This window comes from Phyllobates terribilis, unplaced genomic scaffold, assembly GCF_046119375.1.
Source record: "Phyllobates terribilis strain yellow unplaced genomic scaffold, ASM4611937v1 Scaffold_5__5_contigs__length_657084704, whole genome shotgun sequence".
Taxonomy (NCBI): domain Eukaryota; kingdom Metazoa; phylum Chordata; class Amphibia; order Anura; family Dendrobatidae; genus Phyllobates; species Phyllobates terribilis.
Window position 1 is genome coordinate 25,300,190 of NW_027362765.1, and position 66,075 is coordinate 25,366,264.

General features: G+C 44.7%; 1 protein-coding gene across 7 annotated transcripts; it reads right to left on the reverse strand.

The window, feature by feature from the left end:
• Positions 1–2,566: 2,566 nt before the first annotated feature.
• LOC141271765 (uncharacterized) lies at positions 2,567–33,092 on the reverse strand. Of its 7 annotated transcripts, none has more exons than XM_073681887.1 (8): positions 32,985–33,092; positions 14,212–14,319; positions 12,959–13,037; positions 12,653–12,832; positions 12,455–12,578; positions 12,278–12,375; positions 11,989–12,079; positions 2,567–5,327 (listed from the first exon to the last, which is right to left on the reverse strand). In XM_073681887.1, the coding sequence occupies exons 3-8, from the start codon at positions 13,028–13,030 to the stop codon at positions 3,988–3,990; spliced, it is 1,905 nt and encodes a 634-aa protein (XP_073537988.1). In that variant the 5' UTR covers positions 13,031–13,037; positions 14,212–14,319; positions 32,985–33,092; the 3' UTR covers positions 2,567–3,987. The 7 variants fall into 7 exon arrangements, with proteins under 7 accessions (XP_073537988.1, XP_073537985.1, XP_073537987.1 ...); XM_073681884.1 differs by having other exon boundaries at positions 12,959–13,109; XM_073681886.1 differs by lacking the exon at positions 32,985–33,092 and adding an exon at positions 16,496–16,516 and having other exon boundaries at positions 12,959–13,109.
• Between the last annotated feature and the right edge of the window lie 32,983 nt (positions 33,093–66,075).

The following is a 66,075-nucleotide window of genomic DNA, read 5'->3' on the forward strand; positions in this document are numbered from 1 at the left end:
TAAGTTAGTGCCATATGCAGAAGAACAGGTGTTGCGAGGGGGCTATATAACCCCATGTTAGAAACAGGGCTCGCTCGCTGGCCATTTCACAGGACACTGGACAAGGATCTACGCTGGCTGAGGAAACAGCTGCCGATGTAGGCCCAAGCAGACATGTGCTTTACCCGGACATGTGCTTGACACAGATGGACGGGAGATATCCTTCAGGATCCAAGGAAAGATGGACACTCATTAATTAATCACTTTGTAACTATTTCACCTATTTTATGTAACTACTGCAATTGTTCTTTTTAATGGACAATCCAAGAATAAACTGCTACATTTTTTTTATAAGAATATCGTGATATATTCTTTGATCGATCGCATCTGGTAAGAAGTCCTCTATAAAAAAATATACGTAAATAAGTATTTTTTACAAACTGTAAATGGCTTAGGAGGGCTGATCCTACTGACAGATTCTTTTTCTCTCAACATTAAAGAAAAAAGTCAATACAAAAGTTTGACATCACAGTACTTATACTGAGCTGGAGAATGATACTGACAGGTCATTTTACACTAACATTAATGTCGTTATCAAATCTCCCCTCTCCCCAAAGAAAATAATAAATAAAAGGATTTGCATTTATTCACTACTTGCTTATTTCACTTTGGGGAGGGAATGCCATTTTAATTGTCACCTCAGCAGGAACACTTTAATCGTCCCTGCTACCAGTCCTTGGTGACCCTGTCCACATGTCAGTATTACATTACAGAAACCAACAGTCAACTTTATTTTCCTCCCTCCTTTTGCAAACACCCAGAAAGGGAGGGGAGAAGTGACATCAGACATGTGACCAGACCCTGCCCACAATTACAGTAGTTATAATGCAATCTAGGTTTTCTTAGCAAATGTTAGCAACTGCTCCCCCCCCCTTCCTTCAGTGTGGAAGTTTAAAATATCACAACTAGACGGGAATGAGCTTGTCTTTCTCTTGTGAACTGATTTTTTTAAATTAATATTAAAAAAATAATCCTTTACATTTTTCAAATTAATTTACAATTTTATTGGCTGATACATTCCTTTTAATCATTTTCACCATGTATACTGCATGTGTACTTTACAGATCTGATTTGGAAACTACGTCTCCCCAGACTAAAACTAGTTACAAAGAACTAAAGTTGACTCAGAACTGTCACTTCCAAACTCATGGCTCTATTTTCTTACAGCGCAAAGCCAGGATTTAAGGGGTTGGTGAGAGGGACAAGGAATAGATGTCAATGGTGACACAGTGAAATATCAACTTAAGTATACGGATTTATTACCTGCTTTGGGAAATTAAGTGAGGTCCAGGCAGCTTACCATTGGGTTGAACCCAAAATTGTGGTACAAAGTAGAACAGGAGGTGTTGAAGGCCTCACTTTGTTATACAACTGTGTGGAACAACCAGACTCTACCTGAAGTCCTATATCTAGATGGGTTTGAGCAATGGATTTCATCATGTATTATGAGACTTCACCATCTATTGTGCAATAATGCTTTCCGTTCATCTCAGCAATTAGAGAAGAAATGTAACCTTCCTCATAAATGATTTTATCAATATATTCAGGTCCGACATCTTTTCTAAATAAAACAGGAAAAAAAAACTTGAGCTGCTGTCAGACATGATGCTGAGCACAACAGAGATTTCAGGAAGAACGTCTGGTAAGAAAAATGCCGCTATCTAAATATGTGGAAAATGATCCCCTTGTTATTAGTCCAAAGCGGAAGCTGCTAATCTTATACACATGCTGAGGGATTATAAATACTTTTTTGAAGTAAGATATTAAAATTGTGGTTCATGGACCACTGTGCCACGAGCCGGACTTACCCTGGAGGGGCGTGACTAAGCAGCCACCTTGGTGTTCACTGGAGCCTCTAGTGGGGAGGTCAGGCTTGTGCGGCAGGTAGCTGCCAGGTACCACTCCAAGGCAGCGTCAGGCTGTAGTTGCTGACCCCAAAGCGCAGAGACATACTTCAGAAGGGCGACCACTTTGGATAAGTTCACACTGTGCAGGCAGGACAGCCACTTGGACAGGTTGACATGATGCAGACAAGACGGCCACAGGGTCAGAGTTCAGACCTGGGTATTCAGGACACGTACCATGGGTGCAGTTTTCGGATCTCGGGTAACTAGATTGGACTAAGGATAAGGTAAACGGGAAAACTATAACAGGCTAGGGATGTGGGACCTGGCAACTTACAGTTGCACTCACTAATCACGTAACAGAAACTTTAGTGGGTGCTCAGGCCATTATATATTATTATAGCCTGGGAGACACCTCGCAGGTGGTCGCACATTTACCTTGTGCCCGCACTGCTCCTTTAAGAACCGGGGAGCACACGCGCCCTAGTCACGCTGCCGAGACACAGTGTGGCTTATATACAGGAAGTGACAGGAGGCAGGAGCACGCCGAGAGCCACGTCGGGACGGTGAGTAAGCTGGCGTCCCTGCGTGGACGGGTAAGGGGCCACCATGCACGTGCGCCAGCAGCAGTGCTACAGAACGTAGAAGAACTGACACTGGACACACATGGTAAAACTGCGATAGGACATTTATTGTTTCTTGCACATAAGATGGATTCAGACGAACCCTCCAACAAAACGTGATTAACATGGACGAACCCTTTTAACAAAACGTGATTAGCAAAGTTATTACTACAGGACTGTATGAGAAAGTGATTTATTCTACAAGAAACGCTAGAGCCAGTGTGTTAGTTCGAAACAGGGTATTTGTCCCTGGAACAAGTCTCTACTCGGTATAATGAGACTCACTGATCTTGTTCATATAAAGAGGGTTTGAGAATAATAGAAACTGCCTAAATATGAGGACCTTGTCTGATCTATATGTCCTTGTAGAAAGAACTATGGAGATAGCGCTATTCTTCTGTATAAAATATGTGATGTTGCTGTAGCCCCAATATTTCTGTACAGGGGTCTCTGTAGAGATAATCTTACCCCAGCATTGTGGATAAGGAGAAGGGAAAGGGGGATTGAGGACATTTAATTGTAATTTCCCTTTAAAAAATGCACAATAAAAAAAAATCTGATGGAAATAAAATACCAGTCCATTTTCCCACCATTTTGTTTGTTCTCTCAAATATTACAATTTGGATACAAAACCAAAAGCATTTAAAATCATAGAAAATGTAAATGTTCAGTGCAAATAGAATATTGCACTTTATTTGCTTATTACATATAAGATATTAATAATTGCACATATTTTTAATTCTAATTATGTATTTTTCAGAGTATAAGATGCACTTTACTACAAATGCCTCACAGATGTTGTCCTTGATGGGATTTGAACCTAGGACCCCAGTGCTGCAGTGCTAACCACTGAGCCACCATTCTGCCCATGCTGTAGCTTTACTATATATACACATTTACATGCACTGTGTATACATTCGCCCATATTGAAGTTACTTCCAGGTCATGTTAAAGGTCCTGGAGCTAGTCAGGAGGAAGGTTCTTCAGCTGCTCACTCAGGATGTGCAGATTCCAGTATCTTTCTCTCCTTCTCTGCAGCGATCACATAGATCAGTGTGGGGCAGGAGGAGAGAGCAGTTCTCTCAGTGACCAGGAAAAACACTGTCTCAGCATTCGGGAAAAATACAGTCTCAGCGTTCTCCTCCATCACAGGAAGTTGCCTCATACTATAAGAGGCACTCACTTATTAGCAAGATTTTTTTCGTGTTAAAAGTCTAATAGTCTAAAAATACAGTAATTTCTAAAGTAATTTCCTTTTCTAGTTTAATTATACAACTGTGTTATATGTTTTTTGTACAGTTTGTCAATATAATATATAGTTTTTCCCCATGTGAGTTATTTTTGATGTTTTAAAAAAAAATTCTAGTAATTAATTTTTCACATTCTAGGTATGATAATGGCTTCTCCCCGGATTTTAGATGTTTAATAAAATAGCATTATTGTTCAAAACTATTCCCACATTTTTTATATGAATATTGCTTCTACTCTGTGTGAATTATCTGGTGCCTATCAAGACTTGGTTTATTTGCCCAACATTTCCCACATTGTAAACATGAATATGGCTTCTCCCCTGTGTGAGTTCTCTGGTGATTAACAAGACTTGATTTCTGTACAAAACATTTTCCACATTCTGAACATGAATATGACTTCTCCACTTTGTGAGTTCTCTGGTGACTAACAAGATATGATTTCCGGCTAAAATATTTCCCACATTCTGAACAGTAAAAAGGCTTCTCCCCTGTGTGAGTTCTCTGGTGTATAACAAGTTGCCATTTCCATGCAAAACATTTTTCACATTCTGAACATGAAAAAGGCTTCTCCCCTGTGTGACTCTTTTGGTGTGTAACAAGCGATGATTTCTGCATAAAACATTTTCCACATTCTGAACATGAAAAATGCATCTTGCCTTTGTGAGTTCTCTGGTGTGTAAGAAGATATGATTTATATCCAAAACATATTCCACATTCTGAACATGAATATGGCTTCTCCCCTGTGTGAGTTCTCTGGTGACTATTAAGAACTGATTTCTGTACAAAACATATTCCACATTCTGAACATGAATATGGCTTCTCACCTGTGTGAGTTCTCTGGTGACTAACAAGGTGTGATTTCTGTACAAAACATTTCCCACATTCTGAACATGAAAAAGGCTTCTGCCCTGTGTGAGTTCTCTGGTGACTAACAAGGTGTGATTTCCGTATAAAACATTTCTCGCACTCTGAACATGAAAAAGGCTTCTCCCCTGTGTGAGTTCTCTGATGTATAACAAGATGTGATTTCCGTGCAAAACATTTTCCACATTCTGAACATGAATATGGCTTCTCCCCTGTGTGAGTTCTCTGATGTGTAACAAGAATACATTTCTGGCTAAAACATTTCCCACATTCTGAACATGAATATGGCTTCTCCACACCAATATGAATTCTCTGATGCCTAACAAGATCTGATTTCTGGTTAAAATACCTCCCACATTTGGAACAAGAAAATCCATTCTCCTCTGTGTGAATTTTTTTATGTTTAACAAAAGATGTTTCGAGGGGAAAACTATTTCCATATTCTGAATGTGTAATTGGCTTTTTTGCTTTCAGAACAGTCCGTTTTTTAATGCCTCTTTTCTGACTTTTATTTTTCTTAGTAGTCTGTACTGAATCAGAAGATAGGACCTGCTTCGAAAGATCAGATGACATATCTTTGCTGTAACTGGATGATGGTATATCTGAAGTAATGGCATCCACTTCAATTGTATCCTGTGTGGTCTCAAGGTCATCTGATTTAAAAATTGGAGCTATCAGCTGTCCCTCTGATTTCTTTGTACAGTCATCTGCCAAGAATAAAATCAAGTATTATTTCTGAATAAAATATCCTTGAAATTTATATATTTGAATATTTCTACTCAAAATGTCTGGTGAAATGTGAAGTTATGATTCAAAATTGAATTATTGACTAAGACAATGACAGTTCACAGTCTAATAGAAGACCTTATGGCATGAATCAGTGGAGTGTGGTGTTCAACTATTTGTTCATTCTGCCTCAGAAATATTGGAATAAATATCTACTAAAAAATGTCATGTAGGTGAAAATAATATCAATAAAAATTTCTACTCATTCTGCAAAAAACAAGCTCCCATTCAGGTGTCAAAATAGGCAATATTCCTATAGATTAATTCACTGATGGTTATAATTTACAAAATGGCTTCACTTTATGGTTTCATTTTCTGCTCTGGTTTCCTGCCATTTTGTAACATGAGGGATTCAGAAAATGGTGTGTCACATCTCCTTCTACCACCAGTCGCCGCCATCGATCATTCTGCAAAGGCGCTGTTGATGGAGGAGACATTGGTACCAGAAGCTCTGGGCAGTGCAGGCTCTGTACTGGCACTAAAAGTAGGGTGGCCGGGACCAGTACTACCATCGAGTCTGGCCGTATGGGTGTGTGTGCAGTCCAGCTGGAGTAATCAGCTCCCTGCTTCAGGTAACTGTAAAGCACCACACCGTACTAAAGCTCGAAGCATATTGTTGGAAGCTGCCAGATACAGCCTTGTTCTCCTCTGGTTCAGTCCTCTGTGCTCAGCTCCCGGCTTGTGTATTTGATCCTGTTGTGAGATCCCGGCCTGTTTGCTGACTACTCTTGTGACTTCTGATTTTGTATTTTCTCTGCCTTCCTACTTCCATCTAAAATCTAGGCCTCTCAAGTATGCTAAAGGAGCATAAAAATTTAAAAATTACAAATCTTCCAAAATTATTTGGCATTTTTCAGGTATTTTCAAAAATAAACGCAAAATATATTAAACTAAAATTATCAGAAACATAAAGTATAATGTGTCACGGAAAAAATATTTCAGAATCCCTGGAATCAGAAGATGCATCCAAAGTTATGACCACATAAAGTGACACACGTCAGATTTGAAAAAATGGGGCCTGGTTAGGAACAAATATCTGTCTGCTGGAAGTGGTTAAATCAGAGTTTTTTGGGCACTAACTACTGTAGACAAGACTGTGACTATAGACAATAACACATCTACTGAAATGATCAAACTCAACAGTCTTCATCAGTAAAAAATGAGTAACTAATGGTGAAACCTCTCTGGAGTAATTAGAATATGTGGCTCGGTGGCTCTTTGCGATCTAAACTATCTTAGAGGCCAATATTTTCAGATGAGTTTCTTTAAGAAATAATACACATTTTAAAAAAACTTTTTAAAATAAGACACTTCAGCTCCGCACTAAATTTAGATCTCAGGCATTTGGCAGAGACAATGGAGATCTATTTTAATCCCTTCACCCCGCCAGCCTGTTTTTACTTTCATGACCACGCCAATTTTTTCAATTCTAACCAGTGTCACTTTATGAGGTTATAACTCTGGAACGCTTCAACATACCAAATTGTTACTAAGATTGTTCTTTTGTGACACGTTGTACTTCATGTTAGTGGTACATTTTGGTCAATATAATTTGCGTTCGTTTATGAAAATATAGATTTTGCAATTGTCAAACTTTGAATTTTTATGCTCTTAAACCTGATCTAAGATATATATATATATATATATATATATATATATATATATATATACACACACAGCATATATATAAATATATATATATATATATATATATATATATATATATATATATATATATATATATATATATATATATATACAGAGCGGGTATGGAAAGTATTCAGACCCCTTTAAATTTTTCCCTCTTTGTTTCATTGCAGCCATTTGGTAAATTCTAAAAAGTTCATTTTTTTCTCATTAAAGTACACTCTGCACCCCATCTTGACTGAAAAACAAAACAGAAATGTAGAAATTTTTGCAAATTTATTTAAAAAATTGGGATTGCTCACTTCTGTATGTCTGTGCTTTTTAACATGATGGCTAAATAAACATCAAGTTTTAAGAACTGTATCTCCTGTGGTCGCTGGAGACAACTCTTCTTGCATATTGGAAAAAAGAAGGGAAAATACCTGGGCTACATCGTTGGAAGAAGCAAAGTAAAGACACAAGTGAAGGCAGTCCAAAATTATCCGAAACCGGTCTGCAAGGAACAGCTTCAGGCATTTCTGGGAATAGTGGGATACCATCACGGTGTATCCCGAATTTCGCCATGATAGCCGCACCCCTGACCGACCTTCTTAAGGGCACGAAGACGTCAATGGCCAAATGGTCTCTTGAAGCAGAAATGGCATTCCAAGAGTTGAAACTCAGGGCTATAGGACTTCATCTTTCATGTGAACACAGGCCAGGGAAGCTGCACCGTAATGCAGATGCCAGTTTAGACTCCCCTGTTTTGGTGACTGTAAGTGCCAAAAACTACGACTTTGGGCAGAGGGGGAGAATGTGACAAACTCACTGGCAAAGTACTGGAGGGAAGATATGTAGCACTGAGATTGATAGCTGCAGTAATTGTACATAGGAAAAAGATCCAGCACACAAGTGGGTTAAGCAACCATCTTGGCCTGGGGTGATTGGACACCTGTAGAAAGGGAGGAACTCAGAGGATAAAATCACAGCCTTTCAGAGCATTTGGTGTGGGGAGGGCCTGGAGGCACAAGCTCTGAAGCTGTGGTGTGCATGTTAACCACTTCGCGCCAGAGCCTGGTTTTGCCTTCGTGACCGGGCCAATTTTTTCAATTTTGACCACTATTACTTTATGAAGTAATTACTCTGGAACGCTTCAACGTATTCCCCTGATTCTGAGACTGTTTTTTTCGTGACATATTGTACTTCATGATAGTGGTAAAATTTCTTTGATATCACTTGCGATTATTTGTGAAAAAATCAGAAATTTGGCGAAAATTTTGAAAATTTTGCAATTTTCAAACTTTGAATTTTCATGTCCTTAAATCAAAGAGATATGTCACACAAAATAGTTAATAAATAACATTTTCCACATGTCTACTTTACATCAGCACAATTTTGGAACCAAAATTTTTATTTGTTAGGAAGCTATAAGGGTTAAAAGTTGACCAGCGATTTCTCATTTTTCCAACAAAATTTACAAAAACATTTTTTTAGGGACCACATCTTATTTGAAGTGACTTTGAGGGGCCTTTATAACAGAAAATACCCAAAAGTGACAAGGATAAATGTGAGCAGAGCCTTACTGCGATCTTTGGGAGACATAATAAACAAATCAGTAGCAGGTGAAGAATTGGTTTTATTTATTGTTTACGCCGTTCCTTGTGCGGTATAAGTGATGAGATTACTTTATTCTTCAGGTCGGTGCGATTACAGAGATACCAGATTTATATCGGGTTTTTATGATTGACAGCTGTCACACACTAAGAGACGCTTTTTTTTTGCAAAATCTAGTTTTTGCATCGCCATATTTTGAGAGCTATAATTTTTCCATATTTCGGCTGACAGAGTCATGTGACGGCTTGTTTTTTGCGGGACGAGTTGACATTTTTATTGGTACCATTTTTGGGTACATGACATTTTTTGATCGCTTTCTATTCCGTTTTTTGGGAGGTAAAATTAACAAAAAACAACAATTCAGGAATTGTTTTTTGAGGTTTTTTTTTATGCCGTTCTGCGTATGGTAAAAGTGATCAGGCAGCATTATTCTTCGGGTCAGTACGTTTACAGCGATACTACACTTACTGTATATTTTTTTTATGTTTTGGCGCTTTTACACAATAAAACAATTTTATAGAAAAAATATTTTTTTGCATCGCTTTATTCTGAGCACTAGAACTTTTTTATTTTTTGGCTGATGGAGCTGTATGGCGGCTTTTTTTTGCGGAACAAGATGACGTTTTCAGCGGTACTATTTTTATTTCCATTTTGCTTTTTGATCGCATTTTTTTCCCCTTTTTGTTTGGCGATATGATGAAAAAGCATAGTTTTTTGCTCCGTTTTTTATTTATTTATTGGTTTAATATTTTAGTTATTTATTTTTATTTATTTTGTGATTTTTTTTAACAGATTGAAAACATTTTTTTTACTTTTTTTTTACATTTTTACTTAGTCCCTGTATGGGACATTAATTTTTATTTTTCTAATCACTGATGTCATGCAATGTAATAGACATGTATTACATTACATGACATATTTGCTGACTGTTTCACAGTCAGTGTGTCCTGCCAGGCTTCAGCTGCAGGCTGAGCCTAGCAGGACACCATACATGGCAGATCTGGAGGTGGTCATGTGACCTCCAGCTGCCATAACAACGGAAGGTCCTGGAAGCTATCAGGGGGCCGTCGGAGAGGTAAGTTGACGACCCCCTCTCCTCTCACTATCTTCTATATGCCGCGATCACTATAGATCGCGGCATATAGAAGATAGCAAAGGGTTAACATCATTGGGACCTGATCCAATCAGGTCCCGATGATGTCCCCTATCAGAGCTATCGCTCTGCACCATAACCGCAGCGCTTGCAGGACCCTGGGGGTCCTGAGCGCTGCGGGACCACCCACCGTTTTTAAACGTCGGCGCTGCACAGAGCCCAGGCAGCGCCGACGTTTATGCACAGTGGGCGGTCGGGAACCGGTTAAAGAAAGCTAAACCTTGGGTTGTTTTTGTTCCTGAAGCGGGCGGTTACCTGTAGCAACAAGGACTGTGCCATACGTTATGTTTTGTTTTCCTGTTAGGCCGGGAAGGCTAAGTTTGTGTTGCTAACAATGCTGTGGCTTATGCAGTGCTCTTAATAAACCACAGAAGATTTAAAGAGATAGTGTTCCTGTGTACCGCTGTGTGCAACCAAGTGAGCCGATGTAATACAGTATGTTCAGGAGGAGAACTACAACACTAAACCGGAGTTGCACTCATTTATGGTGGACCATTGGAGCTACTAGGAGTTCTGACCAGAAGAGCAGAGAAGGTATTAGTGCTCCCCATTTCAGGAGCAATTGTACAGCAATCCAAATTCTTTAGGATAAAAAACAATGTAATTTATGATGTGGAATGATGCCAGGAAACCAAGGCTCGAGCCATGCCAACACATTTCCTGCAGGCGTGAATAAATTATATGACATCCATCAACTATGCACAGCTTAGGGATATATCATGGCACAGGTGTAATGTTTTTTGTGTAGTTTACCACAATTCTTTTTGAAGTTAGTCGGTTTTAACATAAATTTAAAATTCAGGAAAATGGAAAAAATTTGTTGTTATTGTAGAGAAATTCACACTTGGACCTCACTGCACATTTAATGATGTTGATCATAATAGCGAAGCTTGAACTGAAAGACTGGACCTGGTCTTGTATTGATCATATGAACACATTCAGCAGCACAGAAGAGAGAGAAGGTAGATTCATCCAATAAGATATCAGGGTTCTAGGCAGGCAACAGCATCATTACTGTCAAGAATGGTAGTTCTGTACCTGAGTGGGTCCCTCGCATTTCTGGGAGGGTTCCAGCTCTCTGGCTGGACACCCATTGCCCTTCCCTGGACATGAGGGGAGGGGTGTCATCTCTGGGGGGGCAGAGCTTACGGGGGTGCTCGCTCCGTCTGGATATTGCATTCTAGGAGATACGCTCCTAGCATAGCTGGGAGGCGGGACGCCGCTGCTCCCAGCGATTATGGAGTGCGGGGACCCCAGGATGCCGGGTTCCCTGGTGTTAGCTGCTGCCAGCAGGTGCGGGACACCATACATGCTGGGGCAGTCAAATGGTGGGAGGTTCCCTCCAGTCTTCTCTCACCTCCTCCGATGTCTCTGTGGTCTGGGGGTGGAGACTGTGCGTTGCCCCAGCGTGGTCAGGTGTCTGCTGGGAGGCAGATATAAATCTGTCACTTCCTCCTCTTGTTGCTGATCATTTTCAGTTCTGGTGGTTGATTAAGGTCAGTGGTTCTGTGCTTTTGAGGTGGTTCATGCTTTGGTGCCTCTGCTTGGTTTATCACTGTTCATCTTAGTTTATGCTATTGCACTGCGGTTTTTGGTTCTGGTGTGGTTGCCCTGACTGCTGTTTGTGTGCCAGTCACGAGCCGCCATGCTGCCCTCCGCCTTGCAAGGGCTCTGCTAAAGTTCCCCCTTGCCAAAATTAGGAGGCAGGTGTAGAGTATACCCAGCTCTCATGGGTGTGCAGTAGTGCGACAGCTAGCGCAAGGTGTGACCGATACACTGCTCATGCTGGCTAGCAGTGGGTCACTTCACCATCACCCAGCATTACAATTACCCTTCGCTTTCTCTTAGAGGCCCAACATAATAATTTTTCTTCAAGTTATTTTTTGACTTGTCAGTACATTCTACGTACGCTGTCTTTTGTCTTTGTAGTTTACAGATCTGGGCAGGTAAGGGTCAGCATTTTCTAATTCCAGGAGGTAAGTGGATCCTCCAGGTTGTAATCTCTATAAAAGAAGAGCTTTCAATGGCCAAAGTAATTGGAAAAGCTTCGGGTGGAGTAACATGTAGGGGTCTAATGGCAGAATGGTGATCACATAATTGTGATACGGCCAGACTACACTACTGAAGCAGTCAAAGCAGGTGACTGAGAAGATTCTGTCACTTCTCTGCATTTAGTGGTTACTACTCACCTGGACCTTTATATGTAGGAATCTCCTCTTTACACCGCTCATCATTCATCACATATGTCTCTGTAGTATCAATATGGGTCAGATCTTTACCCTGAAACAAATATTGTAAAAGTCACAGAAAGATGGAGAAGTCACATCTATGATCAGCTCTAATCCTGCCGTATCCACAGATCTCATTACACAAGTATAAAACATATATTACTGGTGGATAAAACAAGACTGAGCACAAGACCTTCACAGCCGTCTACACATCATAGGGGAGATCTCATGACACTTTCCCTCCATCTACCTGATGATCCTGAGGAACATTGGGATCTTCTTGTTTACAGTCCTGTGGGAGAAGAGGATGGTGACATCTCTCTGGTGTTGTCCTCTTACTGGATAGATCTGGAGGAAACACATACAGGGACTGAATTCATTCTTTACATACAATTACAGACCTTGTGTATTTAGTCCTGTCTATTACCTGGTGATGTGAGAGGCTGGGGAACCTCCATCATGACATTCTTGTACAGATCTTTGTGTCCTTCTAAATACTCCCACTCCTCCATAGTGAAATAGACGGTGACATCCTGACACCTTATAGGAACCTGATACATACAATGATATTATCATCCCCCATTTCCCTCCATAGCGTTACTGTACAATGTCCCAGCAGTGTCACCTCTCCAGTCAGTAGCTCAATCATCTTGTAGATGAGTTCTAGGATCTTCTGGTCATTGATGTCCTCATGTATCAGAGGGTGAGATGGAGGCCCTGTGATTGGGCTCAGGGGTCTTTCCCATCCCTCAGACACAGGGTCCTGACAGCGCTCACTAGAGGTCTTCTTCACTACTGTGTAATCCTGGATATGGAGAGACACATTAGTAAATCTCACTACAGACATTTCCAGAGTCCTCACCTCTCCAGTTCTGTCCATCTGTTATTCCCATAGATAAGAATGAAGTAATGTGACATCAGAATCTCTCACCTCTCCAGTAAGCCGGAAGAGGATCTCTAGGGTGAATTGTAATATCCTCTCTGCCATTTTGTTCTTGTCCATATCCTTCCTTGTTGGGTAAATCAGAAAAATTGTCTAAATATAGAAGATCTCCACTGAGCAGATCTTAAATCACAGGGCCCTGAATGTGAAGAAGATGAGCCGATGTAACATCATAAAGAATCACATGTAATAATACAATTACTGGAGATAATAAGGGGAAATATATGAGGAGATATAATTTGTAGATTTTCTATTCTCCAGTCTCGTATGGACTGGAACAACAATTGAATTTTGGATCAAGTCATCTCCCCCATTCTCTCAATCACTGGCTATGATGGTCATTGCTTCGGCAGCTAATGGGCAATAGGTATCTCAAGTTTGTTGGGACTGACCACGAAATACAGAGACTGGCGGAGGACTAAAGCAGTGGTGGCACAAGATTAGTGTGGAATCATTAATGTGTTACTATCTTTACTATTTTACATTCTCTTGATTACCTAACATCTACTAATAAAACCTATATACTTTAGATCACACATCAAACAAAAAGAGAAGAAATGGTCATGAGCCAACAGCTAAGTAGAAAGTAACTAAATCTTTATTAGGAAAAAGAAGTCTAGGTCCAAAAGATGAACGCAGCAGTCTAAGCGGCATCATCCACAGCCCACCCCAAGAGGAAGGCAGGACTGGCACCATTACAGCAAGTGAGAATACTTATGGGTCGGTGTATGTCTCTACTTCCCAACACTGTTATTGCTATTGTTGTATATACAGCCAACAAAGAAATACCCTAAAATAGAAATATCTATTAAGCCATTTATAAACAATCCCAAACAATACGAGATATAGAAAAACACAGTATGGTGAGGAGATATGTCAGCTAATATCTGTAGACAGTGGAAATAGATGCCCAGCTGATAATGTGTATAGCTGAAGGCTTTTATCACTCTATAAAGGGACCATGTTGATGATATCACACACTCCCAGAATGCTAGAGGGCTAATGCAGTGAGAACAAGTGTCCCCAAATGGTGTATAGCGCATGTACGCCGGCAGCAGGATCTTCCAGGGCGCATGCGCAGGTATTCCAGACACAAGAGGTCAAGATCGCTATTCGCACTTGTGCTCTGTGCCTCAGAAAATGTCAGGAGGTCTAAAACAGTGCCCCGTATTGGTACATGCACAGTACGAGTCCATTGATGCCGAGCATACGGCCCCGCTGTCACAGCAACAGTCAGTTACCTGGAGGAGGCGCCGGCGCGGCATAGGAAAGGATAAGATATTACTGCAGTTTACAAAAAATGCCACAACGGGAACCAATAAATGTCACAGCAGGTGCGATATTAACACCTATAAGGGAAAACATATAATGTAAGAGATTCATATAAGTTACTGCAGATATTTACATATCTTATTAAGAGCTAAAATAGAAATAATCAGAATCAATTTATATATAGTTGTAATCTCTCTGAAAAAGCCCAAAATAGGCAGATTAGTATAATGTAGATACATATATCAGTCAGTGCAATATTGGAAGTACGAGTGTGTGGAATAATAACTGGGGCTCACAGAACAGTAGATATCACCTGTGGTGTACACCATTATAAGAGGTGTCTAGCAATGCAAAACTTGGCTCTCTTGTATGGTGACAGAAGTAGTGTAACCGGTACAGTACAGTAGAAATTCCCATATACAGATCCTAAATAAAACCACCAAGGTCATCTGTTCATTCAATCCAGTGGGGCGAGAGAATCAAAACGGAAAATCTATTGACATTCTTTTGGGAGATTTATCTCCTTTTTTTTACATTTTGTCTGACAACCTCCAAAATATAAAAGAAAATAGGTTTGTTGTCACCCTGATGACGCTCTCAAATTTGTCTAGTAATGGGGAACCCCTTTTATATTTGGTGTCTCCGAGGTGTTCACTAACACGTCTTCTAAACTCCCTTTTAATGAGTAAGAAACAAAAAGGGGCGCAATAGTGATGTTACCTAATGATAACCATAAAAGATGAAAGAAATTATGCTCACCTTAGTGAGTTCTGAAATGCACAACCCATGAAAATGGTATCGAAGGGCTGCAGGCAGCACAAATATCCATAGGATATTGATGATATTCTGTGTAAGGATGAAGATGGAGCTGGTAAAGTCGCGCTCCTCCGTAAAGACAAAGTTTGACAAGGGGAAATTGTACAAACTTTTTTATTGACTTAAAGCTACAGTACTACGCGTTTCGTGGACGTCCCGTCCACTTCCTCAGGTACATAGCTAAGGAATGTTACATTAGTTATGTACCTGAGGAAGTGAACGGGACGTCCACGAACTGCGTAGTATTGTAGCTTTATGTCAATAAAAAAGAATGAATTTGAATTCATGGTGCCTAATTGGCACTATTCCCACTATTTATGCTCTCCATACAGTTCACGAATGGTTAGACCACTTAGAGGATGACCCATATTGTCAGGAGTAAATTCCATTAGTCAGCCCACAGGGATCTAAATAGACAAGATAATCTGCCCCTTTGTCATTTCGATGCCTTCATTTGTCAGGGATACAGCCAATCTCTTGGTGAAATTGGATGATATGGTCATAGAGGACAACACTATTTGGATTCTATAGAAGTAAAGTCACCAAATAGCAGTATTCACCATTTTATATGGGAAAAATGAAAAAGGAATTTAGAAGAGACATCACTGAACACCTCTGAGACATCAGACGTAGAAAGGATACAGAAGTTTGAGGCATTTATAAAAGCTGACAGGGGTTATTTGATGCGAAAATCTACATGTACAGTGTTTTTTATGCTTTGTTTTGTTTTTTACTATGGATGTGATTTTTTTTTTTTTCCTGCCATTTTCTAATTAGACTTCTCTATATTAAATGAAAACATAAGAAAAAAAATAAAATTGAACCAACAATGCTTGTAAAACACCAAGCAAAAATCAGAAGACACATGGTGCACCTTTTATGCCAGATGTATAATGTGCCAAATAGATATTTTCTTTAAACATGTATGCTGCAGATATGTTATTGACACGGCTATAATGAAAAAAACATCACAGGAAAAAAAAAGGCCTTACCAACACCAGGTCAGATTACCAATGCACTAGTAGAAGACCCCCATGATAAAGGAGGGGGCAGCACAGGTGCAAAATACTGATGCTACAGCCACTCACTGACCTACCAATTCATGGAGGGGGTGGCTGTGTAGTATTATACACGCGCACAGATGGGGCTTGCATATGGCGCCATATAATTCACAGTGTCTGGCTTACAGCCTATTGATGATGACCATACTATTAGATCATGCGGACTGCCCAGCACTATATACAGGGTCGGTCTGGCCTGGCGGGAAATCGGGAAATTTCCCGGTGGGCCCCGACATGAGAGTGAGAAAATTGGTGGCGGGCGCCCTTTAAAAGTGTGAGCCCTTTAAAAGCGCGGCTGAATCAAATGTAGCGTCGCGCACACGGCACATTCATTGGTGACAGCGGGACTGCAGTGACGTGCATGCAGCATACTTACCACGTGAGTCTCTGACACTAAGAGGATGGACTCTTTCTGGGCGGTGACACGCACCGCGCTCTGCTTTCCCGCTGGATGGCAGACTGTGGTGTGGTGTCAGGTGACACTGACGCTGACGCCGCTCTCTCCTGGCCTCTGATACGCCGCGGCTGTGCTCTGCAGTGCTTTCTCTCTGCTCTGGGGCCGTCCTATGATACGCCGGCGCCACCGAACCCGACGTCTCGCTCTGCTCTCCCTGCTCCCGGGCTTCTCATACTGTCCCATCCCGGCTCCATATCTGCTCTCCCTGCTCCCCTGTAGTAATACCGGCTCCCGACCAGGTGGTGGCACCGCCCCCTTCTCTCCTACTCTGACTCTGGGCTTTTTAATACCGGCTCCGGGGCTGGATATGTGGAATGTGGCCTGGCCTGGAATTGGAAACAAGGCTGCAGGCCTACAGCTCTCACTGCTTCAATTTCATGTCAAGAGCACCGTGCCAAATAGTCAATAACGTTTTTATGGGTGAGTTATATGGCTGTGTGTGTATATGCCTGCATGTGTGTGTGTATATGCCTGCGTGTGTGTGTATATGCCTGCGTGTGTGTGTATATGCCTGCGCGTGTGTGTGTATATGCCTGCGTGTGTGTGTGTATATACCTGCATGTGTGTGTGTGTATATGCCTGCGTGTGTGTGTGTATATGCCTGCATGTGTGTGTGTATATGCCTGCATGTGTGTGTTTATATGCCTGCGTGTGTGTGTGTGTATATACCTGCATGTGTGTGTGTGTGTATATACCTGCATGTGTGTGTGTGTATATGCCTGCGTGTGTGTGTGTATATGCCTGCATGCGTGTGTGTGTATATACCTGCATGTGTGTGTGTGTATATGCCTGCATGTGTGTGTGTATATGCCTGCGTGTGTGTGTGTGTATATACCTGCATGTGTGTGTGTGTGTATATACCTGCATGTGTGTGTGTGTATATGCCTGCGTGTGTGTGTGTGTATATGCCTGCATGCGTGTGTGTGTGTATATGCCTGCATGCGTGTGTGTGTATATGCCTGCGTGTGTGTGTGTGTATATGCCTGCGTGTGTGTATATGCCTGCGTGTGTGTGTGTATATGCCTGCGTGTGTGTGTGTATATGCCTACATGCATGTGTGTGTATATATAGAACCAAAAAAGAGGAGGGGATTGTATGGGAAAAATATCAACAAACCAGATGGTAAATACCCAATCCCAAGAGAAGGCAGCCAGAGAAGAAAGCCATTAAATAATTATACAATTTATTGAGTCTTAAATAGGACAAATATCAAAATATAAAATTGCTACAAGTAAACAGTGGTTTCCAAAAGAAGCACAACTAGGTAAGGCAGATGAAAAAAAGCAAAGGAAGGAGACGATATCCCTATAAACTGCCCCAAGCACCAACCCGATATGTATAAGGCATGTGCCTATAAACTGACTAAGATCAAGTGCTACAGGTATCATATAGTTTTAATTCATAGAATATCAATGTTATAAAAGTCAGAGCAATGATATCAAGTGAGGCTGCAATGATACTCTAATATTATCAATAGTAGCATCTAGTCGCCTGGTATATATACATCACGAATCAGTGGTATATACCAGAGCTCCTTGATATAGTTGGTAGCTATAAAGCTAATAACCCCCAAAATAACACTATATAAATATATAGGAATATAAGTGTCTTGAGGGCTATGAAAGATACAAGGTATTAGTGCAAGCAACATTACCTAAAGACATGTTGTAGGTGCGGTGTGCAGGCACAGCTGACAGGGGACTGATAGCGCGCCTCAACGCGCGTTTCGCCTTGATGGCTTCGTCAGGAGGTGTGTGTATATGCCTGCGTGTGTATATGCCTGCATGCGTGTGTGTGTATATGCCTGCATGCGTGTGTGTGTATATGCCTGCGTGTGTGTGTGTATATGCCTGTGTGTGTGTATATGCCTGCATGTGTGTGTGTGTGTATATTCCTGCTTGTGTGTGTGTATATGCCTGCATGCGTGTGTGTGTATATGCCTGCATGAATGTGTGTATATGCCTGCATGCATGTGTGTGTATATATGCCTGCATGCATGTGTGTGTATATGTGTGTGTGTATATGGCTGCATGTGTGTGTATATGCCTGCATGCATGTGTGTGTATATGCCTGCATGCATGTGTGTGTGTATATGCCTGCATGCATGTGTGTGTATATGCCTGCAAGCATGTGTGTGTATATGCCTGCATGCATGTGTGTATATGCCTGCATGCATGTGTGTATATGCCTGCATGCATGTGTGTGTATATGCCTGCATGCATGCGTGTGTATATTCCTGCATGCATGTGTGTGTATATTCCTGCATGCATGTGTGTATATGCCTGCATGCATGTGTGTGTATATGCCTGCATGCATGTGTGTATATGCCTGCATGCATGTGTGTATATGCCTGCATGCATGTGTGTGTGTATGCCTGCATGCATGTGTGTGTATATGTGTGTGTGTGTATGGCTGCATGTGTGTGTGTATATGCCTGCATGCGTGTGTGTGTGTATATATGCCTGCATGCATGTGTGTGTATATGCCTGCATGCATGCATGTGTGTATATGCCTGCATGCATGTGTGTGTATATGCCTGCATGCATGTGTGTGTGTATATGCCTGCATGCATGTGTGTGTATATGTGTGTGTGTATATGTGTGTGTGTATATAGCTGCATGTGTGCGTGTATATGCCTGCATGCGTGTGTGTGTGTGTATATGCCTGCATGCATGTGTGTGTGTATGCCTGCATGCGTGTGTGTGTGTATATGCCTGCATGCATGTGTGTGTGTATATGCCTGCATGCATGTGTGTGTATATGTGTGTGTGTGTATATGCCTGCGTGTGTGTGTGTATATGCCTGCGTGATTGTGTGTATATGCCTGCATGTGCGTGTGTATATGCCTGCATGTGCGTGTGTATATGCCTGCATGTGCGTGTGTATATGCCTGCGTGTGTGCGTATATGCCTGCGTGTGTACAGTGTGTGTGTATGTATGAGTGCCTGCATGTCTACGTGTGTATATATGTCTTCACACGTGTGTGCGTGCTTCCCTGCGTGTCTGCATTTTTGTGTGTGATTGTCTGAGTGTGTCTGTGCATAACTGCGTGTGCATTTCTGTGTGTGCTTGCCTGCGTGTGTAGGTGTCCCCATTTCTGTGAGTATGTGTATCTGCGTGTGTATATTAGGGCTCTTTCACATGTCCTGATATTTACGGGACTGGAGATATCCGTGTCCACCTGTGTGTCATCCGTGTGACATGTACCGACGCTTAGGAATCAGTGTACAGTTGGCGCTGTTCCCAAGAGCCGGGTGCTGAGCACTGCCCTCATCATAGATCCCTGCCGGTGCTGCGATCAGCAGCAGGGTGAATGATGAGAGTAGTAGTCTACTCCCTCCGTGTCCAACCGTAAAAATAGGAATAAAATAAAAGAATCCTTATACTCACCTCTCCTAAGTGTCACCCGCTGTAATCCGTGTGAGCGCTCACGCCGAGGAGAATGACTCCTGCAGTGAGCGGGCCCCGGAGCTGCACTCAGTGATTGACAGGGCACCCCTTGTTGAGTGCAGCTTCGGGGCCCACTCGCTGCAGGAGTCGTTCTCGGCGTGAGCGCTTGCACGGATCACAGCGGGTGACGCTTAGGAGAGGTGCGTATAAGGATTTTTTTATTTTATTCCTATTTTTACAGTTCTACACGGCGGGAATAGACTACTACTCTCATCATTGACTCTGCTGCTGATCGCAGCGCCGGCAGGGATCTATGATGAGAGCAGCGTTCAGCACCCGGTGCTTAGGAAGAGCACTAACTGTCATCAGTGTGCGGGACGTTTTGCAGGAGGTGCAGCAGGTAAAAAACAGACATGTCAGCGTGTTTTGCCAACGGACACCACATGGTCTGTCTGTGGAAAGTGGACATACACTGACATGTGCACATTCATTTGAATGGGTCTGCTTGTACCAATGTCTCTGGTACGTGTGGAAACTGTCACCGCATGTACTGACGTGTGAAAGAGCCCTTAGTATGTGTCCGTGTGCGCTTGTTTTCATGTGTGTAAGCATGCTTCTGCATGTCTGTGTGCTCTTCCGAAGATTTATTATATTTGGGGAGAGATGGAAGAGAAATTTTAGGAGACAGAATGGGGAGATGTGTGAAAAAACAGTATAGTGAACCAGAGGAGGGGTGGGAATGAGTGCAGGAACAGAATGGGGAAGGGGGATGTATGAGGAAACAGTATGGAGAGTGGGGGAATAGTGTGAGGAGACAGTATGGAGGGAGAAAAGTGTGAGGTGACACAGCACAGAGACTAGGTAGTGTGGGGGAAGGTATAGAGATGCGGTAATATGGGGGAAACAGTGTGAGGGCACAGCAAGGAGGGAACAGTATGCTGAGGAGGGGGAGTGTGATGAAGGGGCACAGTATAGAGACTGGGCAGTATAGGGGGGACACAGTGTGAGAGGACAATGTGAACAGGGGGCCCAGTTTGGTAAGGAGAGGACAGTGTGGAGAGCAGGTACCATAAGAGGGGTAGAGTGTATGTCATGTTTTGTGCAGGGAGCATTGTAAGAGTTAGGTTTATTCAGGGGCTCAGTGTAGATATTTTTATTCAGGAGCATTATAATAATTCTGCTATCTTTAAGGGCATCGTGTCGGGATGTGCTGCAGAATACCGGAGAAGATGGAAGTCTGCAGAGACGAGCTGTGGATGAGAAAAGTCATCAAGGGGTCTGGACAAGATGGAGACGAAAAGAAAGAGAACGACTCTAATCAGAGAAGACGTCTCAGGTAAGATACCTGGATGTAAATGTTCATTTGTGATCCTGCCTGTGTCTCATCAGTACTGTGGTTCCTGTATGGTCCGCAGGCTGATGATGACTGATAACAACTCCCAGTATCTCTATTGTTAATTACATACTGGCAGTTGTAGGTTTATGCGATACAAAGATATATGGGTCTGACCTGACATTACAATTGATGGTGGTTCAGATGATGTATTCATGTACTGATGTGTTTGTGCGCGTCTGCGTGTTTGTGCGCGTCTGCGTATCTTGAATAATATGTATTTTTGTAAGATGCGTGTATGTAACTGTACATTGTGGTGTGTAATAACATTCATATGCTTGAGGCACCTTTACTAAATCTATTAGGTATCTGTCACATGTGTTAGAGAATTCCATTTGTCTTTCCACATTTAGGAACAGACAAGTGAAATTTGCTAACCTTGTCATAACTGTCACCATTGGGATGTGCTTGTATGGAGCGGGTTCAGGAGCTGAGCCTGCTCCATACCGGGCAGATGTCGGCTGTGTTACATAGCCGGCGTCTGCCTGTAACAGCAGTGATCAGAGCTCGCCTTGATTGCTGCTGTTTTGAGTATTTAAGTGCCCTTCTCAATCACTGACAGAGGCATTTAGATAGCACAATGGCCGGTGCATGCAGTCACCTGTTCCCTTCAGCCCCCTGTGACGCAGTTGCAGGTTGCTGTTCGGTTGCCAGTAGTGCTGAGTGAGCGTGGTCGGATAAGAGACATTACAGTCACCGCGAACTACAAAGTGAGCGTGCTGCAATAACGTCCGACACCTTGATTGTGACACTTCCATGGAGCCCAACCTCAGGCTGAGCTTCATTGAATGACTAACATGGCAGCAGCACCTGGCAACTAGTGCTGAGCGAGCGTGGTCGGATAAGGTGTGATCCCAGCATGCTCGGGTGTTATCCGAGTATCTTGTAGTGCTCTGCTAATATGCTCGAGTCCCTGCGGTAACATATTTTGCGGCGGTAGACAGAAGCAACACATGCAGGGATTACCTAACAAACCGGCAATTCCTGCATGAGTTGCGTCTGTCTACCGCCGCAAAACATGCTACCCTGGGGATTTGAGCATAGTAGCAGAGCACTACAAGATACTCAGATAACACCCGAGCATGCTGGGATCACACCTTATCTGACCAGGCTCGCTCAGCACTAGTTGCCAGGTGCTGCTGCCATGTTAGTCATTCAATGAAGCTCAGCCTGAGGTTGGCCTCCATGGAAGATGTCACAATCAAGGTGCCGGACGTTATTGCAGCACCCTCACTTTGTAGTTCGCGGTGACTGTAAAGTCTCCCTCCTTGCACCGATCCTATGACAGGAAGCGAGTGGCGGTAGGGAGAATAAAATGTAATTTTCTCCGTGTAGCCAACGCTTTTCCATTAAGCCATCTAACCAGGCTTTAAACCCTATTTACCTGCAGATTAACCCAATATCTGCAGATAAATAGCGTTTTTCAAGGTGACAAGTTACCATTAAAGGGACTCTGGCAGTACGGAATGACTGTTCGAAGAAAGTCCTGCCGCTTCGTGCTCCACAGCGCGGCCAATCATGTAATTATAGTACATTATAGAAAAGCATAACAAGTAATAAAACCGTTTATGGTGGGCTGTAGTGTGGGCCCCTAGAGTCAGTTCTCCTGGTGGGCCCTAGGCACCCCAGTCCGACCCTGACTATATATGTGCACCCCACAAGACAGACATCCCAATTCTCCCAACTGACACTAAAGGGTCTGGCTGCATCCTGCATAAAAATGTGCAAAAAAAGATGATGTAAATACTTTTATGCCAAAAATGACAAAAGTATTCTCGGAGTGATACTTTTATTGGCTAACCAGAAAAAATATATATATATATGCAAGCTCCTTCTTTAGGCAAGATTACAAATGAATTCATAAGACAAAAGGCACAACATTTGAGAGATGTTACAAGACATTTGTTTATGAGGTGTAAGTTTTGATGCCTCCTACTGATAAGTTAGGGAGATCAAATTAGTTTTTTTTGTTGCAAAATGAGAATCCTTGGGAATGTTTAATTATCTAGAGGAGTGAATTGTGTCCATGTAGTGAGTCATAAACCCAGGTGTTATATTTAGTCCTGTGGTCAGTGAATTGAACATCCTTATCAATTTGAATTCCCAAATTTTTCTTTCTCTGTTGCCCTTGAAGTGACCTTTTAGTATTAAAACTTTTAGATCTTTCATACAGTCCCCAGCCAGAGAAATGTTTTCCCACAGGTGTGTCCAGTTCATTCTTAATTGTGTGTCTGTGTAAATTCATTCTCGTTTGCAGTTAAACGAGAATGAATTTACACAGACACACAATTAAGAATGGACTGGACACACCTGTTCTACTCTGCACCCGTGTCTGTGAAAATAATGAGCCTAAAACTAATATTTTCTATTCTGCACCGATGTCTGCGGGAGTAGTGTGCCTAAAAATGATGTGCCACTTCAAAAATGAGAGGAGCATCAAGTAGGGGACATGAACATGGTGGTGCTGGTGTAGCTACTGCTGCTGGTGGTGTAGCTGCGTAGCTCCTGCAGGGAGAGGACGTAGTTGTTCTGTGCCTGCTACGTGCCCAAATTAAACACCTTCCTCTGGTGCATGCAGGCGACAGAACGTCCTGCGTCATTTCATAGGACTGAGTACTGGTACTCGAATGGTAATACCAGAACATGTTGAGGCGATGTTAGATTGGATGGCTGAAAGTTCCTCCAGTTCCTTTGGATTATCTTCCACCCGATTCCCTGCAGAAAGCGCAGAGTTGGCACCTGAGGACCATGGTCACCCCCTTGCAAATCAGCCAAGCAGTCTGAGCCCCAAGTCATGCAGCAGTCTCTTCTGTTTTTTATTGAGTCCGCTGGCTGGGGTTCCGTGGCCCTTCCACCTGGTCCTGCCCCAGAAGTGGAAGAGACTAAGTGCACTGATGCCCAACCACTTGTTAGGTTGGAGGATGAGTGCATAGGGGGGCTAGTGCACACTGTCAGGGGACCACTGCAGCACATCTCAGAGGATGACGAAACACAGTTGTCAACTGCAGCGTCTTTCTGCAGTGTGCAGATCGTCAAGAGGGCAAGGATGAAGAAAGGCTGGAAGCTGATGCAGGGGATGATGAGGTCATAGACCCCACTTTGAAAGAAGGCCATCCTAGTGACGTGCACAATTCAGAGAAAGTGGTGGTCATGCTGCCCCAGCAGCACAGCAAAAAAGGGAGTAGGGTGCAAAAGCACAGCAGGCAGCCCCTAGCCAGTACGTCAGCTGTTACTGCCCACCGCGCAGAGGAAATGAGTAAACCAAAGCCAGTTTAAAAGGAGCTCTCTAGGGTGGCATTTCTTCAGCCAGTGTGCTGATGACAAGAAACGGGTGGTTTGCACGTTGTGCCGTCAGAGCCTGAAGCAAGTCATAAATATTCTGAACTTGAGCACCAGCTGCATGACAAGGCATCTGAATTCCAGGCACGAGGTGCAGTGGAGTACGCACACTTTAAAAAGCATGACAGATCTGAGCCTCTTCCTGCAGTCTCTGCCTCTGCCTCCCACTCACGATCAACAGGGTCACCTGCCTCCCCACAAAGAGAGAACGTGACAGCAACAGCCGTGTCATTGACCATCTCAACACCGTCCCACGGACGTATTCAGCTCTCCACCCCTCAAATCATCCAGGAGAAAGAGGAAATACCCCCCTACTCTCCCATGAGCCATAGTCCTGAATGACAGCATTTCCAAATTCCTGGCCTTTGAAAATGTTGCCATTCAGGCTGGTGGAGATGGAAAGCTTTGAAAAAAAAAAACAACTGATGGCAGTGGCTGTCCCGCAGTACATTGTTCCCAGCCACCTCTACTTTTCCAGGGGGGCCATCCCTGCCCTGCACACACATGTTGCAGACCAAATCAGGTGTGCACTGTGCAACGCCATTAGTGGCAAGGTCCACATAACCATTGATACATGGACCAGTAAGCACGGCCAGGGATGCTACAACTATCTAACTGCCCACTGGGTAAATGTAGTGTTATGTACGAGAGGCGGAAGGTGCTCTAGCACATGTCCTACCATCACTGAGGATTGCTGGACATTTCTCTGTCCAGGTTGCCTTCTGCTCCTACTCCGCTTCCTCTACCACCTCCTCATCCAGTTACAGCACATCCCTTGCATGATGCACGTGCTGAATTTGGTAGTGCAGAGCTTCATGAAAAATTACCCACGTCAGAGCTGCTGTTTAAAGTTCAGGCAGTGTGTGCATGCATTCGACGTTCTCACCCTGCTGCTGCCCGCCTCTACGTGTTGCAGCGTCACTTCTGCCTTCTCACTCGCTTCCTCATAGATCACGTACCAACAAGGTGGAACTCCACCTTGCATATGCTGGAGAGACTGTGCGAGCAGCAGCAGGCAATAGTGGAGTTTCAGCTGCAGCATGAACGGCTGAGTTGTTCTGCGGAACAATACCACTTAACCACCCATGAGTGGGCCTCCATGCGCGATGTGTGTGCCGGGTTGAGCTGCATCGAATACTCCACCAACATGGCCAGCGCTGATGACATCATGAGCGTTACTATTCTACTTCTACGCCTGCTGGAAAAAAACCTTCAGGCGATGATGGATGAGGTGGTGGCACATGAGGAAGAGGAGCAGGAGGAACCGGGACCATTCACACCTATATCAGGCCAGACATCCACACATGGTACAGGAACCCACCCTCTGAACTAACAGCGGCCAGGTACACAACTGTTCAGCTACAGGACAGTTTTGGAGGAACCGTGTTCACAGCAGGGTGGCACTCAAAGCAGCTCATGAGCATCACTGGAGCGTGGCTTGGGCGATACAGAGGACCCAGACCATACACCTCCCACTAAGGACAGCTTTTCGTTGCCTCTGGGCAGCCTGGCACACATCAACCAATACATGCTGCTGTGCCTGCACAACAACTGCCGAGTTGCCTGGATTCTTACCAGTGCTGATTACTGGATGGCCACCCTGCTGGATCCCAGCTACAAGGACAATGTACCATCATTACCATCGGAAAATGCGTGAATATAAGCACACACTGGTAGAGGCACTACTGACAGCCTCTACCATTATTTTTGATCTTTAAAGATTCCATAATAACAGGGTCTGTACCACAGGACTGGCGTATAGCAAATGTGGTGCCAATATTCAAAAAGGGGACAAAAACCAAACTTGGAAATTATAGGCCAGTAAGCTTAACCTCTACTGTGGGTAAAATCCTGGAGGGTTTCCTAAGAGATGCTATACTAGAGTATCTGAAAAAGAATAACCTCATGACCCAATATCAACATGGGTTTAAGAGGGACCGTTCCGGTCAAACTAATCTGATCAGCTTTTATGAGGAGGCAAGTTCCGGACTGGACCAAGGAAATGCAGTGGATGTTGTGTATATGGACTTTTCAAAAGCTTTTGATACGGTTCCACACAAGATGTTGATACATAAAATGAGAACAATGGGGTAGGGGAAAATATATGTATGTGGGTTAAGAACTGGCTCAGTGATAGGAAACAAAGGGTGGTTATTAATGGAACACACTCAGACTGGGTCTCAGTTAACAGTGGGGTACCACAGGGGTCAGTATTGGGCCAGCTTCTTTTTAACATATTTATTAATGACCTTGTAATAGTATTTCAATATTTGCAGATGACACTAAACTCTGCAGGGTAATCTATACAGAGGAGGACAATTTTATATTACCGGAGGATCTATGTAAACTAGAAGCTTGGGCTGATAAATGGCAAATGAGCTTTAATGGGGATAAATGTAAGATAATGCACTTGGGCAGAGGAAATAAAATGTATAAATTATATGCTTAATTGTAAAACACTGGGCACAACTGTAACTGAAAAACACCTGGGTGTATTGGTGGACGACAAGCTCACGTTTGGTGGCCAGTGTCAGGCAGCTGCTGCAAAGGCAAATAAAATAATGGGATGCATTAAAAGAGGCATAGATGCTCATGAGAACATAATTTTACCTCTATACAAGTCACTAGTGCGACCACACTTAGAATACTGTGTACAGTTCTGGTCTCCGGTGTAAAAGAAAGACATGGCTGAACTACACCGCGTGCAGAATTATTAGGCAAATGCGTATTTTGATCACTTCGATACTTTTTATAAATGTTGTCCTACTCCAAGCTGCATAGGCTTGAGAGCCAACTACCAATTAAGTAAATCTGGTGATGTGCATCTCGGTAATGAGGAGGGGTGTTGTCTAATGACATTAACACCCTATATAAGGTGGGCTTACTTATTAGGCAACTTCCTTTCCTTTGGCAAAATGGGTCAGAAAATAGATTTGACGGGCTCTGAAAAGTCCAAAATTGTGAGATGTCTTACAGAGGGATGCGGCAGTCTTGAAATTTCCAAACTTTTGAAGCGTGATCACCGAACAATCAAGCGTTTCATGGCAAATAGCCAAAAGGGTCGCAAGAAGCGTGTTGGCCAAAAAAGGCGCAAAATAACTGCCCATGAATTGAGGAAAATCAAGCGTGAAGCTGTCAAGATGCCATTCGCCACTAGTTTTGCCATATTTCAGAGCTGCAACGTTACTGGAGTATCAAAAAGCACAAAGTGTGCGATACTCAGGGACATGGTCAAGGTAAGGAAGGCTGAAAATTGACCACCTTTGAACAAGAAACATAAGATAAAACATCAAGAATGGGCCAAGAAATATCTTAAGACTGATTTTTCAAAGGTTTTATGGACTGATGAAATGAGAGTGACTCTTGATGGGCCAGATGGATGGGCCAGAGGCTGGATCAATAAAGGGCAGAGAGCTCCACTCTGACTCAGACGCCAGCAAGGTTAAGGTGGAGTACTGGTATGGGCTGGTATCATCAAAGATGAACTTGTGGGACCTTATCGGGTTGAGGATGGAGTGAAGCTCAACTCCCAGACCTACTGCCAGTTTCTGGAAGACAACTTCTTCAAGCAGTGGTACAGGAAGAAGTTGGTATCGTTCAAGAAAAACATGATTTTCATGCAGGACAATGCTCCATCACATGCATCCAACTACTCCACAGCGTGGCTGGCCAGTAAAGGTCTAAAAGATGAAAAAATAATGACATGGCCCCCTTTTTCACCTGATCTGAACCCCATAGAGAACCTGTGGTCCATCATAAAATGTGAGATCTACAGGGAGGGAAAACAGTACACCTCTCGGAACAGTGTCTGGGAGGCTGTGGTGGCTGCTGCACGCAATGTTGATCGAAAACAGATCAAGCAACTGACAGAATCTATGGATGGAAGGCTGTTGAGTGTCATCATAAAGAAAGGTGGCTATACTGATCACTAATTTTTTTTGTTTTTGTTTTTGCATGTCAGAAATGTTTATTTCTAAATTTTGTGCACTGATATTGGTTTACCTGGTGAAAATAAACAAGTGAGATGGGATTATATTTGGTTTTTATTAAGTTGCCTAATAATTCTGCACAGTAATAGTTACCTGCACAAACAGATATCCTCCTAAGATAGCCAAATCTAAAAAAAACCCACTCCAACTTCCAAAAATATTAAGCTTGGATATTTATGAGTCTTTTGGGTTGATTGAGAACACAGTGTAGAGCGGGTGCAGAGAAGAGCGAGCAAGCTTATTAGAGGACTGGGGGGTCTGCAATACCAAGACAGGTTATTACACTTGGGGTTATTTAGTTTGGAAAAACGAAGGCTTAGGGGTAATCTTATTACTATGTACAAGTATATGAGGGGACAGTACAAAGGCCTTTCTACTGATCTTTTTACTCTGAGGCCTGAGACGGGGACAAGGGGGCATCTTCTACGTCTGGAGGAAAGAAGGTTTAATCATAATCACAGATGCAGATTCTTTACTGTAAGAGCAGTGAGACTATGGAACTCTCTGCCGCATGATGTTGTAATGAGTGATTCACTACTAAAATTTAAGAAGGGCATGGATGCCTTTCTAAAAAAGTATAATATTACAGGTTATATATACTAGATTCCTTGATAGGGCGTTGATCCAGGGAACTAGTCTGATTGTCGTATGGAGTCAGGAAGGAATTTTTTCACCAATGTGGAGCTTAGTGTTTGCCACATGTTTTTTTTTTGCCTTCCTCTGGATCAACATGTTAGGCTATGGGTTGAACTAGATGGACTTAGTCTTCCTTTAACCTTAAAAACTATGTTACTATGTATGCTACAAATGCCACACCACCTGGCACCACCATTTGATACTGTCAGTATTAGCAAGAGGCAGAGATAAAATAACATGGTGGAAGAATACGTGTCCACACGTCTCCACATACTAATTGATGGCTCGACCCCATTTAACTTCTGGGTCTTCAAATTGAATACATGGCATGAGCTTGCCCTATATGCCTTGGAGGTGCTGGCCTGCCCTGTGGCAAGTGTACTGTCGGAATGTGTGTTTAGAACGGAAGGGGGTGTGATCACAGACAGGCGCATCCACCTGTCCACAGCCAACATGGGGACGCCAACATTCCTTAAAATGAACCAGGCGTGTATCCCACATGACTTGCCCATACCTTTTGGCTGACTAGACAACTATTTGCCATTTGTTTAATTTTGGGGCCTCCCCAAATAAAAAAGAACAGTGTTGGATACCTCCTCCCCCTTCCACCTACACATCTACCTCCACCTCCTCCACTTGGACTTCAGATTGTTATTTTAAAAACACACAAAAACAGTGTTGGATTTCTCCTGCCCTGCCTCTTGCATCTACACCGACATGTCCACCTCATCCTCCACTTGGACCTCCGCCTCCTGTCCTGCTCTTACGCCCATTTTGCTTCCTTTTGCAGCCCCCTAGCTCTTACTATGTCCATTTTACAGCTATTTCAAAGCCATGAAGTTCGGATCACCATTGACTTCTATTGGGTTTGGGGTCAAGTTCGGATGCCGATCCGAATTTTGAGCTACATTTTGGCTGAACATCCACGCGTTCGCTTATCCCTAGTCACAACCTCTGCTTAAAGAGGTTCTCCACTGCTTTTGCCTTGATGGCCTATCCTTAGGATAGGTCATTAATGTCTGATCGTCGGGGTCTGACTCCCGGCACCCCCATCAATCAGCTGTTATCGGTGTCGGCGGCCGGATAGTGCTCACTTGCGGAGCTGCTCCATCTTCTGATAGTGGTCGCCGCAGGGTACTACACATCAGCCTCCTATTGATTTGAATAGGACGTGGATGTGTAATACCAAGCCTGAGCCAAGATCAGAAGACCGACATCTCCAAAAATGAGTACTTCTGGTTAGCGGCCATCGGTGACACCGATAATAGGATAGGTCATCAAGGCTAAAGTAGTGGAGAACCTCTTTAGTCTGGTATGACTGGTCGGGCCCCCGTTCTTCTGCTCACCGGACCCTAGTGGCAGCATTCTGTCGGTTCACTTACTGTGAACGTGCATCCTCGGACGCATGTTCACTTTACATTTATTGCCATGTGGGAAGCTAACAGCCACCGGCGAATCACAGAACGTCAGCACGCACGTCGCTGGCGTATGACGTCACTGTCATGCGCTAGCGATCGTGCTGCCAGTGATGGCAGGGACGGACACTGCTGGAGCACCACAAGGTAAGAAGAATTTTTTTTTTTTTTTTTTTAAAGCCGCACCATAGGGACAGGATGGAGAGACATTGGGGGCAGGATGGAAACATGGGGACATTGAGGGCAGAATGGAAACATGGAGGCAAAATGGAGGACATTGGGGGCAGAATGGAAACAAGGGGCACGGTGGAGAGACATGGGGGGCAAAATGGGAAACATGGAGGCAGAATGGGAAACATGGAGGCAGAATGGGAAAGATAGGGGCAGAATGGGAAACATGGGGGCAGGATGGAGACATGGGGGGCAGGATGGAGACACATGGGGGGCAAGATGGAGACACATGGGGGCAGCATGGAGACACATGGGGGCAGGATGGAGACATATGGGGGGCAGAATGGAGACACATGGGGGCAGAATGGAAACATGGAGGCAGAATGGGAGATATTGGGGGCTGGATGGAGACGTGGGGGGAAGGATGGACACATGGGGGGCAGGATGGAGACACATGGGGGCAGGATGGAGACACATGGGGGGAAGGATGGAAACATGGAGGCAGAATGGGAGACATGGGGGGCAGAATGGAAACATGGGGGCAGAATGGAAACATGGGGGGGCAGGATGGAGAGACACAGGGGTAGGATGGAGACATTGAAGGCAGAATGGGGGCAGTATGGAGAGACATTGGGGGCAGAATGGAGAGACATTGTGGCAGAATGGAGACAATGGGGGCAGAATGGAGACATTAGAGGCAAAATGGGGGCAGGATGAAGACATTGGAGGCATAATGGAGACATTAGAGCATAATGGAGACAATGGGGGCAGGGTGGAGACAATGGGGGCAGGATGGAGACAATGGGGGCAGGATATAGGACATTATTACTGTAGGGGCTAATTAAAGAATAATATTACTGCTGTGATGTATTTAGTTTTGAGGATACTGTTTTCAGTGAGGATCGGGTCCTGTTACTGTGCAGGGCGACACTATGTCACTTTAGTTTCTTCATCTGGTATAGTGTAGAAGTTGGGAAAAATTGGGAAATGTGCTCTGTAAGCTGCTCTAGATAACTGTGTTATTTTATGCACTGACAAGTCCTGGCTGGAAGAAGTGATAGCGGTCTGCGCTGGATGAAGACGAAAAGCGAAGATGCAGGACTTCAACTAGAGATGTCGCCAGTGAATCAGTGTGTTATCTGTACACTGACTCTATACACTGTATACTATGCACAGAGATCCTGTGTATAATCTCACTTATCGTAATATTAGTATTCTGTTTTTTTTTTTTTTTTTTATTAATGATCAATATTGTAGTATTCGGTCACTATGTGGTGGTTGTATGTGATATGGTCATAGTGTGGTGGTATTTGTCCCTTGTATGTAATATTATTGGTCATTTTAAAAAATGTATGTGACACATTCCTATAAACAAAAAATATACCTAAAAAGATTATTGGGTATTATAAGAAATGTTTAATAGGTTAGAGTAGAGTAGGGCTCTGCCAGAAGAGTACACCTTGTCGTGGTGGCCGCTTAAAAATTATTTTGGCCAAATAAAAGCTGCTGGCTCTGTATGTGATATGGTGTTCGATGGGAATTGTTAGTGTGTGATTGGTGAGGAAATGGTGCAGAAAGTAGAGTTTTTCCAAGAGTGGGCGGTGGGACTTTGGAAGGTTCGAGGGATGGAGGCGGAGCTGGGGTGGAGGCGGATCTAGGGTGGAGCCTGGGTGGCGTCTCAAGGGGACCCGAAAATGTTGCCACAGTATGGGGGCCCGAAAATGTTGCCACAGTATGGGGCCCCGAAATTCATGGTGGCAGCCCTGACTGGGGGAATCCACTACAAGACCACCTAGTCAGTCTAAGGAGATTACACCCCCAATGTACACCTCACACTCAGGAATAACTGCACACACTGCCCTCACTAAGGTTTGGTTCAGGAGCAACCACTCTTCTCCCTCCACCTCCATTTTATCTGAGGTTCTCGGAGAGAGAGATGCCTCCATTTTATCTGAGGTACTTGATGGACCTAGGTCTTTTTTCTACCTATGTAACTATGAGAAAGCGAGAAGCCTCCATTATATCTGTAAGGGGTTAATGCCGCCTGCACCCAGTAATGAGGAATCTCCACATACCTCCACCTGCAGAGCCGCCACCACATATATGGTAGATAGAGACTAAATCCAAGTGGACTAAAGGACCTCTGCTGACGTCATGCCCATGTGACCATGTGAGGGGATGATGTCACATGAAGGGGCGGGGCCTACTCCAGTGCAGACCTGATACCAGGAAGCAGTGTTCATACAGTTCTGCTGTGGCAAGATGACACTGAGGGGTACAGTTAAGTGGATGTTCCTACATGGGGTCTGCTTGTTGGCGGACTGCAAAGGGAACAGGGTTGTGCTGGGGGTCTGATTGGGGAAGGATTGGGACCTGTTCCTTGCATGGGTCTTTATGCTTGGGTCCTGTGTGGGGAAGGAGGAGGACCTGTTACTTGCGTGGGGCTGCGTGCTGGCGGTCTGCATGGGGAAGGACATGGTGCTGTTACTTGCATGGGGCTGCGTGCTGGGGGTCTGTGTGGGGAAGGAGGGGGGTCCTGTTACTTGCGTCGGGCTGCATATTGGGGGTCCTGTTACTTGCGTGGAAAAGGAGGGGGTCCTGTTACTTGCTTGGGAAAGGAGGGGGTCCTGTTACTTGCGTCAGGTTGCATGCTGGGGATCTGCGTGGAAAAGGAGAGGGTCCTGTTGCTTGCGTGGGGCTGTGTGCTGGGGGTCTGCATGGGATAGGAATTTTAGTCTCGTGCCCATTGGAGTCAGGTACGACTTGTATGGAGTCTACTGTATGATTTTTTCTGTTTTATTCTAGGTATTGTGGATTTCCCCCACCATTTTTTCACTATCCCGTGTCTCCACAGTTATGCACCTCCATGCCGATGCCATTCCATCAATGGTCATCTCATCAACATGTGTAGTGCTGGTGTCCCCACAATCCGTGCTACTCTTCTCTATGGCTTTTTTCCAGGTCTATGGCGTTTTTCTCCGGCATCCTAGGAAGTATCATCTGTGGTAAGGGGCCCACACAGGTCCCCTTCCTTCTGACCGGAGGTCTCTTTTTTTTCTAGGCTCTTGTCAACCTCGACCAGCTTCCATTCCAAGGTGCCGAGTTGCTGGGTAGTCTCTCAAAATAAGGCTTTTACTGCAACTAGATTGCAAATTTTCTTCTGCTTATAGGGTGGCATAATACCACTCCTACCTCCTCCACTCAGCTTGGAGTCAGGGTGTGCTGGGGATGTTTTTAGCCAAGGAGGAATACATTATTTGCAGTAACTCAGTAGAGAAAACTTGTTTTCACTGGACAACCCCATTATCGCCTACCCTATCTGGCACAATACGGCACTTATCACCTATCATATCTGGCAGAATGCGGCACTTGAATTCAGCAGCAATGCACATGCTTAATCTGATCTCCATTCTTGTCCTATAGGGCTCTCAAGCGATGTTTTTTTCCAGCAGCCACATAGATTGCGTGGAACAATAGTCAGTCATCCAACCTGCTGCTCCATTCTGTAACGGATAAAAATTCCCCATTTTCGCAATCAGTGCAAGGTTGGACACTCACTGATCAGCAAGTTATCACCTATCTCATGGATCGGTGATAACCTGTTTTTACTTTACAAACCCTTTAAGGCCCATAAACACCCAATCTCTACAATCCTTTGGTTGACAGATCTCTCGTGACTATCATACAGGAGTGCTCAGCCAAACGTTCTTGTGTTCTCTGTTAGGCTGAGTGCCCACGTTGCGGATTTAATGCGTTTCCGCGGCGGCATTTCTGCTGCAGAAACGCATTAACATCGCTTGTTAAGTGGTCTGGGATGTATCCCAATGATAATCCGCATGTGCTGTGCACATGCTGCGGATATTTCCGCTGCGAATTATCATTGCGGAAAAATCCACAGCACAACCAATTTGGGCGCGATTTCGCGGCAAAATCGCGCCCATTGACTTGCATTGAACCGCATAATATCCACATGTGGATATTATATACATGCGGATGTTATGTGGTTCAATGCGCGGATGGTACCCGGGTCTGTAGAAGAGGAGATTCTCATCCGACCCAGGTACCATCGTACCTGCAAGTAAAAAGAGAATTGTAAAGTAAAAAATAAAAAAAGTTATTCATACTCACATCTCCGGCGGCCCCCGGTCTCCTCCCGGCAGCATCCTCTCTTTAGCCTGACTGCTGACGTCAGCGGTCGTGTGACCATCAGCTGACTAAATGACATCATTGCAGGTCCTGCCAGTACACCACAAGACACCGAGGAGAGAGGACGCTGCCGGGGGCTCCCGGAGAGGTGAATATAAGGTTTTTTATTTCTTTTTACTTTTTAATTCTTTTTTTTTACTTTAGATGCAGCATTTGATAGTAGAAACTTCCTCTAAGTTGGTCACACAATATAAATTCATGCCAGTTGCATGGATTTATATTGTGTGACCAACTTGTGAAGCACTTTTCCAAGTGATTCTCAAAATTGCTTGGAAAAACGCTTGAAAAAAACACATGCATATATGCATGTAAAAACGCATGTAAAATCCGCATGCGTTTTCTCTGCCAAGGAGATGCAGAAATGCTCAGGAAATTTCTGCTTCAAATCTGCATCGTGGGCACATACCCTTAGAGAGCAGGTGACGAGCACCACTGGTGGTGTCTTATCTTCAGAGAGAACAAGAGGATCAACTACTGGAGTTTCAATACACCGGCTCCTCTCCCCCTGACATCAATTATCGACGCAGAGGCGGGAAGCCCCAATACTGTTGGCTGCTCCTGCAGACTTTTTAACTTTATGTGTATGGAGGCCTTGGTGTAATCTGCATAAGGGCTCATTCAGATGTCCATGCACCTCGGTCTGATCTCAGAATGTAATGCAAAAACTATTCAAGGCTCTCCCAACCAGAGCGTGACAGCCTCATAGAAATATATGAAGCTATCCTCAGGACACCGACAGAGCACAGAGGCACTGGTTCCATCCCTTACTCAGGCAGGCTGCGGGCATCCCTTTTCCCGGACTCTGGCGCTCGCAGGTGACGTCAGCAGTGCGATGACGACACTACTTCGCATCACCAGCGACCACCGAGAGACCGGATAGAAGAGGAGACAGACGCTGTGGAGGACAAGGAGCCCTTATTAGGTGAGTATAAGGATTTTTTCTATTTTGGGGAAGCTGTGGGGGACCATCATACTAAATGGGGGGGGGCTGTTTGGGGGGACCATCATACTATATGGGGGCTGTTTAGGGGTACCATCATACTATATAGGAGGTTGTTTGGGGGGACCACCATACTATATGGGGGGCTGTGGAGGGGACCATCATACTATATAGAGGGTTGTTTAGGGGACCATCATGCTCTACAGGGTGCTGTTTGGGGGGACATCATATTATATGAGGGGTTGTTGGGGGGACCATCATACTATATAGGGGTCTGTGGAGGATCTTCATAGTGTGTGGGGGCTGTGGTGGACATTATACTGTGTGGAGGTCTATGTGGTACATTACACTATGTGGGGTGCTCTGGTGACCTTTATTATGAATTTGATGATTAATGGGGACATCAAACATAATGAGATGGTTATGAGGGACATTATACTTTAAATAGGGGTCTGTGGTGCCCCCATAGGCGGATTATAATGAGGGCAATACGGGCTACCGCCCGGGGCTGCAGGGGGGCCCGAGGCTCCGGGGTGTCTATGGCAGGATTGCCCTCATTATATGTGCGGCGCCGCGGCACATACTGGTAGACAGTGGCGGGGCGGCCCACGGACCGCTCCCCCAGCAGCGGCGCACGGACGCTGCATCTTCTCCGGCCGGGCCAGCACTGCAGCAGTTAACTTCCCTGTGTGCTGGCCCGGCCGCGTCACTGCTAGGAGACACGGCCCTGTGCGCGGCCGTGTCTCCTAGCTGTGACGTCATGCTGTGTGCGCCCTGCACTGCTATTTAACAGCGGAGAGGACTGAAGTCGAGCCGGGTGATGGTGAGTCTGTGTGTGTGTGAGGGAGAGTGTGTATGTGTGAGAGTGAGTGTGTGTGTATGTGTGATTGAGTGAGTGTGTGTGCAGGTGTGTCTGTTTATATGTATTTTTGTGTTTCAAATGTGTTTATGCGTGTATGTATATGTCTGTATATGTTTGTGTGTGCGTGACTGCGTGCGGCCTCCCGCTGTCTCTGGGGGGGGCGCCGTGGGGCCTCCTGCTGTGTATAGATGGCGCTGTGCGGCCTCCTGCTGTGTATAGATGGCGCTGTGCGGCCTCCCGCTGTGTATAGATGGCGCTGTGCGGCCTCCCTCTGTGTATAGATGGCTACATGCGGCCTCCCGCTATGTATAGATGGCGCCGTGTGGCCTCCCGCTGTGTATAGATGGCACTATTGCAGCCTCCCGCTGTGTATAGATGGCACCGTGCGGCCTCCCGCTGTGTATAGATGGCACTGTGTGGCCTCCTGCTGTGTATAGATGGCACCGTGCGGCCTCCCGCTGTGTATAGATGGCACCGTGCGGCCTCCCGCTGTGTATAGATGGCACTGTGCGGCCTCCCGCTGTATATAGATGGCGCCGTGCGGCCTCCTGCTGTGTATAGATGGCTACGTGCAGCCTCCTGCTGTGTATAGATGGCTACGTGCGGCCTCCTGCTGTGTATAGATGGCTAAGTGCGACCTCCCGCTGTGTATAGATGGCTACTTGCGGCCTCCCGCTGTATATAGATGGCGCTGTGCGGCCTCCTGCTGTGTATAGATGGCTACGTGCGGCCTCCTGCTGTGTATAGATGGCTAAGTGCGACCTCCCGCTGTGTATAGATGGCTATGTGCGGCCTCCTGCTGTGTATAGATGGCACCGTGCGGCCTCCTGCTGCGTATAGATGGCTACGTGCGGCCTCCTGCTGTGTATAGATGGCTACGTGCGGCCTCCTGCTGTGTATAGATTGCTACATGCGGCCTCCTGCTGTGTATAGATGGCTGTGTGCGGCTTCCCGCTTGGAATAGATGGCTATGTGCGGCCTCCTGCTGTGTATAGATGGCTACATGCGGCCTCCCGCTGTGTATAGATGGCTGCGTGCGGCCTCCCGCTGTGTATAGATGGCTGCGTGCGGCCTCCCGCTGTGTATAGATGGCTACGTGCGGCCTCCCGCTGTGTATAGATGGCACCATGTGGCATCCCGCTGTGTATAGATGGCGACGTGCGGCCTCCTGCTGTGTATAGATGGCTACGTGCGGCCTCCTGCTGTGTATTGATGGCACCGTGCGGCCTCCTGCCATGTTTAGATGGCTACGTGTGCTCAATATTGAGTCATACAATTAATGTAAGGCTATGTGCCCACAATGCAGAAATGCTCCGGATATTTTTTGAGTGTTTCTGCATCTCCCTGGCAGAAAAAATGCATGCAGATTTTACATGCGTTTTTCCTGCCAGGGACTTGCGGATGTGAAGCGTTCTTCACTTGCATTTCCGCATGCGGGTTGACCAGCGCTTTCCAAGCGCTTTTAACATCACTTGGAAAGTGCTTGACAACTTGGTCACACTATATAAATCCATGCAACCGGCATGGATTTATATAGTGTGACCGTAAAAGAATGGTAAAAAATAAATATATACTTACCTTCTGATGGCCTGCCAACGTCAGCGGTCGCGTGACCCGTCACATGACTAAATGACGTCACGGCAGGTCCTTTTCAGACCATCGTGAGCTGCCAGCAAGCCAGGGTGCATCGGATAAAGACACCGGGGGCCATCAGAAGGTAAGTATAATATTTATTTTTTATTTTATTCTTTTTTTTACAGGTACTATGGTACCCGGGTCCGGAGGAGAGTCTCCTCTTCTCCAAACCTGGGTACCATCTGCACATTGAAACGCATGGAATCCGCATGTACAGATGCAGTGATGCGGATTCCATGCGTTCCAATGCAAGTCAATGGCGGCGAAAATGCCGAGCTTCCGCAAGATAATTGGTAATGCTGCGGATTTTTCCGCAATGATAATCCGCAGCGGAAATTTCCGCAGCATGTGCACAGCTCATGCGGATTATCATTGGGGAACATGGCAGACCTTCTACCAAGTGTTTTTTACGCGTTTCTGCAGCGGAATTGCTTAAAAAACGCATAGTAGGCACACAGCCTAAAAAAATTATTAGAGTTAATATTGTGCCAAATTTCACGTGAACTATCACATGATAGCATGTGACATGTGATACATCAGGTGTGTGTGTGGGGCGGAGGGGAGGCCCGCGCCTTCTAATCTGCCCAGGGCCCTTGCTACTCTTAATCCTCCCCTGGGTGCCCCTCATACTGTATATTGGGGGCTGTGGAAAAGACCATAATATATGGGGGACTGTGGTCCCCATCTTACTGTGTGGGTTGCTTGGGGCATCATACTTTGTGTAGGGTTTGCAAGGTCATCATATCATGCAGGGGCATAATACTCTATGGGGGTCATGAAAGGGGTAGGGACTTTAGTAGGGACAAAATAACTAAGTGCTGCACTGGTTCCATGATCAGGGAGGAAAACAATGGGTCTCGATAGAGAGGTCTCTTTCACCACTGGCATTGACTTCATTACTTTGGATTCCTAAGACACATTGTAATTTGACCAAATCACTACCTTTTCTGACACGGGATTTATTTAAATATGGGACTCTTTTATTTTGACACAGAGTTTCTCAAATAGCCCTGGTCCCATGACCCCAGTGTTTGACAATCCCGAGTTTCCCCGGGTGTTGGAGAAGGGTCGTTTTTGCTGTCTCTAGAACGTTAGAAAGACAGCAATCACTAGCGGAACTGAGGGAGGAATTTCCAGAACTCCATATATCATGGTTTGCGTATTTGCAGCTACGTTCCCTCGTGTCGTCCCACCAGCTGGCTTCAATACATGAAACAGATCTGACGCCATTGGAATCATTGATGATGCAAGAGACGAGCCCTGCACACTCAGTCTCACAGGTATACTCAATTCTTCCCCTGGCTTGTAGGGTGCAGGAAACTAGCTTAAAACTTTTAACTAGGTGGTACAGATGTCCAGCACACCTTCATAAGATATACCCACTGGTATCTGACCTCTGCTGGAGATGCGAGGCATCTGAGGGTACCATTCTCCAAATCTGGTGGGATTGTCCACCAATTAAAAGACTTTGGAATAAGGTCTTTGAAATATACTCAAAGGTTTCTGGTGACATCATTCAAAGTAACCCACAAATGCGCCTACTGTCAATGATCGAAGGCTCCTTTAGGAACATCAAGATAGGACTTCTAAAACATTGCATAACAGCCACTAATACTATCATTCCTAGGAAGTGGCGTTCTAAGACAGCCCCCAATATCAGGGATTGGATGGTTGAAATTGATTTCTTATGTAGGATGGAGAAGCTATCCACCTTTACAACACAGCGTGAGGATACATTTTACAAAACATGGCAGGAATGGATTATGTTTCGCGAATCAACGGAATTCCTAACACACTCGGAGACAAATTAGCGGTGTAAGGTAGAACAGAGAGGAGGTTAACACAAACGAGAGAGACTCAACTCTCCTCGTACTTCACCCCTCAGTTCCCCCCCTCTCACCCTTTTTTTTCCCTCTTCCACCCTCTTAACTGGAATTGTTTTGTAAAGAGGAATGGTCAAAAATACCTTCATCCAGGATCCAGGAACTCATTAAAAGCTACAGGAAGCGACTAGAGGCTGTTATTTTTGCAAAAGGAGGATCTACTAAATATTAATGTCACTTTTCTGGTGAGGTGCCCATACTTATGCACCTGTCAAATTTTGTTTGAATGCAGATTGCACATTTTCTGTTAGTACAGTAAACCTCATTTCAAGGCAGAAACATTACTGTGTCCAACAGTTATTACATATATCAAACTGAAATAGCTGTTGCAAAAACACCAATTTTTATAAAACAATAAGCTTAAGATTAATAGGGGTGCCCAAACTTTTTCATATAACTGTATATGAAAACATCTAATAGAAACTGTTTAATAGAAAATAACGAAGTGCTGCAATACATATCCTTCTTTGTTACTTAAAAAATTGGGAGATATGCCCTTCTCTGACTGTGACGTTATAGGACTTTTTCTTTAGGGTCTGTTTTTTCTATGTTCGCCCCTGCTCAGGAGCCTTATTACAATAAAGAGGCACTGAGGGTCATTATTAGGGTACGCTCACACTAGCGTATTAAGAAAAAAGTGGGAATAATTTTTCTCACTTATCTGTGTGTTGTCCGTAGACAATCCATTTTTTTTTTACTCTGCCAATATTAATCTTATTTATGACCATTTACAGTTTTCTATGCTGCAGTACTGTAATGTAGATCTCACAAGATCTCCTTATCTACTCCCCTCTTATCTCCTCTTCCCACAATCGCATACAAGATTTCTCCCGTGCATCGCCCCTACTCTGGAACTCTGTACCCCAACACATCAGACACTCGCCTACCATGGAAGCCTTCAAAAGAAACCTGAAGACCTACCTCTTCCGACAAGCCTACAACCTGCAGTAACCACCACTCCACCACATTACTGCATGACCTCCTCTACCCCCACCTACTGTATCCTCACCCATCCCTTGTTGACTGTGAGCCCTCGCGGGCAGGGTCCTCTCTCCTCCTGTACCAGTCGCTGACTTGTTTTGTTAAGATTATGTAAATGTTTTTGCTATGTACAGTACAGACCAAAAGTTTGGACACACCTTCTCATTTAAAGATTTTTCTGTATTTTCATGACTTTGAAATTGTACATTCACACTGAAGGCATCAAAACTATGAATTAACACATGTGGAATTATATACTTAACAAAAAAGTGTGAAACAACTGAAAATATGTCTTATATTCTAGATTCTTCAAAGTAGCCCCCTTTTGCTTTGATGACTGCTTTGCACACTCTTGGCATTCTCTTGATGAGCTTCAAGAGGTAGTCACCGGAAATGGTCTTCCAACAATCTTGAAGGAGTTTCCAGAGATGCTTAGCACTTGTTGGCCCTTTTGCCTTTACTCTGCAGTCCAGCTCACCCCAAACCATCTCGATTGGGTTCAGGTCTGGTGACTGTGGAGGCCAGGTCATCTGGCGTAGCACCCCATCACTCTCCTTCTTGGTCAGATAGCCCTTACACAGCCTGGAGGTGTGTTTGGGGTCATTGTCCTGTTGAAAAATAAATGATGGTCCAACTAAACGCAAACCGGATTGAATAGTACGCCGCTGCAAGACGCTGTGGTAGCCATGCTGGTTCAGTATGCTTTCAATTTTGAATAAATCCCCAACAGTGTCTCAAATCTCAAATTTGGACTCATCAGACCAAAGCACAGATTTCCACTGGTCTAATGTCCATTCATTGTGTTCTTTAGCCCAAACAAGTCTCCTCTGCTTGTTGCCTGTCCTTAGCAGTGGTTTCCTAGCAGCTATTTTACCATGAAGGCCAGCTGCACAAAGTCTCCTCTTAACAGTTGTTGAAGAGATGTCTGCTGCTAGAACTCTGTGTGGCATTGACCTGGTCTCTAATCTGAGCTGCTGTTAACTTGCGATTTCTGAGGCTGGTGACTCAGATAAACTTATCCTCAGAAGCAGAGGTGACTCTTGGTCTTCCTTTCCTGGGGCGGTCCTTGTGTGAGCAAGTTTCTTTTTAGCGCTTGATGGTTTTTGCAACTGCACTTGGGGACACATTCAAAGTTTGCCCAATTTTTCAGACTGACTGACCTTCATTTCTTAAAGTAATGATGCCAACTCATTTTTCTTTACTTAGCTGCTTTTTTCTTGCCATAATACAAATTCTAACAGTCTATTCAGTAGGACTCAATATGTAAAGAGAGGAGAGAACAAGGCGCAATGGGTGACTCAGTATTGCAATTGTTAGAGGGGTGTGAGGATGGCTACTAACCTTATGAAGTTGTGCACCTCTGCACAACCCCAGTGTAAAGCTCCACAAGCTCCGCTCTGTTGGTGGCTGTCATCTAATTCCAGCGGCGTTCACAGATCCTGATCTCTCAGTGGTGGATCACGTGGTCAGGTTAGTTGCATGTAACGCCGAGATGGACGCCCAGCTTCACCAACACCCCAGGCAGCGCTCCGGAGGGGTTAGGGCAGCGCAGCTTGGAAAACCTGGGTAGTGATTCTAATTAAATTCCTCCCACAGGTGAAAGAACAATAAATTAAAGGCAGCTCTACCGCACCCCAACAGGGGGAAAGGGACAATCAGTGAATATGAATAGCGGTACCAGAGCGCCAATAACAGGGCAAAAATATTAAAAGGACTGATTTATTAATATGCACACAACGCGTTTCGGTGGACACAGCCACCTTCATCAGGTGTGACAAGCAGCAAACAATTGATCCTTATATACATTTGACTAGGTATACAATTACTTAAAAGGGGCGGGGCCAGATACAGAGTAATACCTCTATATTAACCCCTTGAGTTCATTTATGCTCAATAAAGTAAAAAGGATTGTTATAAATTAATGCCTAATGAAGCATATAGGGTTCTTATAAAAAGGATTCGCTGTATAAAAACTTGTGAATCCTATAATCATAAATAATAATTTTTACATACAACATAAAACAATGTATAAATATAAAGTTATAAAATTACAATCAGTTTCTATCATTATAATTAGGGAAAAGTAGACGAAGAAAGGAAAGAGAAAAAAAAATAAAAAAAAAATAATAATATAAAATAAAAAATAATAATAATAATAAAAAAATAATAATAATATAAAATAAAAAATAATAAAAAAAAAAAATAAAATTTTTTTTTTAAAAAAAATTAAAAAATAAAAATTTTTTTTCCAAAAAAAAATAATTTTTTTTTATTATTTTTTTTCCTCCTTTTCTTTTCTCCCCTCCCTCTCTCCTCCCTCCTCCCCTCCCTCTCTCCTTTCCCCTCTTCCCTCCTTCTCTCTCTCCTCCCCCCTGCTCCTCCATATAAAAGATATATATAATAAATTTGCTAAAATATAAAAACAATTATTTAAAAAGTTGTCTTCTCTATATTAAGGTTCAAACCTTCAGGAGACAAGGTTCCCATTTTGAAAATCCAATAATTTTCACGTGTAATGAGACGATTTAGTCTATCAGGGTGTGTATCAACTATATGATCAATGATAGTTAGTTTTAGGTTATTAGGATTTTTTTGATGTTCTTTTAAGAAATGATTAGAAACACTATGTAGGGGAAAGCCGTTTCTAATATTTTGGCGATGTTTATTTAATCTGGAGTGCATTTCCTGGATAGTGCGGCCAATGTATTGCAGGCCGCAGGTGCACTGGAGCAGATATATCACATATGAGGACTGACATGTAAGTCTAAAGCGAATGGGATATGTCTCTCCAGTGACCGCAGAGACGAATGTTTTAGCTCCGTTTTAGCTCCGTTATCAATGGATTGACAGCATAAGCATTTAGGGACGTTGCATTTATAACATCCATTATTGCTAGTAGGAGCTGAATTTAAATGGTTCGGTCTTCTACCAATTGTTGTATTGCTAGGGGCTATATAGTTTCTTAGATTTTTACTCCTCCGATATATGACATGAGGAAATTCCGGTAAATGACCAGTTAATATTGGATCATTACTTAAAATGAACCAGTATTTTTTTAATAAACTGGATAACACTTGCGTAGGTTTACCATAAGTAGTAATCAGATTTAAACTGAAATCGCTGTATGGCTCTTGGCTGGTATTCTTGGATTTGTTGATACACAGGTTCTGTGATAGGGATCTAGTTTTGGAGAAAGCATCCTTTAATAATTTCTGGGGGTATCCCTTAGCTCTAAAACGTTTTTGTAAAACCTTAGATTCCAGAAAAAAATCCAAATCATGTGTACAATTTTTTCTGACACGCCAATATTGACCGTATGGAATATTTCTAATCCAGCTGGGTAGATGGCCACTGTCAAATTCAAGATAGCTATTTACATCCACTTCCTTAAAGTGGGTAGATGTGGATATTTTACCCGAATTGTCTATATTTATCTGAAGGTCAAGATATTGAATATTACTCTCAGATATGGTAGAGGTAAAGACCCCAGTCGTTAGAGTTTAATTCATCAATAAATTTGGCAGCCTCCACAGTATTTCCCCTCCATATAATAAACAGATCATCTATAAAGCGGCGGTACATAACGATGGATTTATCGGCGCCGAGGGATTGCGCGATGTGGATAGACTCGAATGCCCACATATATAGATTTGCATAACTGGGGGCAAACCTCGTCCCCATCGCGCAGCCCCTCAGCTGACGATACATCACCCCCTCAAAAGAAAATACATTGTTCTCAAGAATGAAAGTTATACCCCTCAATAAAAAGTTTTTTTGAGGATCTTGTAAGTTAGGGTCCTCATCTAGGAATTTTTTAATTGCCTGTAAACCCAATACATGTGTGATATTGGAATAAAGAGAGCTTATATCGAGTGTAATAAGAAGACAGCCTGGAAGAGGGGGTAATTCTCTCAATAGTCTAATTAAATATGTGGAATCCTTTAAATGAGAATCTAGGGATAAAACGTACTTCTGTAAAAAAAAATCAATATAGTGGGATAAGTTGGATGTGATAGAATTAATACCAGAAATAATAGGACGTCCAGGGGGATTAAATTTATCTTTATGAATTTTGGGTAAAAAATAAAAATAAGGGACTTTGAATTTTTTAATGTCTAAAATACATTAGCCGCACTATCCAGGAAATGGACTCCAGATTAAATAAACATCGCCAAAATATTAGAAACGGCTTTCCCCTACATAGTGTTTCTAATCATTTCTTAAAAGAACATCAAATAAATCCTAATAACCTAAAACTAACTATCATTGATCATATAGTTGATACACACCCTGATAGACTAAATCGTCTCATTACACGTGAAAATTATTGGATTTTCAAAATGGGAACCTTGTCTCCTGAAGGTTTGAACCTTAATATAGAGAAGACAACTTTTTAAATAATTGTTTTTATATTTTAGCAAATTTATTATATATATCTTTTATATGGAGGAGCAGGGGGGAGGAGAGAGAGAAGGAGGGAAGAGGGGAAAAGAGAGAGGGAGGAGAGAGGGAGGGGAGAAAAGAAAAGGAGGAAAAAAAATAATAAAAAAAAATTATTTTTTTTTTGGATAAAAATTTTTTATTTTTTAATTTTTTTTATTATTATTATTTTTTATTTTATATTATTATTATTATTTTTATTTTTTAATTTATTTATTTATTTATTTATTTTATTATTTTTCTAATAAAAAACAATCAGTTTCTAATTATAATGATAGAAACTGATTGTAATTTTATAACTTTATATTTATACATTGTTTTATGTTGTATGTAAAAATTATTATTTATGATTATAGGATTCACAAGTTTTTATACAGCGAATCCTTTTTATAAGAACCCTATATGCTTCATTAGGCATTAATTTATAACAATCCTTTTTACTTTATTGAGCATATATGAACTCAAGGGGTTAATATAGAGGTATTACTCTGTATCTGGCCCTGCCCCTTTTAAGTAATTGTATACCTAGTCAAATGTATATAAGGATCAATTGTTTGCTGCTTGTCACACCTGATGAAGGTGGCTGTGTCCACCGAAACGCGTTGTGTGTATATTAATAAATCAGTCCTTTTAATATTTTTGCCCTGTTATTGGCGCTCTGGTACCGCTATTCATATTCACTGATTATTCAGTAGGACTATCAGCTGTGTATCCACCTGACTTCTGCACAACACAACTGATGGTTCCAACCTCATTAAAAAGGCAAGAAATCCCACTTATTAAACCTGACAGGGCACACCTGTGAAGTGAAAACCATTTCCGGTGACTACCTCTTGAAGCTCATCAAGAGAATGTCAAGAGTGTGCAAAGCAGTCATCAAAGCAAAAGGTGGCTACTTTGAAGAACCTAGAATATAAGACATATTTTCAGTTGTTTCACACTTTTTTGTTAAGTATATAATTCCACATGTGTTAATTCATAGTTTTGATGCCTTCAGTGTGAATGTACAATTTTCAAAGTCATGAAAATACAGAAAAATCTTTAAATGAGAAGGTGTGTCCAAACTTTTGGTCTGTACTGTATATCCCTATCACATGGAATAAATGGCGCTATAACAATAAATAATAATAATAATAATGTAGCCATAAAAATCACATGCCACACTAATGGTCCATATAACATCCAATTTTTTTTTAGCACACCCATCCGATTTCGGAGTGAAAATGCAGCATGCTAAATACAGCTGAGAAAAAATATGATGAACTGCACAGCCTCATTGAATAATATTGGTATGAGTGCAATACGATTTTTTTTTTATTGAATTGCACTCGTCCGAGTTATACGCCAGTGTGAGCGAGCCCTAATAAGGAGGCACAATGGGGGGTTGTTACCATTATAGTGGAAGCAAAAAGGCATTATTATCAAAAAGCACAGGGATTGTTTATATTATTATAAGGTGGTGTATGGTCATTATTATATGGGTTCAAGGGGGAGTGTTATTATAGGAGGCACAGGGGAATTATAAGGTAGAATAAGGGGACATTATTACTGTATGGTGCGCTGTAGCTGTAAGGAGGCACAGGGGAATTATAAGGCAACACAAGTTGTGGACTGTGTAGAGGAGGTAAAATGCGAGGAGAGTCTTGGAAAAGCGGTAAAGTAAAGTGTTATATTTTACAGGGACGAATTATGGATGGAAGAAGAGGTCATTGCGGTCAGGGCCGAATGCAAAGGAAAAAATAAAATGAACGACAACAATCAGCGAGATGTCACTGGTGAGAACCTGCACAGTGCACACTTTTATGGTCTGCACATCACTGGTGTAGACCTGCTGCTACCATTATACAGTCACTCTATGGTGGGAATATCTGTCCTAGTACAGTGGTTTTGGTTAAAGGGGTTGTCCATGTTCGATAAGTCTGCAGTCACTCTGTGTGACTGTAAACTTCTGAATCTTCACAGGGTGTGCATGGCACGCTGTCAGGATTCTCCAGTGCCGAGAGTGGGCGATCATGTGACCACAATTATGCAATTTGAATTCATGCGGTCACCTGCTGAATAGATGTGTGCGGCCTCACTCTATAAAAGTGGAGGTGTGGAAATCGCATGCTTGCGGTCACATGATGGCCACTACCGACGCCAGCACCAGAGAATCCCGACAGTGCATACCATGAGGATTCAGAAGTCTGAAGTCACATAGAGTTTAACCACAAGTCTGGACAACCCCTTTAATGATCAGTATTGTGGTATTATTACTACTGGATATACTGGTAATATTTGGTTATGGTTTGTTGGTATTTGTTATCTTGGAATATTATTGGGTTATTGTTATTATTCACTCTTGTATAGCGGTATTACCGGTATCATTAGAAATATTTGAAATCTTGATTTCCTCCAGGCAGGGTAATATTAGTAATACATATTCCCATCTGAGGCTCTGGGGCGGGGACAGCATGGGCCTGTGTGCTTTAAAATGCCAGGGCTGAATTTCAGTCCCAGTCTGTCCTTGATGATGACCCAACTGTACCCAGGGTCGGGACAAGGTACTTTGGTGCCCTAGGCAGATGAAGCCAATGGCAACATGAACCCTCAGCCCCATGTAAAGGAATAGGTCAGAAACTAAGGTAACAGGACCTCTAACGCACCCTCTCTTGCCCTTCCGATATGTCAGGTACCACTCCCACTATAATTGTTACCTGTTTCACCAAAAAAATACCAACCAAAGTAAAAAAAAAAGTGTACTTTAGAGGTGAGGCTCAACTGGAAGTGTTTGTTTTTATAGTTAGATATGAAATCATTCATTTCTTTCAGACCATTTACATGATACCAGGGAAAAATAGTGATATTTATCCTTGGCATCTTATATTTTGAATGTCAAACCCAAGGACAGTCATGGAAATTAATATTGCTAAACTATAATGGGGGTCGTTTGGTTTCAACTAAGGAGTGCAGCATTTGGCGGATACCCCAATAGAAGTTAAACAGACCCTATCATAAGAGGATATGTATGATGGTTTTTATAAATACGGTTTGAAACAAAACGGATGGTGGTCCTGGTGCCATATTCCTGCATGTCCAATTGCTCTGGTGACGTATTCATGTACTGATGGTAAATGGGTGACATCTTAATGTAGTGATGGTTATTCTGGTGCTGTATTCATGTACTATTGATGACTTTCGTGATGTAGTCACGTATTGATAATGGTTCTGGTGCTGTATTCATCACCAAAGCCATCATCAGTACATGAATACAAAACGAAAATCATCACCAGTACATGAATACATCACCAGAACCATCAACAATACATAAAAGGAGCACCAGAACCATCATCAGTAAATTAATAGGTCACTAGAACCACCAATAGTGCATGAATACATCACCAGAAACACCATCTGTAAATAAATGCATCATCAGAACCTCCATCAGTACATGAAAATATCACACAAGAACCACTAAGTAAATAGATACAATATCAGTACATGAATATGTCACCAGAACCATCAGCAGTAGATGAATACATCACCAAGCTCATTACAGCAATCAATTGTAATGTCAAGTCAGTTCATGTATCTCATGAACCTACAAATCCCAGTATGTCCTTAACAATAGCATGGAGATGCTGGCAGTTGTTATCAGTCATTACCAGACTGTGAACTATACAGAAACCACAGTATTGATGAGACATAGTCAGTATCAACAAGTAAACATTTACATCCAGCTACCTTACAGGTGACATCTTCTCTGATTGAGTAGTTTCTTTCTTTTCATCTCCATGTTGTTCAGATGCCATGGTGACTTCTCCCATCCATAACTCTTCTCTGTAGACTTGCCTCTTCTCCAGTCTTTTCCAGCACATCCCAATACAATGCCCTTAAAAATAGGAGTGTTATGAACCCCTTCATGACCGGAGCATTTTGCGTTTTAGTTTTTTGCTCCCCTTCTTTCCAGAGCCAGAACTTTTTTATTTTTTGTTCAATTTGGCCATGAGAGAGCTTATTTTTTGCAGGACAAGTTGTACTTTTAAACGCCATCACTGGTTTTACCATATTGTATACTGAAAAACAGGAAAAAAATTCGAAGTGCGGTGAAATTGCAAAAAAAAAAATGCAATTCCACAGTTGTTTTTTGGTTTCTTTTTTTACCACGTTCACAGAATGCTAAAACTGACCTGCCATTATAATACTCTGGGTCATTACGAGTTCGTAGACACCAAACATGTATAGGGTTTTTTTTGTATTTAAGCAATAAAAAAAAATTTCAAAGTTTGCTTTAAAAAAAATAAAAAATGGCGCCATTTTCCGAGACCAGTAGCGTCTCCATTTTTCGGGATCTGGGGCCGGGTGAGGGCTTATTCTTTGCGTGCCGGCCTGACATTTTTATTGAAACCATTTTGGGGTAGATCCAATGTTTTGATCGCCCGTTATTGCATTTTATTGCAATGTTGCGGTGACCAAAAAAAACGTAATTCTGGCGTTTGGAATTTTTTTCTTGTTACGCCGTTTATCGATCGGATTAATTCTTTTTTCATATTGATAGATCGGGTGATTGTGAACGCGGCGATACCAAATATGTGTATGTGGGTTTTATTTTTTATTATTTTATTTTGAATGGGGCAAAAGGGGGGTGATATGAACTTTTATATTTTTTTAATATTTTTCAAAACATTTTTTTTACACTTTTTGCATGCTTCTATAGTCTCCTATGGAGACTATAGAAGCAGCAACTGTCCGATCGCCTCTGCTACATAGAGGCGATGATCAGATCGCCTCTATGTAGTAGAAATGCTCATGTGCTATGAGCGCCGACCACTAGGTGGCGCTCATAGCAATCTTTACAGGACAACCGCAGGGGTCTGCTGCAGACCCCGGGTTGTCATGCATCGGTGACCTGCGATCACGTGACGGTGTCACCGATGGCAAGGCTAATGCCGCACTTCCAGCGCGGCGATGTTAAATGCCGCCGTCATAGATTGTCAGCGGCATTTAACTGGTTAACAGCCACGGATGGATCGCGATTCCACCCGTGGCTGTTGCGGGCACATGTCAGCTGTATAAATCAGCTGACATGTACCCGGTTCAGTGTGGGCTCAGCACCGGAGCCCCCGCTGAACCGGCATTTCCGACCTGGTGCGTACTATTACTGACCAAGTCGGAAAGGGGTTAAAATGCCCTCTGCATAAAAATATCTTTCCATATTATGACCTAAATAAGCCTCCGACGGTATGTGGCCTCCGCAGTCTGCCCTTATGAGCTACACTCGCCACACTGTCTGCCATTACCAGCTATAACCGCCACACCTTCTGCCCCTATGAACCACAGCCTATATATGGTCACCCTCTTGTGATTTTTTCACAGCCAGCCCCTTTTGTAATGTCATTACAGCCAGACCCTGATGTCCACACAGTTCTCTTTTGTCCCCATAGTCAGCTCCTTATGACTTGCGCGTGCGCCGGAGTCCCTGTCAGAGCAGGTAGCTGATTACTGTTCCTCTGCTCCTGTCCCAGGCGGCTTTGACATCAATTGTATTTGTGATTTACAGACACGAATACAATTGACTGTGGGGAAGGACCAATGGCCGGGGTGTAGCGCCCTGAGGGTTCGGTCGCTACAGAGGTATTGCATCTCACCCAGAGGTGTGATATCTCACTTCCAGGTAAGGATGGAGTGTGGCTCAGGACCCTAACACCCACATGCACTACACCACATTTCCGGGGGACAGGGCGACAATGCTCCCGGGCATGAGCACAACAGTCCCTGTCCCTGGCTGAAGTGGGGGGAGGAAACACCTAGAAAGGGGGAACCCGGTAGTGTGTGGGTGGGGAGAGTAGATACCGGGTGCACTGTATAGAGGAGTATATATGGTGGGCACCATCTTAGAGTCGAGGCAGAAAGAAGTGGAAAGAGAGAGAGAGCAGAGAGAGAAGGAGGCTGGAAGCAGAGGCTCTGCATGGGCTCTGCTAAGCAGGCAGGCCAAGCCTTAAGGCCTGGGCCTGGAGGAGAAGAAGGAGAGTAGAGTAATGGAGGAAGCTCTAGGAGAAGACTGAAGGGACCCCAGGGGTTCGGACTGTCCAGCCGCCACCGCATGCCCGTAACTACCAGAGTAGGGGGGTCAGGCCAAGGAAGGGAACCGGATCCCTCATCTAGTGGAGGAGAGCAACTACCCTCAGCTAGTAACCGGAGGCCGTGGCATTGTACGTGCACGGCCCCTCACTTAACCCGTTAGGAAGGCACCACATAGGACTAAGGGGAAACGGAACATACGTTTGCCCGCCAAGGCCCGAGGCAGCTGGACAGAAACCTGGTCAATTGTGGGGTACGACAGGCCAGAGAAAGGACACACGAAGGGGGTCCTGAAAAGCACTCCAAAGGTACCTGGGAGTTGGCCGAGCCCCTCACCTGGTGAGCACAGTACGACGCGGGCAGCCATTACCTGCAGAAGTGGCTTGGAGTGTAAAACTGTGAGTAAAGACCCTGACTGCATCACTGGACTCTGAGTTATTACTGTTGCTCCCGCGCACCATCACCCCCATCATCTGCTTCCACTGCCCTGAGGCTATACTCCTCCCGTGGGGAGTTATACTACCCTCTGCTGCACACACAACATCAGCCTCAGCGGTCTGCCCTGCAGTGACGGTTCTCAGTGACCGCAATCCACGGGTGGCGTAGTCGGACATTTAAGCATTACAAAACCAAAGAGACAGATCCGCCACTGGTTTGACCGCCCTGAGCCACGGGACCGGGTCGCCGCCATGGAGACTACAGACCCCAGTGTCACACAAAGGCCCGGCTCCGGGTATTCACACACACACGGCCCAGGGGGCGCGTCAAATTTGGCGTAGTCGGCAGGATCGAAACCAACCCGTTATCTTCGGGTATTGTGTGCCTAGAGACTGTTTCACTGTATTGAATGTGGCGCCTGCCCCAGAAGAACGGACGCCATGATGTGCACGCCAAAAGACAACAAGAAGCCACCTCCCATTGTGGGCCAGGTCCCAGAATGGCGCCAAAGACGGAGCCCACCCCCAACAGCCATGAGTGCGGCTGCAGAGATGTCGATCAACGTGGGGGGGCTGCCCCTGAGAGTGATTGTCAGCAGATTGCCCCGGGACCACCCCCAACAGGGGCGGAAGGGGAAGAAAACCGAGGGGCAGGGTGTGGTTTGGATCAGTCTCGGCAGACCACACCCGGAGTTGGCGAGCAGCCCCAGTACCCGTGCCAGTGGCCTACTGCAGGCCGAAGCAGCTCCGTGCAGCCTCACGGAGCTGATGGCCCAGCTCCCCGGAGAATACCCTGAATTCCTCCGGGCTGGACTGGAGGACTTGGATCAGAGGATGGTCCAGGCGCAGCGGGAGGCCATCGCGGGGTGGAAAGAAGAGATGGGCTGGTGGGTCGCGGCCCGGCAGCAAGAGGCGCTGCAACCACCCAACAGTGAGCCTGCCCCTGAGGACGGAGGAGGACCGCCGGAGGCTGAGAGCGGCGCTGCAAAGGGAGCAGGTATGGGGACGCCCCTGATACCAGCCAGGACGCCACTAACCTGCCCCTGGACCCCGTCGCGGAGCCGATCGCCCCGGAAGTCGCTGTACCTCCTCCTCTGCTCCCGCCACCAGCACCTAGGCCCAAAGCCCCAAGCGCAGCCACCCGACCATGTCCCACGCCATGCCCCTTGATCCCGGGTATGGCCGGAAGCAGCCCGCTCCAGGCCCGGCCCGGTCGCAAGGCCTGATGCCCCCAGGCGCCTTCCAACAATGAGCGTCCCCGGTCCCAACACTACCATCCTTAGGGACCGACTTATACAGTCAGCTTGCCGGGCCTGATGGAGAGCCGGTCCCCCTGCCACGCGGCTGGGTTCACCCTCACCACCGGAGGGACCTGTCCGCGGGGGCCGAAACCCCGCTTTCTCCACTCCTGCCTGCTCCACAGCCAGTCACCATCCCCCAGCTCCCGGATGAAGAGGTCCAGATAGAGTGGGACCAGACCGGGGAGGACCTAATGGGGTTTTCACAGGAGACGCGGGCGGATGCAGCTCGCAGGCGGGAATTCAGCCGCCGGGAGATTGCACAGTTGGAGAAGGAGAAGCCGGCGCGGCGCCAGAAACAAGAACAGCTGCAGGCCCGGAGCGCGGAAGAGAAGACCCGGACCCGCCGAGACCCCCAGGCTGCACACGGTCCCACCGTCACCAGGATCGTGGTCAAGTTCCACCAGGAGAAAGGGTGGGGGTTCATCCGGGACCCGACAACCGACACAGACCTTTTTGTTAATAGAAGGAATGTGGAGAGTCGTCTGCCAGCGGGTCACCCGAAACGGGATCTGTTCCCGGGGGATCGGTTATCATACACCCGACACCGAGGTCTGCGAGGGTGGTACTCTCTTAACGTCCGGAGGGTGGAAGAACACCGCTACCCTGAATTCCGCTATGTGGAGGACTCGGATGCGGATGAGCCTGAAGAGGATGAGGCGCAGGGATACCACTACTAAAGCGCAGCAAAAGAGACTGTATATATTTACCCGCCAGTGTGAAAAAGTTTCGCGACATGCCTTTTGCGGATTACAGAAAGTTTACCCGGTTAGGGGTTGTTGTCAAGTTTATTTGTTTGCTAGAGTTACCCGAAAAGGGTCTGTGAACTATCCGGCTGAGGAATGGGAACAGCCAACCCTTTTCTATCCGGCTGAGGACTGGGAGCAGCCAACCCTTTTCTATCTGGCTGAGGACTGGGAGCAGCCAAATTTTGTAAATAGTTGCACTTCTTAAAGTGCCCTCTATTGGTTTTATATACACCTACCGCAAGAGATGCCTAAAGGTGTTTGTTGCACTTAGTAAAATTGCACCTTGTTGGGTGACATGGACACCTGGTCGCAGCAAGGACTGTGACCTGCTAAAGAGACTTCGTCGTAAGAATGCTGCTGAGAATAGTTTGTGTTTTCTACTTGAAGAAATGTTTATATACATATATATGCCAAGAGTTATATATTTGAAAGATAATTTTATATCTATTAAAAAGTAAAGTTTAATAATGCTGAAAGTAACAGGAAAAGCTGTTTCCCATAAAGGGAAAAAGAAAATGTTAAATTGCTTTTAGGTGGTTGAATTTAAAAATGTTTTTGCATGTCTTGCAATTAATTGTCTTTTGCTCTGTTCCAGCCCGCGGACGTGCTGTGATTTACCAGGGGGGAATGTAGCGCCCTGAGGGTTCGGTCGCTACAGAGGTATTGCATCTCACCCAGAGGTGTGATATCTCACTTCCAGGTAAGGATGGACTGTGGCTCAGGACCCTAACACCCACATGCACTACATCACATTTCGGGGGGACAGGGTGACAATGCTCCCGGGCGTGAGCACAACAGTCCCTGTCCCTGGCTGGAGTGGGGGGAGGGAACACCTAGAAAAGGGGAACCCGGTAGTGTGTGGGTGGGGAGAGTAGATCCCGGGTGCACTGTATAGAGGAGTATATATGGTGGGCACCATCTTAGAGTTGAGGCAGAAAGAAGTGGAAAGAGAGAGAGAGCAGAGAGAGAAGGAGGCTGGGAGCAGAGGCTCTGCATGGGCTCTGCTTCGCAGGCAGGCCAAGCCTTAAGGCCTGGGCCTGGAGGAGAAGAAGGAAAGGAGAGGAGAGGAATGGAGGAAGCTCTAGGAGAAGACTGAAGGGACCCCAGGGGTTCAGACCGGCCAGCAGCCACCGCACGCACGCTGCTACCAGAGTAGGGGGGTCAGGCCAAGAAAGGGAACCGGATCCCTCATCTAGTGGAGGAGAGCAACTACCCTCAGCTAGAAACCGGAGGCCGTGGCATTGTACGTGCACGGCCCCTCACTACACCCGTTAGGAAGGCACCACATAGGACCCAGGGAAATGGAACATACGTTTGCCCGCCAAGGCCCGAGGCAGCTGGATAGAAACGTGGTCAATTGTGGGGTACGACAGGCCAGAGAAAGGACACACGAAGGGGGTCCTGAAAAGCACTCCAAAGGTACCTGGGAGTCGGACGAGCCCCTCACCTAGTGAGCACATGACGCGGGAAGCCATTACCTGCAGAAGTGGCTTGGAGTGTAAAACTGTGAGTAAAGACCCTGACTGCATCACTGGACTCTGAGTCATTACTGTTGCTCCCGCGCACCATCACCCCCATCATCTGCTCCCACTGCCCTGAGGCTATACTCCTCCCGTGGGGAGTTATACTACCCTCTGCTACACACACAACATCAGCCTCAGCGGTCTGCCCTGCAGCGGCGGTTCTCAGTAACCGCAATCCACGGGTGGCGTAGTCGGACATTTAAGCATTACAAAACCAAAGAGACAGATCCGCCACTGGTTTGACCGCCCTGAGCCACGGGACCGGGTCACCACCACGGAGACTACAGACCCCAGCGTCACACAGAGGCCCGGCTCCGGGTATTCACACACACACACACACATGGCCCAGGGGGCGCGTCAGGGGCACAGGAAGAGAGAGGGGTGAGTGGTGTCAGTGACTGACACTGCTCCCCTATGTGCCCGCACCCCAGCCATCACTGTACTGAATGTCTGCAGACAGAGGAAGATGTAGCGCAGCCGCAGGCATTCAGCAATGTAGTGCCCTTGGCAGGTGCCTACACCTTCAGTGCCATCCATATAATTCAATGGTCCCATATATCCCTCCATATAAGGTCATGGGCCCCACATAACTCTCTATATAATATAATGGTCCCATATAACCCTCCATATAATGTAATGGGCCCCATGTTGCCCTCCATATAATATAATATCCCCTACAGTAAACCCATTGATTAACAAAATGAAACTACCTTTTCCCAGTCCCCGCTGCTTTGGTACTTTGTAGCTCTGCACTGCTTGGCACAGCGGGTGCGTTGTAGTGATGTCATCTTGCCCGCTGCGCGTAGACATCAGACGCAGAGGAAGAATAATGGAGGGAACATTTGCTGATGTTCCCTCCTCCTTCATTGCTTTCAAATGTATTGGCATCCAGGATGCCAATACTTGAAAGTGTGATGCTGCGTTGTGGTTGGCCCGTGTCGATGCTGGCACAGAGCCCCTCCAACTCAGGGGCTCCATAGCAGCCACGTGGTCTGCCACCCTTGGTGTTATACCACTGATGATAATAACCCAAAATAAAACATGCATGAAAAAATAATGGAAAACAATTAATCATAATGATAAATAATGTACTGTGGAATGTTAATTCCCAAAGGCTATCTGGTTTGTCGGGAATAAATCCACCATGTACAGGAGTATCCTCTGATGAGCTCTTCCTCAAAATGGTTTGTTAACTCGTTCAATACCGTTAATTTTGCATGAGGTTATATCTCCATGGTGTTTCCATGAAGAGGAGTAAACTCCTGAACCGTGAGTCATGGTGAATTCATGACCACCAAGTCTATTATTAAAACACTCATAGGGAGCTGGTCCTTTAGCCCTCTCGGATTTTGCTTTTTCATAGAGAACAGACTAAATCCCACTGGACAGAAGAACCTGCTCCTTTAGAGCAGTGTAAATCCTAGTAGACAGAAGGACCTTGTTGGTTGACCCACTAGTTAAAACATTAACCCCTTCACGACATATGATGCAGTTACGTCATAGGTCATAAAAATATGAAAAAAATTACAAAATCCCCCTTTAGGCCCATTAAGAAAAAATACACATATTTGGTATTGCAGTGTTCAATAATGTCTGATATATCAAAATATAAAATAAATGAATCTTATCGGTAAACAGTGTAACAAGAAAATTGAAATGCCAAAATTATGGTTTTTTAAACGCTGCAACATTGCAATAAAATGCAAAATGAGGCAATTAAAACATCATATCTACACCAAAATGGTATCATTAAAAGTGTCAGCTCAGGGCACAAAAAAATAAGCGATCAAGTCAAAAAAATTAAAACTCAGAAAATGGCAACATAAGTAAAAAAAATACTTAAATAAAAAAAATATATATACATCTTTGATATCTGCGTACAAGTACTGACCTGGGGAATCATATTGCTAGGTCAGTTTTACCATGTAGTGAACGTAGAGAATAAATATAATTGTGGAATTGCACTTTTTTTTATCTATTTCACCGCACTTGGAATTTTTTTCCCTATTTTCCAGTACACTATGTGGTAGAACGAATGATGTCATTCAAAAGTACAACTTGTCCCACAAAAAAAGACCTCATACAGGTGTTTATACGGAAAAATAAAAAAGTTATGGCTCTTAAAAGAAGGGAAGAAAAAAAATGGAAAATCGCCCGAGGGTTAGAGGGTTAAAGGGTTAAAACACTCCATAGTCCATGAAAAATAGAAAAAAAGTGGCACTCACTGTAAATAAAACTTTATTCCATGTCCTTAAAACATTGCAGTGGTGTGACCATGTGGATGCTGGACAGACGACGGTCATTCCGCGCTAGCTGCGCTTTAACAGTTCCTGAACTGAACAGGTCCATCCAGCATCCACATGATCACACTGCTGCAATGTCTTAAGGACATGAAATAAAGTTTTTTTTAACAGCATGGTGAGTGCCACCTTTTTTCTATTTTTCATGGACAAGTTAATTGCACTTTTTTTCATGGTGAGCACCCATGTTCCCAGAGCCATAGTGTGATCCACCTGTCCAGAGTAGGCTTGATTGTGTCAGCGTGAAGTGTTTTCTGGTGCCACCTTTTTTTATTTTTCATGGACAAGTTATTTTCACTTTTTTTCATGGTGAGCACTTAAGTTCCCAGAGCCATAGTGTGATCCACCTGTCCAGAGTAGGTGTTGTGCTCGCTCCCGGACTGACTGGCGTGAGCGTGATTAGTGATCCCACTGTACCATGAACCGAGGAGTGCCTGGAGGGGCGTAACTAAGTATCAACCCAATCCGACCAAGGTCGCACGGCGGCTTAGTCGACTCCGTGGACCAAGGAGGAACCGAGCAGAGGGACCAGGTGCGACTCCAGGTCAGACCCCAGTCACAGTTGTTGACCCACACCGGGGAATGCAGGAACAGGCAGGTTAGACTGGCATACAGGCAGGTGGGTATTGGCAAGTACAGCTGGTATGCAGACAGGTGGGCACTGGCAAGCACTGCTGGTATGCTGACAGGTGGGCACTGGCAAGCACGGCTGGTATGCAGACAGGGAGATACTGGCAGGCACAGCTGGAGTGCAGACAGGGAGGTACTAGCAGGTTGGAGCACAGGCTGGATAGGGTCCAGTACAGACTGGGAGACAGGTACAGAGCCGCAGATGCGGTAGACAAGCAGAGTAAAGCGAAACCGCCGGAGCGGAGGACAAGGCAGAGCAGAGAGGAACTGCTGGTGCAGTGAGCAAATAGAGCGGAGCGAAAACCGCAGGTGCGGTGGGCAAGGCAGAGCAGAGCGGAACCGCCGGAGCGGTGGACAAGGCAGAGCAGAGAGAAACCACAGGTGCGGTGGACAAGGCAGAGCAGAGCGGAACCGCCGGAGCGGTGGGCAAGGCAGAGCAGAGAGAAGCCACCGGAGCGGTGGGCAAGGCAGAGCAGAGAGAAACCACTGGAGCGGTGGGGAGGCAGAGCAGAGAAAAACCGCCGGAGCGGTGGATAAGGCAGAGCAGAGCGGAACCGCCGGAGCGGTGGGCAAGGCAGAGCAGAGAAATACCGCCGGAGCGGTGGATAAGGCAGAGCAGAGGGAAGCCGCCGGAGCGGTGGGCAAGTCAGAGCAGAGAGAAACTGCTGGCGCGGTGAGCAAGTAGAGCCAAACAGGGCTGAAGGTGCAGGCAGAGAGGACAGGGCTCTGTTCACATGGAACAGACTGGAAAATACAGGAGGATGGCTAGAACACAGGAGGAAGATACGGACGAAGGGAAAATTGACAAGCAGAACCAGATACACCCAAGGTACTTCCTATGAAGTAGCGAGTGGACACAAAACTCACAAACAGAAGTACAGAAACAACGAGTTGGAGTTAGGTGCAGGTTCAGATACTGCAGGAAAAGGGAAGGTATGGACATAGAGAAAAACAGGTAACAGGCTGGGATACAGTTCAGACAGGAACTGCTACTGCAATGAGATACAAGAACGAGCCTGGGTATACAGCCCCCAGAGTGGCAGAAACAGACTAGAAGTCACAGGTAACAGGCCTGGGAATACAGCCCCCAGAGTGGCGGAAACAGACTAGAAGTCAGAGATAACAGGTCTGGGTATGCAGGCCCCAGAGTGGCGGAAACAGACTAGAAACAGGACAGGACCTGGCAATGCAGTAGAAAAGACTAACTGAGTGAAGGTGTTGGTCAGGCCCCTCCTTCTGGGTGGAGGGGGTTTAAATATCCAGTGACTCACAGCAATAGGCTGGAGACGCATTAGGGGTGCGCCCACAGCAGCTATAAGAATCAGGAAGTATTCGGGCCGCCGCACTAAGCAGTCAGTCAAGAGATATGCACACAGCATGAAATGGAGCAAGGTTTGTAGGCTGGACTGACAGGTAAGATTACGGTCTTGCATAGTGCGAGGTGGTGCACCATGCAAGCACGCCGCCAGGGATGTTACAGTAGGCTTGATTGTGTCAGCGTGAAGTGTTTTCTGTGCCAGCTTTTTTCTTTTACTCCTCCAGTGGAAATATATAATTAAGTATAATCAAAGGAAAAAGCAAAAAGAGGGGGAAGAGAAAAAAGACAAAACCAAGAGAGGGGAGACAATGGGGTGAATAGATCTATCCACAGAACCACGCACCAGAGATTCAAGTCAAACCCTCATTCTGATGTCCCATAGATGATAGTCTAAAAATAGGAAAAGCACAAACAATAAAAACATACTGAATCAGAAAGTGCAACAAAATATACACTATAATAAGCATCCAAGGATATTATACTCCAAATACAAACTTCTAGTAAAAAGACACTCTAAGGCCACGGCCCCACTATCAGTATTTGGTCAGTTTTTCTCAGGAGTGGGAGCCAAAACCAGGTGCGGAACAATCATCGAAAAGGTATAATAGAAACAAGTCACCAATTCTGCATTTATCACCCACTCCTGGTTTTGGCTCCCACTCCTGAGAAAAAATACTGACCAAATACTGATAGTGGGGCTGTGGCCTAACTCATAAATCCAGCGAAGTTCCTTTCTCTTCAAGATTTTTAATCTATCTCCCCTTCTCCTCTGGACTGGCACACTGTCTATCACCCTAAACCCAAGCTGATTGACAAAGTGCCGGTGTTTGATAAAATGTTTTGGTATTGGCAAATCAACCAAACCTGTCTTAATTGTACTTTTGTATTTGCTAATACGCGACCGTATTTCCATAGTGGTCTCACTCACATGGACAAGATATCAAATAAATTGCAAAATTAGAGGAACCTTTATTTTGCATTTCTTACCACTTTCGGGGGTGCGAAAAAAGTCTTCCTTCAGCATGTTACTGCAACAAGCACACCCTAAACATGGTAAATTGCCAATCCTAGTGGTACTTAATATCGCTTGGATTGGTCTTTTACTAGACCCAATATCTGACAAAACCAATCTGTCCTTTAAATTGCTTCCTTGTCTATATGATAAAAGGGGGGATTTAAAAGTGTCATTTGTGGGGTGTCCTCTAGACAAAAGTGAACTGTGCTTTTTGAATATCCCAGCCACCTTTCCACTAAATGGGCAGTATGTTGATACAAATGGAATCCTCCTTGTTTTATCTGGTCGGCTTTTTACTTTCAAAAGATCCTCACGTTTCAAATTTAACGCCTTAGTTTTAAATTTAGTTACCTCCAGATTTGGATACCCCCTCAACACAAATTTATTTCACATTCCCTCCAACCTTTCATCCACCCTAAACTCATCAGACATTATCCTCCTCACTCTGCTAAGTTGACTCCAGGGCCGCGACTCAGTCATTCATCTTGGATGATTGCTATCAAAGTGAAGAATGTTATTCTTATCAGTTGATTTCACAAATAAATCAGTACACAAGCAGTCATATTCCTTATACACAAGAGAGTCCAAGAATTGGAAGTTCTTCCATACTTCCGTCCCACAAAAAGAAGACATTGTCAATCTGGCGCCACCAGCTATGAACATGGATCCAGCTTGGAGAACTGTACACGAAGACAGCCATGTAGATATTTGCATACGTAGGGGCCACATTGGACCCCATGGTTGTTCCCAATCTTGCAGCTAGTACTCATCACTAGTGTTGCGCGAACATGCTTGGTTAACCCTTTCATTGAGCACGCTCGGGTGCTGCCCAAGAATTTTCTGTGTGCATCTTTGCTTGAGCCGCCGTGGCTGCATGTGTCGCGGCTGTTAGACAGCTGTGACACATTCAGGGATTGCCTAACAAACAGGCAATCCGAGCATGCTCGTGCAACACTACTCATCACCAAAGAAAAAATAATTCCTCCGTAGTATGAACCCCAGCAGCGAGGACAAGCCGTGCACTCTCCGGCGCTATGTCCAAGCTGGTGAGCATGTCGGCAACAGCCGACAATCCCTTATCATGATCAATTGAAGCGTAAAGTGATATCACTTCAAAAGATGCCAAAATTGTGTCATTAGACACCTTCACATCCTTAATTTTATTCAGAAAATCAATTCTCTTTCATATATGCATTAACTGCTAAATTCCCAGGAGACGATTCATAAAAATGGCTACCCTATTGAATATAGAGAACCACGTCCTGAGACAATAGGGCGGTTTGGTGGACACTCCAAATTTGTATGGATCTTTGGCAGGGTATATAGGATAGGAACTATAGTGTATTCAACCATTAGAAATTCAAACAGCTTCTGATCAATGAGTTTCATGGAAAGGGCATCATTGATCAGAAGCTCTAGAGGTAGGGTTAAATGGTAGCTTCTCATAAATCATTTCATCACTAAGCTGTTGAAGAATTTCCTCAGGATAATGACAAGTATCCATCACAACAATCGCCCCACCTTTATCTGCTTGCTAGATAGTTATCGATTTGTCAGACCTCCATTCATTAACCGTCCTACATTCCAAAATATAGGTTATTAGTAGATCTTCTGCGAGGGCCTCTCTTGGCTTTTGCCACCTCATTTTGCACCAGCTCAACATAAGCTTCCACAAAATGATCAGTACAGGAAGGCTGAAAATTACTTGTTAAAAAGACCGAAACCCCGCAGGGAAAGTGTATCCAATGATACTACATCTTTAGTCTCTTTTTTTGCCTTTTGTATCAGAAAAAAAGCTGTAAGTCTCAACCTTCTATAAAATGTCTGCAGATCGTTCTCCATTTGGAACCAGTCCACATTATTTGATGGCCAATATGCAGGGCCGGCTCCAGGTTTTTCTGGGCCCCGGGCGAAAGATTCTCAGTGGCCCCTTTAACACATACCACGATTCATGATGCACAGATACCGCAGAGAAATATATATATATATAGCACAATGCAAAGATTTCACTTCTTACATTACATGAGCGATATCTATTATAAATTCCACAATAGCTCAGAAACCGGTGAATAGCTCCACACAGAATACTGGCCCCCATATAAGGCTCCATGCGGAATACTGGCCCCCATATAAGGCTCCATACGGAATACTGGCCCCCATATAACGCTTCATACGGAATACTGGCCCCCATATAAGGCTCCATACGGAATACTGGCCCCCATATAAGGCTCCATACGGAATACTGGCCCCCATATAACGCTTCATACGGAATACTGGCCCCCATATAAGGCTCCATACGGAATACTGGCCCCCATATAAGGCTCCATACGGAATACTGGCCCCCATATAATGCTTCATACGGAATACTGGCCCCCATATAAGGCCCCATACGGAATACTGGCCCCCATATAAGGCCCCATAAGGAATACTGGCCCCCATATAAGGCCCCATACGGAATACTGGCCCCCATATAAGGCTCCATGCGGAATACTGGCCCCCATATAAGGCTCCATACGGAATACTGGCCCCCATATAAGGCCCCATACGGAATACTGGCCCCCATATAAGGCTCCATACGGAATACTGGCCTCCATATAAGGCTCCATACGGAATACTGGCCCCCATATAAGGCCCCATACGGAATACTGGCCCCCATATAAGGCTCCATACGGAATACTGGCCCCCATATAAGGCCCCATACGGAATACTGGCCCCCATATAAGGCTCCATACGGAATACTGGCCCCCATATAAGGCCCCATATGGAATACTGGCCCCCATATAAGGCTCCATACGGAATACTGCCCCCCATATAATGCTCCATACAGAATACTGGCCCCCATATAACGCTCCATACAGGATACTGGTCCCCTTATAAAGCTCCATACAGGATACTGGCCCCCATATAATGCTCCATACAGGATACTGGTCCCCTTATAAAACTCCATACAGGATACTGGTCCCCTTATAACGCTCCACACAGGATACTGGTCCCCTTATAACGCTGCATGCAGGCTGTTACCCCCCACATAATGCCCCATACAGGCTGTCCCCCCCTTATAATGCTCCATGCAGGCTGTTACCCCCCACATAATGCCCCATACAGGCCCCCCCCTTTTAATGCTCCATGCAGGCTGTTACCCCCCACATAATGCCCCATACAGGCTGCCCCCCCTCCTTATAATGCTCCATGCAGGCTGCCCCCCCCTTTATAATGCCCCATGCAGGCTGTTCCCCACCTTATAATGCCCCATGCAGGATGCCCCCCCCTCTTTATAATGCCCCATGCAGGATGTCCCCCCTTCTCTACTGCCTCATGCCTCCATACATTAAAAAAAAAAAATCAAATACTCACCTCCCTTCTCCTCACCTGCTACCAGCTGCCCGCTGCTCGGCGTCTTCCCGCTCAGCGCTCCCTGTGACTGCACTCGGGAGGGCGCGGTGTAAAGACGTCACCGCGCCCTCTGACCTGACACGTCACAGGAAGCGCAGAGCAGGAAGACAGCGGATCTGTGGAGGCACGGGGAGAGGTAAGTATCCTGCTGCCGGGGCCCTGAGCAAGCGGCGGAGAAAGGCGGGCGCTGACACCGCTCTCCTCCGCCCATAGCCCAGCGGGGTGCGCGACCGCCAGTAGGCCCCTCTGCCTGCTCAGGGCCCCGGCATTTGCCCGGGTGCGCCGGGTGCTGACGCCGGCCCTGCCAATATGACAGTGCTTCTGCTGGTTGTCATGGTGCTGGATGAGCTGAAATTTATGTGTGGGGTCAGGAGAGGAGCTGCACGTGCACGAGGTGTACGGAACGGAGTTGTGTGTGTATATTATCGTGTCCCTCCCTTTGCACACCCAGTTTTGGCCTTACAGCCCCATTTCTCTGCCCTGAGCTCAGTCCCGGGGTCCACCGCTCTCCGTGTTATAGATTTGGGGCATCTTGGTAGAAGTTTCTCCAGGTCTCTTACTTAGGCCATGTTCAAACATTCAGTATTTGGTCAGTATTTTACATCAGTATTTGTAAGCCAAAACCAGGAGTGGGTGATAAATACAGAATTAGTGATGTGTTTCTATTATACTTTTCCTCTGATTGTTCCACTCCTGATTTTGGCTTCCAAATACTGATGGAAAATACTGACCAAATACAGAACATGGTCTTACATTGACTCTTGGTCACGGTTACAGCATTATTTGCTCCTCACTACGGGCACAATTACCCCGCGCTGCCTTTTCTAGACAGTTTTATGTATGGAATGTCAGAAAAATATTAAGAATTTCTCCCTCCCAGACCCCTCTTCATCCCCCCTCCCCTATAGTTTTTGTCAGGGGAGAAGAGCTGACACTTTGGCAAGTGGCTCCTATGCAAGTTAGCCCACACAGCAGAAGTAGCTGTAGACAAATGCTACTGGCTCAATTAACATACGAATGCAGTCCCTCTTAGCACAGACCTGCTATAAATAGACACCTCAGCATAAGGGCCGAGATTGAAGGAAAGAGGAAATGGCTCATTTAGGCTTCAAGGAAATTCTGTCACACTACTCACAATAGCCAGCTACAAACTACAGATGTTTAGGCACCAACACAAAATATTGAATATTGGAAGTTCCATAATTTCGATAATAATGGGGCCCATATTTTTAGTGCCAGGGTCAGCTAAAGAATAATATGCTTATTTTCCCGTAGCTGTAATCCCCTCCGGGGAGCTATGGCGCAAAAGTACCAGAATAACGGATCACAGCTACGCCATGTGTGGTCTTTAAAAAAAGGTAAATTCATAATAGAAAATATGGTATCACTTTCAGGCTTCTACGATCAACCAGCGATAAGTTATCCCAGAAGTAGAGATTCTAATAAAAATATGAAGGCTGGAGCCCAGCCCACGTGATGTCATCCCAGGGGGTGTG

Coding starts and splice junctions, on each gene's coding strand:
- LOC141271765 (XM_073681883.1), bottom strand. CDS start 33,010: ATGTGGTGGCGGCTCTGCAGGTGGAG. Junction 13,038..32,984: donor TGGCGGCTCTGCAGGTGGAG/GTATGTGGAGAT, acceptor TTACCCAACAAG/GAAGGATATGGACAAGAACA. Junction 12,376..12,454: donor CCAGCCTCTCACATCACCAG/GTAATAGACAGG, acceptor TGTTTCCTCCAG/ATCTATCCAGTAAGAGGACA.